General features: G+C 42.6%; 1 long non-coding RNA gene across 2 annotated transcripts; it reads left to right on the top strand.

Moving 5' to 3' along the window:
* Positions 1-27,703: 27,703 nt before the first annotated feature.
* On the top strand, positions 27,704-64,350 carry LOC144305058 (uncharacterized). Of its 2 annotated transcripts, none has more exons than XR_013372102.1 (4): positions 27,704-28,286; positions 56,522-56,639; positions 61,295-61,462; positions 64,084-64,350. It is a non-coding gene; the product is annotated as an uncharacterized LOC144305058 (long non-coding RNA). The 2 variants fall into 2 exon arrangements; XR_013372093.1 differs by lacking the exon at positions 27,704-28,286 and adding an exon at positions 42,894-42,979.
* The last annotated feature ends 7,739 nt before the right edge of the window (positions 64,351-72,089 follow it).

Raw genomic sequence — 72,089 nt, 5'->3', positions numbered from 1 at the left:
AAAGAATGAAGTCTTGCCCCCTGTCTGACCTTGGAGCAGGAAAACAGCTTTAAAACAGCCATCTTCTGTGACTGTAGAAGGTTGTTTTTATTGTTGTAAAGAAACATTCTACTTTGCTTAAAAGATTTGTTTATCCTCTAATCATGAAGGATGCTTCCAGCTGCTGTAACTCTTCATAACTTACACTTTACTTTTCATTGCCCATAACTGGGAGGTCACCCATTCAGGGAAGGGAGTGGGTCTTTATTTGGCATCAGAAAGAGATCTAGGCAAGAATGATACTGTCTCCAAAAGCAGCAGATAAGCAGATGATAATCTCACTGGTGACCAGCTAAGGTCAAAAAGAGTCATCCGGGCAGCCTGGGTGGCTCAGCGGTTTAGCGCCGCCTTCAGCCCAGGGCATGATCCTGGAGACCTGGGATCGAGTCCCACGTCAGGCTCTGCATGGAGCCTGCTTCTCCCTCTGCCTCTCTCTCTCTCTCTCTCTCTCTCTCTCTCTCTCTCTCTCTCTCTTTCTCTGTGTCTCTAATGAATGAATAAATCTAAAAACAAAAGTCATCCATTTAATAACTATCATTTTATGATAAATACTAATAGATAATCACTAATTATATAAGAATGTGTATTTCAAATGCAGATACTATGGTCCAGACAAGTTCAATAATTTGTCTAAGGCCATGCTTCTAGGAATAGAAACAGACCTTGAATCCAAATCTGACTCCTTGAACTTAGCCTTGTTATGTCCTTCAAAGCAATAAACATACCAAGGAGATTGTCTTGACTCAATAAGGAGCTATGTGCAGAGACTATAACTTGCCATGAGTCTTGGCTTTGGGTATAGAGACTTGGATTACCTTCTCTTAACTGTGATTTTTTTTTTTTTTTTTTGAGCAATTCACATGAGAATAGTTTCTGTCCTGTTTGCCTGATGATGTTGCTATGGTATTCAAGATCAGTTAAATAAAAATGATTTATAAACTTTAAAGCTTTATACACATATGCAGAGATATTAATCATGATTGTAATTCCTGCTTATGATCGTGATTATTGTAATAGCAAAGTCATTTCCTTTTCCTCTGGACCCCAATTACCACATCCATGAAATGTTTGAGTTTCACCAAATACTTTTTAGGTTCCTCCAAGGTCTATTAGCAAAGAATCATGAGAATTTTAAGTACAGAAAGCAAGGGACTAGGGTGTAAGGAACACTAGTGAGACCCTTTGGCTGAGACAATTGCAATGTAAACTGAAAACAAAGTGGTTGTCAAATTAAACGCTGTCAAAAGAACCTTGATTAATATTCCAGAAATAAAATCCTAAAAATTGTCCAGAAAACCAATTAGCAAGTGCTTTAGAGCCACTAAATAGGATCACATTTGTGCATAGTCAACCATGAGCACGAAGCAACAAATGCTGACTTGCATGAAGGTATTCCCATGGAAGACTTTATTGTCTGAAAATACCTCCCTACCACCTTCATCCACAAACACTTCTACTACATATATTCTGGAGTATGCTTTAAGGCATTTTTCTTTCACAAAAATCCTGTAGGACTTATTTTTCCTTCATGTTCCTCCATCAGTGGTCTTCCGTTATAATGACATTCTCATTTGAATGTATATAATCCTGTCAAGGGTCCTGGCTGAAGGGTATGGAAGGTGGGTTAGGGTCTAGACCCTGCCATCTACTTGGCATGTGGAACCTTGGAAAAGTCTAGGTTTACTCCAGGATTCCTCTCAGGAGAACTTCTCTAGGACTTACAGGACTCACTTGAACTTCAGAACTGTGTGCTGCTTCTGGAAGTTTCCTAGCCCTCGTTGAAGAGATGATAAATCCAAAACCATTTTAGTCCATACCAGATTATCTGTGGACAGAACAACTTGCAGACCATCTCCACAGGCTGGCACTTCCATCTCCATAAGCACCGTGCATTATATTAGGTGCTATGCAAGCTATAGACCAAATGTTTGTGCCCTGAAGTTCATATGTGAAATCCTAATCTCCAGTGTGATGGGATTTGGGAGATGCTTAGGTCCTAATAGTGGAGCCCTCACAAATGGGATTTATGTCCTTATAAAAGAAACACCGCAAAGTTCCTTTGTCCCTTTTGCCACATGAAGACACAGCAAAAAGACTGCCATCTCTGAACCATGAAGCAGGCTCTCACCAGGACACCAAATCTACTGGTGTCTTCATATTTGGCTTCTACATTATACCAAATCCCCCAAGGCTCAAAATCACTCCCCACTGAGAATACTGTATCACATAATGCCTACCAACAACTTGATGAAACCTGTAACTATTAGTGTGATTTTTGTTACTGTACTATCATTATTAATGTTGTCTTCTGAAGATAACATGGATTTCTAACCTGTGGTGTCATAGAGAGGAATTTAGCTTTCAAAGCTCAAAGAAATAATTCTAGTATCATAGAATTGGTGGCTCCAGTTTCCCCATGTGTCAAATGGTGGTACTGCTTAGGCTGGTGAAGATTTCATGAGCAAACACAGATCACACAGCCTGGGGCTGAGTAGATCATCAGTGACTGCCTTCTGAATATCCATTGTATGAAAAACGGTGCTCTAAGAACCCTGGTGTCAGAAGAGGTAAGTCACAACTTAATGCTTATCTCTGCAGAGCAAAGTCATGTTTGATGAGCACAGCTGGGGGCAGCTGTTCCCATGGTTTCCTAGGAGTGAAGCTTGCTCTGTGGATGAGCCTTTTGGGCACCAGAATGGACAGAGCTAAGCCAACCTGGGTGTTTGCCAGGCACAAAGCAGGCCTAGCCTTGCCTACCCATGTGCAACCCTCTTCTGCTGTAGTTTCATTAGAAAGGAAAGAAATTCATCTCCAACCCCTCTTGCAGAAAGAAAACTTTCTCTGATTTTCCAACAAATTTGCAGGGAAGCCCAAATAGGTATTTGTGTCACACTAGCATATAGTAAGTATTCAACTTGTATTTTTTAAAACCTGTGATGGTGCTAGTTTTATGTATACTGCTTTAATCTTTACAATAACCCTTGGATTTAATATTAGTGGATTTTGTTGATGGAGAAATGAAGGCTCACAAGTTAAGCAGATTTTCTAAGAAAGCATAGCAAGCAAGTGGTGGTCCTCGGGTTTAACCGATGACCAATCCTGTTCCCTTCTCTCTAATGTTACACCTATAAGGGTTGAGGAAGAAAAGTAAATTATTTCCTGAAAAATCTGGGCATCTGAGCCTTATGATAAACACACTTTCACTTAAGCAGATGAAGAGATTGCCCACTCAGGCAAGACCAAGTAACAGATAAGTTTCTCTGACTTCATTAAGAGCAATTTCATATCTAAGAATTCAATGTCTCACCTATTCATCCTTTGGCCAGGCAGGCTGAGTATTTGAAGCTGAGAATTCTGATCTGATAAGCCTAACTGGAAGACTTGAACGAACTTAAAATACCCACTGGGAAAAGGGAGATCCCTTTTGACATTTCCTTGCAGGATCCTCATTGTGACAATGATGTATTCCTAAGTGCTGTGGGAACATAGGGCAGCCGTGAGCCTCTTTCTGTGGGAGTCAGAGCTTCCCAGTGAAGAGACACTTGACTGAATCTGAAAGGATGAGTAGGAACATGTGTGAAATGACTTGTCCCTCAGTCTGGGCCTGTATGCGATTGATTGAATTTTAGGATCTGTCATTAGGATGCAGCCCTGGCTGATAGGGCATTCACTTGTGGGCAATTCATGCCCTTCTAAAGTTATCAGATCTAGATGTGAATGAGGAAACAGAAGTCCAGAGAAGGAATTAGGCTTGTTCAGGGCCACTGGAATGAAAATTCCTCTTGTAATTCCCAGAACACTCCTTACCACCCTCACTTGGAGCCGTGCCTATTTGTCTTCTGCCTGGCCCAGATTCCTGGGGTCTCAAACCACATGAGACCTAGGAGAAGGCATTAGTCATTTGTATTACTATCTGACCAACATAGTTTCCTGGTCATGAAGCCTCCTGGCTTTGGAGCTGTGTAACATGTGCTCATTTCCTTGCAGGGTTCAGCTTCATTTAAGCTCAAACAAATGAGAAATGCTCCAAAAAAGTGTACAGTCCTTGACCTTGGAGCTCTTCTACTTGGCTCATGGCCTTGGGTAAATTCTTCCCCTGTGAATCAAAGTCAGGAGCCAAGTTGCATTATTGTAAAGACTTCAAGCTCCATGCCTTTTCCCTGTCTGGAATACTGTTCCATCCCCCCAGAAGTCCTACCAAGTCTTTGAGGCTTAGGCCAAGTGCCATTGACTTTAGAAGCTACTTCCAATCCCCACCTCTCCACCGCATTCAGCCCATAGTTACTATTTCCTTCTCTGAACTCCTAACATACTATCTCTACTACCCACCCCACACCCAGCATATTTTAATCTGAATAGTAAAAGGAAAATTCATATTATGTCTTAACCAACCCAAGATTCTACACCCTGAAGTATTCCCCCCATGCCTTTTGGTATTATCTGTCCAGTGGCATACTGGCTTACTGCTCTTTGGGATGCCATGCCTACCTCCCCTTCCACTGTTCTCATATTGGTTTCCTTCTCTCTACCCCTCTAGCCACTTTTCTGACTCACTACTGGCTCTTAGTGGAAGCTGAATGCTCAGCCAAGTTACCATGCAACCCAAGCTGTTCATAATGAACTAGGTGTTGTCTGACCTTTATTATGACCAAGTGATAAAGTTAGGTATGCACAGCAGTACTCTGCCATAAAATAAAAGTGGTATTCGAGATTGAGCTCAAATAAGCCCTGGAGGCCTAAGTCAGCTACATGAAGTAGCCCAAATGCCAATGATTGCTTTCCCTAGCCTGTACCTATGCCTTGTGAGGAGTAGCCTGTCACCAGGGGACACCATCGTTTCCCTCCCAGGTAAATATAGAAGCCCCCAAACTTGTTCTCCTTCCTCTAGTCTCTTTTACCTTTAGAGCTCTCAGGGCACCTGATCAGAGCCCAAAGTAACCTCTGCAAGAGTCCTTTGAGGACTAATGACTTACCTAAGAATTATACCAACCTGACCTTCTAGTCCATAATTTTTCTGGGTGTTTTAATATTTTGTTACATTTCCCTGTTAAATTTGCTATTTCAGGCAAATGTACTCTTTTTATCCTATAGCTCTTTGTATATAGTACTGGCATGCCACCATCCCTCTCCCATGTCAATATTCCCAAATTTGGGCCCATGCTTCTTCTCACACTTCTTTCATACTTCTGCTATCTCTTTGGCTTGGTTCTGTGCCTGAGAAATTCAAAATCTAATGAAGGAAATTTCACACTATGCTATGATGATATTCATATCATCATAAATTATAAATAGTAACCAGTACTAGGCATTTGCTGGGTTAGTGTATCCTCAGTATCCGTTCCTTAGCCTGAAACCAAACATAAGTCATGACTGCACACAATAATACTATTAACACAACACCAGCAGCTACAACTTACGTAGTGCTTATTCTGATCAAATTTTTCTTTGACACTTCTCAACTCTTTAGTATTAGTAACTAATTGTAGCAGTTAAAGTAATATTAACACACATGCTGATGTAGTCCATTAGAAATAAAATGAGTTAAAGCATAAAAATCACTTTGAAATGCTCCTACCACAGACTAGTCCATTAAGAGACCATCCTGAATAACCCCTCCCTGAGCTCCGCCTCCCTTTCCTACCCACAGAAGTTCAGGCAGAGGTCTCCCAAGATCCCTGTGGTTAAAAGTTTCAGGGAGAGCGTGTTGAAATTGGATCTGTGACTAGAAGAGCCATAGGCAAGAAGGTGGAGTTTCAACTATGTGAGTTCTTCTGATTGACACTCAAGGACCCACTTTGGTCTGGCTCCTATTAACAATAGGCAGTCCTCAAACTTAGAAGCCTTCTCTTAGAATGGAATTTGTGTTTTAGTTCCAGGAAAAGGCTCTGCTATTGAAAGAATGTGAAGAAGCCCAGGTGTGGGGGCCCACTGTGTGCTGTCCTTGTGCTAGACTTTGGTATATAACTGACCCTGTATTTTCCTCATGATGTCCTGGGATGGGCACAAGACCATGGCTGTCTTACAGATGTCAACACTGGTGCTCATTTAGTCCCATACCCAAGGTAATACAGAAAGAAGCATGCAGCACCAGTATTAGAAGTCCTATACATCGAACCACAAAGCTTGATTTTAAAGAAGGTACATGGTATAAAGTTATATTTGTTACCAAGAATATAACATTAGTATAAAACTTTAAAAAGGAGATGTCCCAAGAAATACTAAGAACTTTACATTTGAAGTCTCTGGTCCTTAGTTATGCCTTATAGGAGCAATCTCCTACTTCCTTTAAAAAAAAAAAAAAAGATTTCATTTATTCATGAGAAACAGAGGCAGAGACATGGGAAGAGAGAGAAGCAAGCTCCATGTAAGGAAGCTCGATGTAGGACTCAACCCCAGGACTCGGGGTCATGCCCTGAGCTGAAGGCAGGCGCTCAACTGCTGTGCCACCCAGGTGTCCCAGGGCATAACTTCCTCATATCTATAGAACTCAGAATTCTCTTCATTATTTTGTGTCTTTAAGTGAGATGGCCACAGGCCTCAGTGGGTATGATGACAGTGGACAGATGTGTGCTTTCTAGGATCAGTTGTTTCCAGAGCCAAACAGAAAGGGCAGGTCGCAGAGGGTGGATGCAGGAAATGGCAATAGGAAGAAGTGCGGTAAGAGGGAAACACCTCTGAGGGTCTAGCAGTAGGAAAGGGAAGGGCACATAGACAGTTATCTAAGGTCTCCCTCAATTTGCTAGAGCGAGATCAGTTAAAGGGATGGGGGCAGAGAGTAGTTGAAGGCTACAATTTTAAGATTGAGGGAAGGAGCAAGCAAGAACTTCTGGGCTTGGATTTCATAGGATTCCCCAAAAAAAGTTACCAATGTATGGTATCCAAACAACACCTGAGTCTAATTATAGAAACAAGAGCAGAATGATCAATGCACGAATAGGATGAACAGAGCAGGTAACTTGACACAGAATTCTGTGAAATACCAAACAAGGACTCCCATGGTCCCATGTCTGGAAACTGTGTAAGATTTTGCCAAATGCTGACATCAGAAAGACGCTAAAGGCAGAGAGAAGAGCATGTGCCAAAACATAAATGCTGAATATACATGACATTTAAGAGCAATAGCAAATAGTTTTTTGGGCTTTGAATTAAGGGAAGTAACACTTAGAGAATGTTAGTGGGGAGGAGATTATAGAGGACCTTGAATGTCATTTAGAGTCTAGAGTTCATTGTGGGGAACCAACCAGTCTGGATGATTCTAGCTGATGGAAGATAGAGGAAAAGAGGACACAAAGCTCACAGTAGGTGTTTGGTAGGGGAGAAATGGATCATACATCGACTGCTGCTGTAGGATCACCCAGAGCAAAAGAATGAATGACAGTATTCAAGCTACAAGATATCTTGGAGACTATAATTTCCTTATTTTACAGCCTAGGGATACCAGCCTACAGAGTGGAAATTACAGTGATCTATGCAGAATGAGAAATCGTGCTTATTCCAGTCTATTGTACTTTGAGATTGCAAAGTTCATAGAAGAACAAGAGTTCTCCAAATTTTGATATTGTTGGTTATAAAAATAAGTGTGTGGGGGGGGAATCTCTGGGTGGCGCAGTGGTTTGGCACCTGCCTTTGGCCCAGGGCACGATCCTGGGGACCCGGGATCGAGTCCCACGTCGGGTTCCCGGTGCATGGAGCCTGCTTCTCCCTCTGCCTATGTCTCTGCCTCTCTCTCTCTCTCTCTCTGTGTGACTATCATAAATAAATTTAAAAAATAAAAATAAGTGGGGGAAAAATCATACTGCCCTGGGAGTAGGGCTGAATAATTAAATTCAAAGCCAAATTTCTAACCTAAATTTGCAGAGTCCAAGGATTTGTGGTCCCCCTTGGCTCTTCTTCCCAACTTCTGCAGGTTGGCTTCACATGGATTTGATCCTTTGGTTTGTAGGACTTTTAACCCATAACTTGCACAAAACACAGCAAAGTCGGGCAAATACTTGCAAGAAGACTTTCTGTTTTGCAGACTTAGCATGGAAATGCAATCTGATTCCAGGAAAGAGCTAGACACCAAATCCAAAGAAAGGCAAGATCAATATGAAAAGAAATCCAACCACATTACCAGTTATTGGCCAACATGTCCCCTTTCCCTTAACAGGGGCCTAAATGGAGAAGGGAAAAACAGTTTTCTAATACCTGATTCTCCCAATGTGACAAAGGCACATTGCTTATCTCTGTTTTTGTTACACACCAGTACCCTGGTGAGATCCGCTCAAAGGATACGTGGAATCCAGAGGAGGAAGCCGTTGCTCTTGGGGGAACCAAAGGGCTCACCAGGAGACAACATTTGAATTAGTTTTTGAAAGATAAGAAGGTATTTTTTCAGATGAAAGAAAGGTTTTTCAACAGAGGAAATCATGTATGCACAGACATAAGAGACTATTGGGTGGAAGCAAGTAGATCAGTGTGGCAAGAAAATGAAAAGCTGAAGGTATGGAGGAAGAAAAGCATTCCAGGCTTGTGCAAGGACATTCAGGTGTGGGAGACCCTGAGTGTGAGAAATGGTTCTGTGTGGGGTGACCCTAAGGCACAGAGAGGGAGCCACAGCTAGAAAGGGAGAGAAGGCTTAGGCCCAGGAGGGCTGTGACTATCCCTCTAAAGAGTCTGGCTTTTATTCAGCAGGGAGTAATGAGCCACTAACAGTGTCTGAGCAGGGGGTGACACCATTCATTAGAACTGTGCTTTTAGGAAAATGAATGGAAAATGAGAGACGGGAAATAGAATGCTTATGATATGTGCTCAGATAAGACACAAAAACTAAAAGGACACAAACGAGAGCCTTGTCTGTGCTGTAGACCCAGTTCTACCAAGGACTCTCCCCAAGCTTCCTGTCTACACCAATACCACCCTTGTCCACATACCTTACTGCTAACATGACTCCCAATCATTGGACCTCTAACAACACTACTAACTGTAGGTTTGTCTCCTTTGTGCTGTGAATGGCTTTAAGGCATGAATGTGATCTGAAAAACCTCTTATCTCCAGCATACAGCGAAGAGTCAGTCCCATGGGAGTATTTGTTGACTGAATGCAGGCTGAAATGGCTGAATAAATCAGTGAATGAATGGAAATAGGATGCAGCTGTGTGCCCCACCCACCTACTCTCCTTCCCTACCCCAACCCCTCCCAGTCCTAACACTGGCTGGGTAAGTAGGGCAAAGTTGTTTCTTTATTCATTCATCAGTAGGACAATATTAATCATTTTAAGTGCCACTTGGCTACCACTCAGACAACGTGAGAGCAAATGAAACCAGTTGGCCGGGTGGCTGTGGAATGTGCTACATCCTATGACTAGGATACCATGAATGCTTCCCACATCATCCATCTGTCCTTCCCATGTAGACCCATACACGCACATACTCTGGGAGGCAAGACCCACCTGATAATATTGGCTAACTAAAGGATGGGCACGGTTGGATCTTCAAGACCTGTGGGCACCTGGCTCAAGGACCTAGGCATGGGATCCTTCCAGATAAGGAACTGTGCCAGATGGTAATCACTGGTCTCTCACATCTAGTGTCTATCTTTATTAGATCATATGACACTGCAAAGTAGGTCTTACCCTCCTTGTGTAACAGACGAGGGACCCAGAGCTTAAAAAGGTTAAACCAGTGATTTTCCACCCTGGCCATAATGGACAGTCACCTGGAAAGTTATTAGTGATTCTGAGGACCAGGCCCTAGCCCAGGCTATTACTATCAGTTTCTGGAATGAGATTCGGACATCAGTGTACAAGGTGACATGACTGGTGATCAGAAACCTCTGGCCTGGAACTCAGGCTCCCCTAGCCTTAGGAGCTTTCCCAAACTCTACTGGCATTAAGTACCATTCTGGTCTAGAACTGTCCTGAGGAACTTTCAGTCCAGTGTAAACAGGAGCTAGGGGGTTGGGAGGATGCAGGGAAGGCAGCAGATAGGGAAACAGGCATCTCCTCAGTTTGTCAGTTCCTATGTTCTCTGCTTTTGATCACAAACCAAAGGATTTATTTGTGGCTTTGATGGTTAACTATTTAGGTTCTTCACACCCTTCTACTCAGAACACAGCCTCTTTCCTGCCAAGTGAGGCCTTCCTGGCACAGAGGCCTGGCCTCTGCTGCTTCTTTGATTAGGGCAAAGCAAAGGGCCGCTTTGGCAGCTTTATGGGCTGCCTCTCAGGCTGCTGACACAACTGCCTGACAGATGACCTGCCACACCGTGCTGCTGGGGCTATGTCCCCAAGTTCACCAAAGGAGCCCACTCGGGGCATGTGTTTAGGCTGCTTTTTATGAGAAGATTTGCATTAGCTCATGAATCAGAGTAGCCATGCTAGAAAAAACCTTATAGGTAATCTAGTTGACTACCTTTACCATCACCACTCCCTGGACACTTTTCTGATGAGAAAATGAAGGCTTATTTGATAATTAAGTATTAGCAATAACCATGAATCCAACATAGTAAAACACTTCAATACCAAGAAATTATAATAAAAATAGATGTTTATTTTGCGTCGACTATACGCCAGAGATGTTACATACATTACATTGGTTAGTTCTAAGGTCCACTGCACCGCCCACATCCAGGGGTCAACCATAGTCTCAGGGTACACGTGACATTGCAAGGATGTTCATGGATCTACTAGAAGAGTGCTGTTCATAACTTGTGTGGCTATTCCTTGTGGCCCTCTCAAGACTGATGACCATGTTATGAGGAAGCTGTCATTTCTGTAGTAGTTTAGGGTATGACCCACATAGCCTGCTTTCTGGAGCACAAGTGACTCATCATACAAAGATTCCTAGCCATGTGGGAAACAAGTTATCACTTAAATTTGTGTGATCACCATGTGTATCCAATAGCTCTTGACGGATATTGAGCTGCTCCAAAACTTAAAGGGTTTAAAACAAGGACCATTTGTTATTACTCACAAATCTACAGATCAGTTCTGATCTGGGCTTGGTTGACCTTGGTTGAACTCACTGATACACGTGCATCCATGAGTGCATCTATTGAGGATGGCTGGTCTATGACGACCTTCACTAGGCTGGCTTGGATACCTGGGATATCTCTCCTCTGTCTGTCTCTCTCTCCCCCCTCTCTTTTCATTCAGAAAGTTAGCCTAGGATATGCATGGAGGACACAGAGTTTCAAGAAAGTGAAGGGGAGCAGATAAGACTCCTTGAGACCAGGACCCAATCACTTCTCCCTCTGTACTCTGAGGCTTGTCCAATTACAGGGGTAGAGAAATTAACTCCACCTCTCAAAGGGAGAAGATACAAAAACTTGTGGCCAATTTTTGTTGTCTCCCACACCCTTTAACTCAGTCATGGGTTACCTCTGTTAGAGAGCATGCCTTAAATCTCCACCTGAAAGCAGTTGACCCACACTCACTGTGATAAGCCCGCTTACAGGTGGAGTATTGGGAACACAGAACAGAAGATGGAGATTTTTGTCCAAGGTAGTGACCCCGCCTACTAGCTGGGGGTTAGAGTTTGATCTCCATCAGTACTGAGTTTGCTCATTAGGCACTCCTTTTCAGAGAGCAGTGTATATGAGAGTAGAAGAGTCTATAGGGTTTCCACTGAGTAGGGAATAAAATGCACGTTCTCTCCTCTGTGGGTCAAGGTGGGAATGTAGGTACAGAAGGTCCTTTATTGATCAACAGTCCGCAGATCCAGACAAGGAAATGGAGGCTCAGAGAAATTGTTATATGCCCAAGAGCACACAGTAAAAAAGATAAGGCATACTGTTCAAACTTTAATACTGAGGCACTAAGATCAGACTTGCTCAGGTTCCCATCCTCTATCTCTTCTAGCCCTTTGCTGAGTGAGTCAAACAAGGTCCTCAAACATACTGGGAAGCTGATTTGGTCCAAGCACTGTACTCAGCACCTTCATAAAAATCAGTGCAAAAATCATCCCCACTCCAAATGACTATTACTATCCTAATAACTAATGAGGAACAGTAGACTCAAAAATGATGTGTTCAAGGGCTGCCTGGCTCAATTGGTTAAGTTGCCAACCCTTGATATTGGCTCAGGTCATGATCTCAGGGTCATGAGTTTAGGCCCCATGTCAGGCTCTGTGCTTAATGGAGAGTCTGCTTCAAGATTCACGCTCTCCCTCTGCCCTTCCTCCCACTCAAGCATGCTTGCACGGGGGTGCTCTTTCTCTAAAATCTCTATTAAAAAAGTAATGAGATGTATTTAAGACTATGCTAGTAAATGAAACAACCTGGACTTAAATTTGAATTAAGGCTCTCTCAAGTCCAAATGCTCTCTTGGGTATGGGTAAACTACTGGATTCCCTTGTCATGCATTGTATGCAGTGGACAAACTGGGTTATTTTTTCTCCCCAGAGGATTTTTCTTTATTTTGTTATTGCTTTCCCTCTACAAGGAATGTACCAGGAACCACTTTTTTGGTGATGTAACATTTTCCCTTTTCCCCCACATCTGTTACCCTTCTTGTAAGACCCCTACCATCTTTGGGGCACCTGGGTGGCTCGGTCAGTTAAGGGTGACTTCAACTACTGTTATGACCTCAGGGTCCTGGGATCAAGCCCTGTGTTGGGCTCCCCACTGAGCAGGGGAATCTCCTTGTCTCTCTCCGGCTCCCTTTACCCCTCCCCCCTCCTTGTGCATTCAGTCTCTCTCTCTCAAATAAAATATTTAAAAACAAAAAACAAAACAAAAAATCCCACAACCCTCCTATCCTTAAAGGACCAGCTGAAATACCATTCCCTCCAAGATCCAAAGTTAAGGTCTGTTGTTGTCCTAACAGGAAGTGCTCCATCCCTATTTTCTCTGTGATCCTACCTTTCATTGTGCACTTTTTAATCTTTGGTTTTGTTTTGTTTTGCTATATGCTAGTATTGCTTGGTTCCCAGCTCTAATCTCCTATGACTTGAAAGCTTGTTGGGCCACTGGGCTCATCACTATAACACCATTGTCTTATTGAGGAGACAAAGCAAAAAAGAAGAGTATGATTCCCATGTGCAGGTGGCAGGAATTGAGTAGATCCTCCTTTGCTGCTGGCAAACCTGGAAGACTGCCTGGAGGGAGCTATGGGTCTGGGCTTAGGAGCAACTTCTGAGTTTCCCCATTGCTTTCGGTCTTTCTCATCCTTTTTGGTCTCTGATGTCTAAAAGGTGTTGAAAGCGCTTTGGTAGAAATCAGTAGTGTGTCAAGCTTGGTTATGGCTGTTCTTGGAAAAGAGCAGGGGGAAAAAAGTGTGCACAGCCTGGTGTGGTAATAATTTAAGTTTCAGCCAAATGAGATGGGGAGGCCTGCTTGAAGTGACACATTTCTGGCAGCTGATTGTCCCTGGAAAAGATAAAAGGGGGAATGAGAAGACAGCGTTTTGTGGGAGTGCTCACCATTTCCAAACTAAACTGCTTTGTTTCTCATTCTCACAGAAAAGAAGGGATGGGAGTAGCTACTTTCTAAAGGTAAAAGAGACTAAGTCTGCACTCCGTGTGTGTCAGGCATCTGATAATTCCTAGCATGTGTCCAGTGCTTTCTGCTCCATAGCATTTCCCAGCTGTTCTCACTCTCAAACTAGCCCATGGAGGAGAGAAACCCAGAGAAGAGTGAGAAGTGCAGGAAGCTTAAACTCCTGGCATAATGTAAATTTTTCATTGTCTCTTTTAAAGAACCTTTTAGTATGGTACATGTTTTCTTTTTGATGACCTTTGATTTTTTTTCTTCAAGACATGAAGGCTGATTCTTTGAAGACTATCCTCCCCCACAGGAAGTGATCCAAGACCAAAGAACAAAAGGAGCGAGTGAGAGAGAAGCTTTAAGTAAAAGAGACATTTCTGGCTCCAGATTCTAGTCAGGGTTTGCCTGTGACCCACCTCATGACCTGGGGCAAGACACTTCAACTGTCTTACATTTCCCCGGCCAGAGAGTTCATCATTCCCTCCCCTCTGCTCCCAACATGTTTTCAACACCATATTATCATTTAAGTTTTATAACATATGTATTGTTGGCCTGCAAGTCACCTCTTCCAGGATTTTCCCCACAATCCTCCCATGTAGAGTGGCTTCTTCCACCAAATTCTCTGTCTTGGCCCCATATTGGTTATTTCATAACCCCGATCATAGTTGATCATATGGTCCTTGTATCTCTGCTTCCTTGGTAAAGGTCCTGGCACTCTCCCCAACTTCATGAAGCTGAAGCCAGGGCCAGGTCTTTTTTTGTTCACCAGTGTTTACCTCAGTGAAGTCAGGCCTCAAATACTGATGGGGAGTAGATGCCTCCTGTAGGAGATGGTGGGGGAGGAGACTCCTCTTTTAGTCTAGGATCTAGTATAGAGCTAGTGCTCTGTTAAGATCACGTTGAGAACAGAGGCCTGTCTCCACCCCTCACCTTATACTCTAACCTTAGCCCATGAGAGAGGGAGCATCTACTTCTATCCTTGTACTCAGGGTTTCCATCTCTTAACAGGCTCTCCTGAGAGGAAACAGGATTGTCCACATGGTTGGATACACCTTGACAGTTCTGACCCTGAGTTGTGAGTGGGCAGGGCCACTCTGTAGAAAGCCACCATGCAGCTGTGAATGTACCCTGTTTGACTTCCTGAAGCATGAGGAACAGGATTCTGTTCCCCCTGTCTCTGAGCTCATGCACATAGGCTGTATTACCTGTTTTCTGTCTGCATTAAGTGGCTGCTGGGTAGGCATCTACCACCTATTCTGCTGTGTGACTTGTGATGGGACGAGATGGTCAGGCAAGCATTCCTCCTCCATATGGTTGTTCAGGTAGGTGAACTTGAGGTTGGCTTCACCAACTCAGATGTCTCACTTTGCAGATAGGAGACTGTAAAACCAAATCAGGTCCAGGGTGTAAGTAGAACATATGCTTAGGTCTAGGCTGCCTTCTCCAAGACAGCTTCACCAGCGTTTTGCAGTGTGGTGGTATGTGCTTGCCCAGACATCAATACAAGTAGTATCTAACTTTCTGTTTCCTTCTGGATTTGTGTGCTGGGTACTTCAGGAGACAGAAGGATAAGTGGGTATTCAAGTTCCAAACTCTACCCAAACACCAAAGAGTATTTCACTTCTCAACATGTAGTTCTAGACCACCTGGATCCTAAAAATGCAGAATCTGAGTGTAAAATGTCTACATCAAGGAACACCCCAGGTGATTCCTGCATACTCAAAACTTGAAAACCATGTCCTTACCACTCTGCTGAATAAATGAATGAGAATGAGTTCCTGTGAATTTGACAGATGGTCCCTGTAGATCAATGAAGCTGGCTCTGACATCCTAGGTTTACTCCTACACGATTGAGAATATGATTCTGTATGAAGACGTCGCTAGTAAAGGCTTATGGGCCTTGGCATTAGACCCATCTGAGCTAGGGTCACAACTCAACCATTCCCCAGTTGTGCAGTCTTAAACTGGGTACTTAACCTCTCTGAACACCAGTTTCTTCAATATATAAAATTGGAAGAATGTTATCCATTTCTTAAGGTAGTTGTGAGGATTACTAATCTACTAGGCAGGTTTTGATGCATAGAAGCAGTTAGTGAATGTGCTGCAAAAGAAAATAAATGAAAAAATAAAACTTTCAACCCTGAAAGGCATAAAGTACAGTGATGGAATATGCCTGGGGTTAAGAGTCTGTTGAAGTCTTGAACTTGCCCCAGGATTCTCGCATGTGCATAGACACATTTGTGCCTGACTAGTCTCACTGCTGCAGAATAGAACACAGACTATTCTAGCCTGTGGGTGTACCTGAACCAAGTCAGTTTGTCTGCAGCTGGCCTCTGCCAAGTCCTTACAGTGGGCACACTTTGCTTCCATAACCTTGAGGATAACAAGTGCCCTGTCTTCTCTGAAAAGATGGAAACATGCAAGGCCACACTGTTTTGTCTTAGAACATTCATTTGACAGAAACCAGTAAAACTAATTGAAGCTCATTAGTTAGGCAAATCATTCTGATTGGAAAATCATTCCTAAAACAAAAATCAGAAGACCCGCCCTGCAAACTTACTAGGAAATGATTTTCTAGTTCAATGCCCTCTTCTTACAGATAGAAAAAGCCCAGAAAGAGGAGGTGACAAGCGCCGGGTCAGCTATTATAGCCAGTTTCTGGTGAGAACACAGCTGACCATAGCAAGCCAGGAGGCAAGGCCTGGGATGGGCCTAGGAACCTGTGCAGAGTGCTTCAAAGAAAACGTGTTTCCTTGGTCTGTATGGCTCCTTTGCTGGGAGAAAAGACTCTGCTCTTTTGCCATCTAAGACCTCAGTGCTTGTCCCTTCCCCCTTAGGATGCCACAGAAGTCCCTTTTATCATTAGGGGGCAGCAGTCCTCAACAACTTTTGTCCAGAAGATTAATTCCTAGGAAGCCATGTACCAGGCCTATTTAGTCCTCTCAACTATCCCTGGAGCTGGATGTCCTCCTCTCCCTGGCAGAGAGGGAAACAGAAAAGTGCCAAATGGAGCTATGGGACTTGGAGCCATAGGGCCAAGCTACCCTGCCCTGGTGGGAGGCCTGCTATCTAGTTTCTAAACACCCTTTCTTCCCACCACACCCTGCTGCACCTGTTTCTTGTTTAGCTGTCATTTGTAAGATAAAAGTCCTATCTATTGGCTATATCAGTTTCTTTAATGGAAAATATGCTTCTTGGGGGGGCAGGGGATCTCGTCCATCTTATTCTTTAGTATTTCTGTAGGCCTTGGGCAATGATAAACAAGAAGGAAGGAAGGGGAGAAGGCAGGGAGGGAATGAAGAAAGGTTTCTGCTTCTGCCCCTAAGCCTCTTTTTTCTGTTCTAGAATAAGATCAAAATAATGACATCCTCAAAGGTACATAGACTTCATCTTTATAAATGTGTTTTACAGGCCTGCTGGGGGGAATCAAGAGAATGCAAAGTGGAAAGAAAAGGCATCTTTATACATATACTCATATACATATACTCATAATGTAATCCTCTTCTGAGAACTACTGAGTCCTAAGAGTCGGGAAGGCCATGGGCTACAGCAGTGACCATACCTGCTCCTTCTTTTCCCCCTGTCCCCTTCAATGGAGTATTGCAGCCATAATGGGTGGTAGTGGGACTGTGCACAAAAGGAAGGGATCTGTTCCGGGAGGCCTTCTGGAACTCAGTACCCCAGACACAACAGATACTTGAGTTTGGGAAGAACATGTGCAGAAGGAACAGCACATGCAAGGTCCACACGTCTGAGAAAGTGTGGTGCCTCCTGGGAATGATGTGGCTGGAACCCAAAGTGCATGGAAAAGAGCAGACACAGGTGCTGAAACTGGAACTGTGCACCAGACCTCAGGGAGGCCTTGAATGCTTGGACATCAGCCTGGAGACGGAGCCATTGCTGATGGACATGGGCCAGCGTGTGGCCCCCTCTGAACTTCCTGTTAGCACTGCATCTTTAGAGTCCTCTCCTAAAGGTGGAATGGAGCTGGGCAAGCCTATGGGTGGCCAGAACAGTTAGGAGGCTGGAAGGAGCATTCTGGAGAGAGGGGACAGCCGCCAACAGGTGAATGGCATCCCTGGTTCCAGATGAGGCAGCAGAGTGGGTTCCCTGGCACCGCGGCCACACGAGCCAGTACAGGGACGCATGTGGGGTTTGTTCTTGCCTCATTCTGTGGTTGATGTGCTCGTCGATGAGCTGCGGAGCACATCCAGAATGTTTTTGGAGCTGTTAGCTATTATGTCCTAAAAAATAATAAATCGCTCGTTGTGGCTCTGTTTCTTTCCCTCTTCCTTTCAAAGCAACTGGAGAGCTAAAAATACTGAGCTGTTTCCAGGGCCCTTATCATATCAGAGTCCCCACCAACAGGAAGAGAGGGTCCCAGAGGCCCTGGAGCCCTTATTGACTTTGCAAAGCTCACTGGGCACCCACGGAGAGCCCTCTTGGCCCCCGGGCCTTGGGAGGATGCCTTCCCGGGCTCCTCTGTGCAGACGCAGACAGCAGGCTGCCCGGTGTTGGCAGAGCGGAGCCGCACCCCTGCCCGCTCCTCGGGCCACCGGGCGGGCGTTTATTATTCCAGATGATAAAGCATACTGTCCTGAGGAGTTCAAAGCCCCAAATAACGCGGCTGCCTCATGGGCAGGAAGATTGTGGTTGTCGATTTCCTAGAGCAGCGGCCAGCCTCTTGCTGTCCCCTTCCCCCTGCCCTCCCTCTCCCCCCTCCCCTTTGCTCTCCTCTTCTTTCCTTCACAGGCCCTATTCTCCAGTCTCTCTTCTTCCCTTCTTTGCTTTCTTTTTTTCTTCCTTCTCCCAAGAGCCCCTGAGGCAGCTCAGTAGAAAGCCGTTGGAAACACTGGGGTCACTTGCTAAGGGCCTCCCTGGCACCAATAACATATAAAAGCCATTCTTCTCCATTTTTGTCTTAGGTCACACATTTTGAGTGGGAGTTTATAAGACAGGCTGATAAATGCCCAGCTTTCAAGCCAGGGAATGGAAATCCCTAGCCCAGCCTGCCTGGAATATTAGTAGATTAAAAAGCTGGTCAGAAATAGGAATATCTACATGCAGCAGAACAGACCAGAAAATTAGACAACTCTGCAACATTCCTAGATTTTTCATATTGGGGAAAATGATTTTTCTGTTGGTCCTCAGTTTCTAATAAGTCTAAAGGGGTTAAGAATCCTTGGCTCGCTCCCTTCTAGGAAGGATTGAAGCTTACATAGGATCACAGATAGTATAGGAAAATCCTTTGCGGATGTGATGCTGTAGTAACATTAGGGGCTCCCTATGAGCCATGGTTATTGTAAGAATGAACCAGGACTATGTATATAAACTCCTTCACATGCTGTCAGGCACAAATAAACATTAGCTACAATCGTCACTTGTCACTGGCTAGGTCCCCCAAGTGGCAGGCTGAGCTGGAGATGTGCATGCAGAGATTTTATCAGGGAATGTTCTCAGGACTCCCCACGTCCTGAAACAGAAGGGATGGTGGAAGGGCCAGGCAGAGGAAGATGTGGGTTATGGTGCAACCTCAACAGAGGTCTCAGCCAACATTACAGAAAGTTCTAAAGTGGGAAGGGCCTCTCTGTTATCCCTAATTAGGGGAAGGGAGCCAGGCATTTATATTCACCCCCAGAATTCAGTCGTTGGATGTAAGCTGCCCTACGAAGACCGTGTGATCTCAGGAAAGACAGCTCTTTTCAGCTGATGCAATCCTCAAAGGGGACTAAGAATGGAGGGCTGTCTGCTGGCAGCCCTCCCAGCAGCTGGAGGAATAATTCCTTAAGTGCAGAGGCAAGGTCTGGGTCATGCATCCCAGCATCTCCTACATCATAATTATTATTACATAAATACAGGGATTTATTTTGTTTCTTCATGTGGCTGAAAAAATTCTGATATTGGCTAAAGAGTCTATAATTAGAAATGGGGGGAAAATATCTACCTAACCAGCCAGTAAGTAACCACGATCAGCAGCTGCTCAAAGGAACACGTCAGACTGACCCATCCGATGGGCCCACAAGGAAGAAGTGTGATTTACAAGACCACTTAGTGACCTATTGATCTTCCAGCCTTGCACATTCTCTCACCCCCTACTGGCCAATTCTGTGTACTGTCTCGATAGTTCTTTCTTACTGCCCTCTGATAGTAGTAGCACCCTATTGCTTAAACAAAACCAAGGGCTTCCATCCCCTATGGAAATAGTCAGGACTCCTCTTCACAACTACTCTGTCCTTCCCTCCACCTCGTGACCCCAGGAGCATCCTACATTCCAGGTGCAGCACTATGTCCACACCTGGAATTCTCTCTCCATGTCTTCCTCATGGTAGATTCCTACGTATTCTTTGAAGCCTGGCCCAAATGCCCCCCACTGTGTGTGTTGCACGCACCTCTAGGGTAACACAGCCAGTCAGCCCCGGTGTGAATCTAGTCTACCCTTTCCAGATTTGAAGCTGTTCTGCAAAGTCTCCGAAAGACTCTGAGGCTGTTTCCTTATCTGTAGGATCAGAATAATTATAAGGGATTATCCCTCACTTCAAAGGATTGTTGTGAAGATGAAATCAGGTGAGAGGTGTAAAACTCCATGGCCGAGCGCCGGAGTCTCAGTTTGGGGGTTCATGGAGAGCAGTGTCTATTTCTGTGTTCTCTGGGCACAGATCTGGCATAGCAGAGGTGTCTCCCATACTGGGCTCTTAAGTTCCCTGAGGGGCAGGTCTGAATCTCCTTGTTCAAGATTGCATTCCTAATGCACAGCTCCATGCCTCAGTAATTTCTAAATAAATTAAAAATAAATATTCTGAAGATGTTGAAATCAATAGACTTGAACAGGATTCCTTAAGGTTTTCTAATGCAGACGGCATCCATGTCCTTTTTAGAGAAAAGCAAAATGAAATAACATGATGACCAGCCCTGGAGCATCAGCAGATGGGAGGAGGAAGGACTGGCCTGCCATGATGAACACCCCATCTTTCTTCTCCTTTCAAGGCAGCTGTACTCCACAGTGATGCAGCCATGCCAGACAAGCTCAGACTAAACACATATATATCACTGTCTCCATGTGTTCCAATGTGTCCACGTCAAACTTGGGAGAAGGTTCCTGAGGACAGTAAATGGGACTGAGACCACCTCGAAGTAATTTTGAACCTGTGGACCTGTCATCCTCCTGCCACTCTTTCTGGAGCAGCCTTGGGACAAGTCCACAGGGCAACGATGCTATGTTTCCATCGGACCACTCCACTCACCCTTCATGAGCTAGACACAGGCCAGCTCACTAGATCCTCCTCCTATGAAAAGAGCAAATTATATGGCTGACAGGAATTCCACTGAGAAGAGTTGGTCCGCTCTTGGCTTCTTTAGTTCTTCATAAGGAACATTTATGATATAATGACAGGTGTTTGGAGGAACTCACATTCAGTAATCTGGTGGGGGGCGGGTACAAAACCCTCATAAACAACTAAAAAGACCAAGGATATCAAAGATGGTATTCTTCTCTTTCACGCGATATTGAGCAAATATTTATTAAATGTCCACTATGTGCCAGACATTATTACTCTGTGCACTGGAGGTCCAAGGAAATGAGACACCAACTGCGCCCACATGATGCTCACAGCTAACCAGGTGGCAGTGTGATAAGCACTGTGGTCAGCCATGTACACTTGTGGATCAGAGCCGTGCTACAGACTTGGAAAGCTCCCAAGAGCATTAATTAAGCTGAGTCCTAAGGGATCATCTCAGAGTTATGGGAAAACAGGCAGAAGGTAGAGCAGGAAAGAGTGTTTCTATCAGAGGAGATGGTGTGTGAGAAAGCACAGAGGTAAGCAGAGCATTGCTCATTAGAAAGGACACATCCAGTCACTGTGGGTGGAGCACTGCATCTGCAGATGGAGGCAGAAAGCTTAAGATGGAGGGACGTAGAAGCCCTGTTAGGACATCCAGATCTTAGGAGCACAAAAGAGCCCATAAAGCTCTTGAAGCAAGACCCTAAAATTTAAACCAAAAGTCTACTGTGAAGGACATACCTGCCACCTTCATTTGATGGGAGTCTCCTCATTTCCATGTCCTGTGCTGGCCCTGCACACACCCTAAATTATCAACCAAACATAAGAAAACTTAAAGCTTGCTTTCAGAACTTGCCCAAGCCTGAGGAAGTAGGAGAGATAAATATAGCAATGGACTAGTGTGGTTAATTTTATGTGGCAGTGGGCTGGGCTAGGATGCACAATTGTTTGGTCAGATACTAATGTAGATGTTGCAACGAAGGTCTTCTGTGGATATGATTAACAATTATAGCCACTTGATTTTGAGTAAAGCAGATTAGCCTCCATAATGTGAGTGGGCCTCATCCAATCAGTTAAGGCCTTCACTGCAAAAATTGAATTTCCCTGAGAAGAGGGAATTCTGCATCAAGACTATAATACGGAAACCCTGCCTGAGTTTCCAATCCGTTGCCCTGTGCTAAGGGTTTGAGACTCAAGACTGCATTATCAGCGCTTACCTGTATCTCCTGCCTGCCAGCCTGCCCTGCAGACTTCTGACTTGCCAGCTTCCATAATTGCATGAGCCAATTCCTTAAAAGTAATCCCCCAGGTAGAGATGGATGACAGAGATGATAGAGAAGAATGCATGTGAACATGCCTGCACACTTGTACTATTGGTTCTCTGTCTCGGAGAGAAACCTGACTGATAGAGCCAGGATTCAGAAAACACTCCAAATGGCGCTTCTCCTTGAACTTCTCTGAGTCCCTTGTGTCCTCAGCACAATGGGTACTAACCACCCCTTCCCAGGATGACTTTGAGGATTAACTGGATATGTAAAGCCACTCTGCATGGTGGCTAGCTCATAGTAGGTGCTTCAGATTGCTTCCTTTTCCCTTTCCTTGATTGATAGGACCAATCCATGCCCAACGAAAGGGCATTCTTTCTGCTGACACAGGCTGCCCTGGATGAAACCTGATCTAGAATGGGAAGTGCTAAACAAATAGAAAAGAATTTACTCTCAGTAGTATTGCCACTGTGATGGATGGCTGCTCCAAAGGCTATTTCTCAAGAGTCCACAGTAGAGAAAAATGTTCCGGCTTGATTTTCTATGTGTGTGGAAAATAAATTGTATGACAAGGGTGGCGACATTTGGACGGGGAGAGGGCTTAGCCGAGGAATTAAACATGTCAGGAGGCTCAGAATGAAAACAACACAGAAATGGAAGGTGAAAGGGGCATATTTGGAGAGCTTGACAAGTGGCACAATGAGAGGAAAGGTGGCATCTGGAATGGGATGTCGGCCATTCCCTGCCACTACAGCCACAGTAAGCCCTCAATAACTCAGCAAGGTGAAAAGGAAAAAAATATGAGCTCAGGTTCTAATACTCTGTTATCACAACTGGCTTAAATTATATTTCCTTGCTTAATTGACCACATAGCAAACAGAGCAAAAGCAGGCAGGCTGCTGCTTTTTTTTTTTTTTTTTTTTTTTTTTTATGAAATCTTTACCTACTTAATCTCTCAAGCTCCTGTCAGCAAAACTTCCAATGTTAGATCTATCCGAGACCCAGAGAGAGGAAGTGTCTGGAATAATGTCACCCAGAACAGAAGTGGAAAACCCAAGTCTTAACCCCAGGTCTATCTGAGCTCCCAACCCCAGGGCTTCCATCTAGGCAGGGATGGTAAAGGGGTTGCCCTCAGTGCATGGGCTCTGATTGATTGACAGCACTTGGCTGAGGGGCATGAGAGCAAATGCAGGTTTGACATGAAAGAGGGTCATAATTGATTAGTGACATCTGTCATGGGAGACAAACGTTCTGCAGAGAAGCCAAATATTTGTCATTCCTTACCTGTCCAACTTTTCCCCCTTTTGCCCTGCATTATATAGGTCAGCAAAATATAGCCAAATGAGGCCCACAGCCTATATTTATAAAGTTTTATTGGAACACAGCTCTACTCACTCATTCACATATTACCTATGTCTACTCTTGCTGTACAACCACGGGAAGGAGATTTCGTGACAGAAACCAAGTGGTTCCCAAAGCCTAAGATATATATAAACTGTCCACTTACAGAAAAAGTTTGCCAACCTTTGCTCTAGGGTACACTGGGAACTGGGCTGACCTGATTCCAGAATTCCAGTCAGATAATGAGGTCATTCATTCATGATTCATCACATATTTACTGGATGTCTAATGTGTTCCAGATACTCTCTATGTATACTAGTAGTATATACAGCATAGTAATATGTATTAGGAAGGGAAACAGCCTGATGACATGGAGATATGCATCTGGATGTACATGTCATCCTCAGGCTATTTCCCTTCTTAGGCACAGAATGGCTGCCAGGGACAACCTGGTCTGTATGCTTCATCGCTCACATTCAGCAGAGAAGGCGAAGAATCTACCCCAATAATCCAGGGATGTGCCATGTCCAGACTAGCTCTATTAGGATCAATCTCTAAAACGGAGACAGTAGCCACTTTCCCTGAGCCATGTGGGGGAGAGAGAAATACGTGCGTAAAATCAAGCTTCAGATAAGGAGGAAAGCAACACAGATGGTTGGACAACCATCAGGGTCCCCTACAGTGGCACTTGTTCAGGAGAAGGGTGACAGTGACTTCTTAGGGGAGACCAGGACAGAAGACACTGGACAGATTGGAGCAAATATAGAAGTAGAAGAACGTGGTACATGGAGTGTGACAATGGAGGGCAGAGAGAAGGCTCACTCCCTCAAGTTCCTGGCATGTGCAATGAATCAATGATTTTTACCAATAAGGTGCAAGCATGGAAGAGTCAGGGAACTCTGTTCTCAATCCTGCCTGCTTCTTAGAATCACTGGAAAGCTTTTTAGAATATAATTATGTGTGGGTTCTTTTCCAGACCAATTAAATCAAAAGCTCTAGAAAGAAGCCTGGACAATGGTGTTTTTGAAAAGTGTCCCAGCGGATTTGAATGTATAGCCTGTTGAGAACCAGGGTTCTAAACCATTTCAAGTAGGAGTAAAGCCAAGAGATTATTTAACCAAACTCCTTATTTTATGAGTAACAAAACCCTGAGTTTTGTCCAGTGTCACAAGCTTTACCCCATTTCCTTTCATTTAAGTGAGCTATGTTTGGGTGCCCATAGTGTGTTGAGAACTGGGCTATGTAATGAGAAACCAAGGTTAGTGGAGGGCCTCACCATGGTGTAGTAGGAAGAGTGTAGATTCTGGAATCACACCAACTGGGGCTCAGTTCCTGGCTCTGCCACCATGAGGTCTTGGATCAATCATTTGAACAATGAGTGTCTTTCTAAATTCTGAGGAGTGAGAGTATCTTGTGGAGGGGTGGAAGAGGTTAGCTGAGAGAATGTACACACTGCCCACAGAACCCGAGAGTCAGTTGGAGATTATTAGCACCTTTCCAAACAGGTTGGGGATGATTTCAAGCAAGTTGGGGACTGGCTGGGCAATAATTCTGTAACTGAACTGGATATCCCTGCTATACATGATCACTGTTGGCCAGGATCACATGAATGCACAGGCTGATGGGCCATTAGGATTTCAGTTCAGGTTTTTGTAAGAAAATGACATCCCTTGCCGAGATGACTGATCCCAGAAGAGAGCCCAATCTAAATTTAGAGGGTTTCATAGTTCTCTCAAAAGTCCAGAAATGTGATTTGTCTTCATGCTCAGAGCTTCCAAGATCATATGTAGTAGCCAAGCTGACCATGGTTTCCCCACTTGCTCCATTTTGAACAGTGAATCACTGTATCTATATTGTCAGTTTGGGAACTGAAAGATTGATTCACCAGAGCCATCCAGCTTTCCATGGTAATCAGCTGTCATTAAGAGAGAACATGAGTCATTAGGAATTTGCACATGTGCCTCTGTGTGTGTGTGTGTGTGTGTGTGTGTGTGTGTGTACGCGCATGCGCGCCAGGGATTCACTCGTTCCTTCTACATGAATCACCAAAGGCACAAAATCATGACCAGCCTGGAGTGATGGTGCCAAATGAGCATGACCCTGGGGACCCCAGGCCGGACTCAAGACCATCAACAATCTGCAAATAAGTGCACATCTCGCTTGCCTCATGACTTTCCCCATGGGATACCTTGCCTGAAGTTTCCAGGTCAGGAAAAATAATCTCCATCCACAGGGAGAAGATTCAAGGTCCAGAAAAAAAAAAAAAGGTCAGACTAAAAACATGAAAACAGAAATGCTTTTCAAAAATAATACCTGGATTGAAGGTGACACTTGTCTGGAAGGGGGATAGGACAAATAGATATGGAGTGCTTCCCATGTGTCAGGCACTGAGATTGTAAACATAAAACATCAGAGTAAATTAATTCTGCATGCTTATTTCTTCATCTCAATACTGTTTTGAATATGTGTGTCCTAAGTTTTGAGTTATAAAAATATTTAATAATAACAGGAAACACTTATAAATCATTGATCTAGACACAAAATTAAATCCGTGATATATACACTACCCTGCTGAAGAGAACAATGCCCATTTAAAGGAGATAGAGCCTAGAGCCATGGCACAAACCAGGAAACCAAGGCCTCCAACTGAGGCTCATCTGCAAGATTTCACACAGAAAGAGCAATCAGTACCATAAACCCTGGCTGCTTAATGCCAAATCTCCCTGCCCCCACCTTCCCCAAATAAATGGGGACACTAGTATGGTATGGCACTTTAATTTTTCTAAATCATAAAGGGGCAATGCACAGTCTTGAACCTGGTGTTTCCTGGCTCCTGGTCCACTACTATTTTAAACTTCTGCCTTAATATGTCCCATAAAGTCTAAAGCAGGTCAGACACCCTGAGGCTTCAGGGTGTTTGCACATCTTCTTTGGTGAGGAGCAACCCATAGAATGGTGAAGGCCAGTAGTCCAGACCAGAGGTCCTGGAGTAATAAGAGATACTCAATATCTGGTAGCCATGTCCCGGATACTCTAGCACATATCATTAGTCATTAACACAAGTCTATGAATTAAGTAGAATTATCTCTGCTTTATAGGAAGCAGAAACCTACAAAATGAAATTACTTGTCTGAAGTTGCTTGGCTGGCATATGAAAGAGTTTATATTAGGATAATAATTTTCTTTCCTGCTATCCTGAAATTCCTTGAGGTCAAAAGCACGTGTTGATAGTTTTGGTAACTTATCACAGTGCCTGGAACAGAGCAGAGCCTCAATAATTGAAAATGTATGTTCTTCTTTGACACTAATATTTAAGAATGTGCCTGGCATTGTGCTAAATGCTTTATAACATATTTTTTTCGGTGTTCAACATGAGCCTCTGAGATAGATTTTGGATATCCCTTTAGGCTGGGGAAATATTCTAAGTGAGGCTAAGGCTAATGATGAGCACACAGCAGATACAGAATTTAAATTGAGGTTTGTGCAAGCCCCGTGTCCTCCAAATTTATGCTTCTCTGCTTTTTTGGAAGAAGAATGTTACAACCAATAGTCTGATGCTGGAACTGCCTCGCCTCCACGTCTTTCATGCCCTCAACAATTGGCTTCCGACAGCACTGCTGTGCCTTGCAAAGAAAGAACCTGTAGACTCACGGGCAGAAAATGGATTTGCCAACATTTTCCAGGCCGTTTTGGAGTTTCTAGAGTCTGAAGTCAGAATTATTGGAGCTTGGTGTTCCTTACACACTATTTTTATACCTGGAATGTGTTGGGAGCCAGCTGGCTGCTGCCACAGCTCAGATATCACCTGGTGCTTTTTTCTGAACAGGGTGAATAAATCCCACGAACAGCTAAGCCAGACTGTGTCTGTCTGGGTCTGTATCTGATAAGAAGCTCTCAACAACAAGTGAGCTGTATTCCACTTTCTGGGGAGCTGGCTATGTAAAAGGCAGTGGACAAGTGGATAAGAATCACTGGATTTCAAAACGGGAAGGCCCATCCAACCCCATTGCTTTAAGGTAGAAAAATGGAGACCCAGAGCCTTAGGCTGGTATATGGGGTTGCAAAACATGGAAATCAACTCAATGGAGAGTGGCATATCATAATTACGGAGGGCTATTTCATTGAACCCACTTGTAAGACAGACAAACCAGATCGCAAGAATTGGAAAGTCCTCCCTCTTGTGGCAGAGAGATACAGGACACAGATCTCTCCCACCTCCTTCTTTAAAAAAAAAAAAAAAAAAAAAAAAGCCCCAAGGCTGAGGAGAATGTTGCCAGCAGGCAGCTTCCAACTTTCCATTCCTCAGGAGTCTGCCTTAGCTATAGAGGCCAGCCTCCAGCAATGCCCTTACTGGAGTGGCCCACATCCTGTGACTAAGCTGGCCAGTGTCAAAGCCCAGCCATTCAGACTAACAAGAGACATCCTGACAGGCAAAATTTATTCCAAAATACCCACTGTGTTGGCTAATGCTTTGTTGGACCTCTATCACAGGTCAACTTCTTCCTCTTCCTCACATAGCTTCCTCTCACTTCCTTTCACAGATGTTCACTCCTAAATACCTTGTACCCCAAATTCTAAGGATCTCTCTTGGAGAACCCAACCTGCAATACTCTGACTCTCTCTGGTCAAATGATATTTTCTTCCTGCAGTCCCTGGTTTATCTGCTCTATTTGACAGCTCTTTTCCCTATAAACCATCTTTGACTTTTCTTCTTGCATATAACCCATCGTGGCTGCACCCCAAATGATTTGTCTCAGCACCAGTGGTACACCATATTTTCCAAACTAACTGCCACAATAGTTTCAGTCCTACATGTCCTTCCAGAAACTGCCACTCCCCATCAAGAGGCAGAGTCTGTTTCTCCTTCTGATGAAGCTGGGCAGGACTTTGTGACCACGTTGGTAAGTAGAATGCATGTCATGAATAACATCATGTGACCTCTAAGATTAAATCATAAAAGACAATATGGCTTCCACCAGGCTTTCTCTTGGGAGACACTTTTTTTTTTTTTTTTTTTTTTAAAGATTTTATTTATTAATGAGAGATCCACAGAGAGGGAGAGAGGCACAGGCATAGGGAGAAGCAGGCTCCATTCAGGGAGCCTGACGTGGGACTTGATCCCGGGTCTCCAGGATCTGGCCCTAGGCTGAAGGCAGTGCTAAACTGCTGAGCCACCAGGCTGCCCTCTCTTGGGGGACACTTAATATTGGAACCTAGTCACCATGCTCTGAAGGGAGCCCCAACTAGCCCATGTGGTGGGAAAACGTGAAAAGAAACCAAGGCCTCCAGCTGACATCTAGGATCAATAGCCAGACATGTGAACGAATGAAACTTGAGATGATTCCAGCCCCCTACCTTTGAATCTTCTAAGACCCCATACATGGTGGCACAGTTCTTCCCACTGTGCCCTGTGTGAATTCCAGATCATCAGAATCTATGAGTATCATAAATGGTTGTGGTATACCACTGAAGTGATTTGTTTCACAGCCTGGTAATTGAAACAGTCCCAAAGTTCACAGGTGTCTTTGACTCCTTTTCCATAGCCAACTGACTCCATCTCAAAGCCCCAATTCCAAATTCCTTGGAAGAGACAAATCAATTGGACCAGGGTGGACACATGACTCAGACCAATCAGCTGTGGTCGTGTGACCAAAAAGCAAGTCTTCACATTTAAAATCCTTTATTAATAATCACATGTCTGTGTGTGTTATATGTTGGATGAGCTATACTGTGTTCACAGTGGGGAGAAAGACATGGCCCAGCTAGCATGAAGTGTATTTGTAGAGAAATCAGATAACAAACAAGGAAAATAAATCACTTTTTTCTAAGGCAGCTTAGAATCTCAGATCTCCGATCTCAGTTATGGAGACTAAGGGAACTAATTTTTTGGAGAGTCAAGAGTGTGGTCAAGAGTACTATTTTTGCTTTATCCAGATTCAGCAAGCATTTGAGTGTCTACTCTGAGTCTCAGGCTATGCTAGAGGATATTTATGTACAGATGATCCTATATGATGAATATTTGAATCTTCCACTAGGCCTTGAGCATCTTAGGTCCAAAGACATGACAAAATTGTTTGAGCCTGAGCTCAGACCTGGACCACTGTCCACCCTTCTGATGGTCTCCCCCCTGACACCAGGCTGCCTTAACCCGCATCTGTCAACATAGCTCAAGGTAAAAAAGAGTCCTGCCAGAGACCGAGTGATATAAAGTGCATGGGCTCTAGAGACAACCTGCCTAAGTTCTAACCTTAGCTCTACCATCACAGCTAGTAAGGAGACAATACAGGGCATGGTTAGCCTTTCTGAGCTTCAATCTCCTGGTCTGTAAAATTGGATATTAATAGTGCTGACCCTGTGGAGAGGAAGAGCTAAACCACGCAATGAGCTTAGAGTACTCTGACACATGTAAGTGCTCAATATATGTTAGCTCTTCCGATCCAGTTCGAGAGGCTGGAGGAAGCTTCCCAGAGAAGGGCCCTTCGAGTGTGTGGATTTTGAACACCTAAAGTTAGGAAAAGAGATTTCCTGATGGAATTAGCAGTGGGAGCAAAACTAGGGAAATTATGGGACACTTAAGCAATCCTATTTCATGGAGCTTGAAGGAAATTTGTCGACTTGTTTATCTTCTGCCTCTCCCATTAGTACATTAGCCTCCCATGAGATAAAGGGCTTCGTCCCACCTAAAGTGTAGTGCCCAGTACACAGCAGGTGTGCAATAAAATTTTACTGACAAGATTAACGAGGTATGCACTGTGTGGTTTTGGGCAAGCTGGCTCTCCTCTCTGAGACTTAGCTCCCTGCCTTCCCAGAAAGGGATAGGACACAATTTTCATGGGCTGTTGAGAGACTTAAATGGATAATCATGCAAATCCTGGCCTCTAGTAGATATTCAACACAGCTAATTCCCTTTCCTTGGAGTCAGGTATCCAGCACAATGTGAAGTGGAGTAGGATCAACAATAAGAAATGTAAAGAGGGAAGTGAAGAGAGGAATTGGGGCATGCTAGGAAAAATAGGGATGTCTTCCTAGAGGAAGCAGAACTAAAACTGAGCCTTGGAGGAGGGAAGCTGAGCTGTGTTTGCACCATAACTTCCAAGACGGACTCCAAGTTCATAGGGAGCTAGGGACAATGGGCATCTACACATGTGCTGCACTGGGCTCCACAGGAAACAGAACCTTCAGGGCAAAGACTCTGCCAGTGAGATGTGCTCTTCCCTCAAAGCTTTTCAAGTTGTTAGCTCTTGGCACCAGAAAATGACACACCTCTTAGTTATAAGACACCAGCTTGTTATGTGATCTGAGCAAGTCACTAAACAAGCTGGATTTAGGTTACATCTGTAAGATAGGATCAATGAGCACCATGGACCCCCCAGCTCTGACACTCTCAAGTCCCTAGACAGACATCAGGCAGCCATCTCATAAACACATCAACAAATGCAGTTATGCAATCGTTTGCACGTAGTGTTCTTTTGTATTAAAATTTCAAAACAATTCCCAATGAAAGACCTAAAGTAGTTTGATGGGAGACCTGTTTTGAGGGTCAAGTAATACAGAACTAATACAGCAGCAGTGGGAGTCAACTGGCCCTTAGCTATACAAATTCTCTCCTCTTCTCTGGGCCTTGAGCTTTCCTTCTATATAAAGAGGGAGCTGGGTGAAAGGTTGGAAGGCATCTCTGGGCCTTTCAGATCACCAAATTTTTATGATTCTCCTGGGATGAGATCCTTCAGAAATAGTTGCCAGGAATGCTGATGGGTCCCTGAAAGCCTGTTCATTTGGACAACCTGCAGAACTGTGGAATCTGAGTCTGTTTGTGGTCACATCAGGATGGCCTCACCACTGATCTCATTCTCTGGCACATCTTCTGTTATGACAAAGGCCTTGGTGCATCCAAAAGACCTGCCCTGGGTCTAGGGTGTAGCTGTAGCGCATCTCAGCTAACAGAATTGCCTAAACCCCAGGAATTATTTCGCTACGAGGACAGCCTGTGCCAGGAATAAGGGTGGATGGATAATAATAACTCATAAAATCTGCCAAGGGCAGCAAGAGGGTTGCAAAGATTCCTAATTCTAGAGTCAGGAAACCTGGGGTCACACCCAAAGCTCTGTCCCAGCCAGCTATTTGTCCTTGGTTAGGTGCTTACCCTTTCTGAGTACCCCTTTCCACATTTCAGAGTGGGGATGGTATCTTACACACCTCACAGTAAGCTTGTGATGATCCGGTGAGATTACAGATGCATATCCTTGGAATATTATCGGCCCACAAAGTTGAGACAACGCTGTCTCTGATAGTTGCATACACAGAGTGCTTGACAATTTATGGAGCACGTTATTCTTAATGCACGTTCACACCAATTATCTCACATGCTCCTCAACTGCCCTATAAGGAGATTGAGCAAGCCTTATCCCTTCACTGCTTATCAGCTCTGCTCTTGGGGCACTTAGAACATTAAACCTTCAACTTCGTATTTTACTTATTTATGCACATATCTAATCTCCCTATCTTAAACAGAAGCCAGAGCAGGCACGGGGTCTCATGGACCTTGCTCCACCCAACCCCCATCCATACACTACTGTCCTATACACGTTCCATCCTTAGGAATGGAAGTAAGGAAAAGGATGGGAGAGAACAAAGAGATGTGGGGAAGTATGTTATTGGTCCTTGTCTTAATTGGAATGGTATAAGGTAAACTGTCTACTGTAGTAGCTACTAGCCACATCAGATTATTTAAATTTAATTAAAATTATATAAAACTTAAAACTCAATTTCTGTGTTGTACTGGCCTCATTTCAAGTGCTTGATAGCCATAGGTGACTACTGCATTGCTCAACATTTCCATCATCATAGAATACTCTATTGGACAATGCTTATATAGAGGAGGGAGCATGAACTCTGGTGTCAGACAGAACCGATTCCAATCCCTCTTCTGGTTCATGCAAACCAGCTCATCACTCTAAGCCTCAGTACCCATATCTGTAAAATCAGGATTAATAATTATATCAATATCCCTTTCACAGGATTGTTGAAAAGTAAGAAAATTAGTTAAGATTTTGTGAGAGTGTGTGGACAAGCAAGAGGTAGGGACAGAGAGAGAAGCAGACATCCTCCCCCTGACCACCACTGCTAAGCAGGGAGCCATAATGTGGGCTTAATCCCAGGACCCCAAGATCATGACCTGAGCCGAAGACAGACACATAAGCAACTGAACCACTCAGGTGCCCCCAAACGAATTCTGTTTTAAACCTAAATGTGAGCAGTCCCTTTGCTCCGATGCCTCCACATGATGGTTAAGATAATGGGTAGATCCAGAAACTAGTATTTACACCATGGGAAGTATCAGGGCTGAGTGGAAGGAACACAGGCAGAGGGGCAGACAGACTGAAGTCTGAATCTTAGTTCTACTTGCCAGCTATGTGATTTGAAGATGATCATTCAACCTCTCCAGGTCTCATTGTCTTTTCAGGTGGAAAAAAATCATTATCTTCAGTTACTTCAACATCTCTACAAGTTAAATACATAAATACATCAGTTCTGGGCAATAGTACATGTTCAATGATGGGAAAATTACATTATATCACCAAAAAAAGCACATAGCTGAAATTATTAGTATCTAATTGCTTTAAGTATGGTCACTGTCTTTATCATTATTTTACCTACTACTAACTAGTTAGCTAAAGGTGTATACCTTAAGCATAGTAGGGGGTCAAGAGGTGCTGAGAAATTGAAATAAAGTTCTCTCCACAAAGCAGCCAGAAAAGTACCAGAAAGTAATTTTTTGTTATGAAAGGCTGATCATGTCTTTGTCCTAATCAAAAATATCAACATCTTTCCCCCACACATAGAATACATTAAAATCCCCACCTTTGATGGTCCCTAGCATCTGTTGCTGACATACCCTTCTTAGTACCCATGCCCTGGCCACACCAAAGGTCCTGCTCTTGCTAAGGCATGGCGAGCTTATTCCTGCTCAAGATCTTTGTATTTGCCTTTTTCTCTGCCTGAGCTTCACTCCCCACATCCTTACAGAACATCCGGTTCTGGCTCCATAAGCCTTTACTCAAATGTCGTCTGGAGGGCTACCCCTCCTCCATGATTTGCTCCCTGTCCTGCTGCTTGATTGCTTTATAGAGCCCTTACAAATATCCTCTCAACTGAAGATATGCCTTCCTCCCTCACTGCATTCTAGCATTCACTTTATTAATGCAGTGATGAGTAACTCAAATGTAATCTCTGTGAGGGAGAGATCTCTATCTTACTCATTACTTTTACCCTGGATTCAAAACAATGCCTAGAACTTGCTAGGTTCTCAATATATTTCAGTGAATGTTAACATTCAAACAAAATCTGAGGGCTTTGGAACTCCCCTTTCCATTTCTGGTACAAAGATATCAGCTTGAGCTCAATGGCCATATTTTCAAATATATTCATACACCCATTTGTTCCCCAAATATTAAACATGTACAGCATGCTTGGTACCTAATCCAGTGCCTGCCTCTGACAAGAAGCATATGACCCTTCCTTAAGGAGTCTTCTCTCCATTCCTGGATCTCCATGAGGAAGCTCAGAAACCATCTGCTGTCTACAGGCTTGAGTTGAAGAAACACATAGAAACCCAGGTGAAGGAATGATTTCTTCCACTGGAAGACATCAAGAGAAATGCCTCAGTGGAGGTGAACTCTGAGCTGGGATCTAAAAGAATAGTTGGGAGTTTGAACTCCCATTGAATACAATATGACCTCTGAGCTGAGATGCCTGGATTTTTTATTTATTTATTATTTCTTTGTTTATTAATAAATTCATTTTTTATTGGTGTTCAATTTGCCAACATATAGAATAACACCCAGTGCTCATCCCGTCAAGTGCCCACCTCAGTGCATGTCACCCAGTCACCCCCACCCCCCGCCCACCTCCCCTTCCACCACCCCTAGTTCGTTTCCCAGAGTTAGTTCTGTCTCCCTTTCTGATATTTCTCACTCATTTTTTCTCCTTTCCCCTTTATTCCCTTTCACTATTTTTTATATTCCCCAAATGAATGAGACCATATAATGTTTGTCCTTCTCCAACTGACTTATTTCACTCAGCATAATACCCTCTAGGTTCATCCACGTTGAAGCAAATGGTGGGTATTTGTCGTTTCTAATGGCTGAGTAGTATTCCATTGTATACATAGACCACATCTTCTTTACCCATTCATCTTTCCATGGATACCGAGGCTCCTTCCACAGTTTGAGATGCCTGGATTTGAAACCTGTTTCTGCTGCTTCCCTCCACAGAACTGTCCCCAGATGTCCCATCTGTAAAATGAGGACTGTAAATTAGATACCAAGTAGGATTGATATGAGAATTAAATTGGATTATCCATTAAAATTCTTAAGTTGGTGGTTGGTGTCTAGTAAATGCTCAATAGATATCAATTGGGCGGCCATTTTCTTGGGAGAACATCCGAATGCTGCATGACCATAGAAGAAAGTTAGTGCTTTCTCATAACTGCAGCATGGAGCACCTGGGTGGAGCAATCATGGAAGGAGAGATTGGTTGAGGTGATGCCATGGAGGGCTTTGTAAGCAGAATTTGGCTTTGATCTGAAAAGAAGTGAAAAGCTCTGGAAGGAGCATAAGTTGGAACATAGCATTCTTACATGTGCAAACTGTCTAACTGCTGCACAAGGATGTGAGGAGCTGGCCAGAGTGGAGGCAGAAGGAAGTAGGCTGTCACACAAGTCCAACCTAGAAATGAAGAGCATCATTAGTGGGAGAAAGAAGAGAGACCCTGAAGAAATGAAGAGTCTTGGTCACGTTGTCACTGTGGGTCCAGCAGGCCATAGGCACACTCAGAAGGATTGTATTTAATAAAAAGCCACCTTGAGTGGTATAAGCAAGATTAAGGGAACAAGTTACAACTAAGAGAATGAAGGCATCACCACCCCCAGATCTGCGGAGACAAGGGAAGGGAATAATATTTACAAGAACCCAGAGAACTCAGCAGCCAAGGAAGATGGCTGATCCAATATGAGCTATACCCAGAGTCAGGAGCACAGCTGCTACAGACCATGGCCAAGCAGAGGGAGGAAGGGTAAGGAATAACATACCCAGCTCCTATCCCCTTCCACTCTTTGGTCTCATGCCAGTGCCTCTCTCTAGCCAAACCCAGCTGGAAGCTAGAGATCAGAAGAGCCTAGGTCATGTCATCTGTAGATATTAGCTGCCTTGGGTCAACAGAAGATGAGAGAAGGGTGAAGGTCTTGGGGAGGGGTCCATTGATGAATAGTAAGCTTCACAGTTACCAATTAGATGAGGGTGGATACTAATTGGCTGTGGGGAGGGTGAGGAATTTGTCCTAACTCCTGAGGTTTCTTGCTAAAGAGACTTATCCAATAACACATCTGTGAAATGGGCATTGAGATGCCTCTCCAAGCAAATCCCATTTGAGTTTTCACATACCCCTCAGTGTTTGCCCCAAGTGTCTTGATCTTCTTCCTCTTTCCTTTCTACCCAACAAATGTTACCTATTGCTGAATGCTTGGAGAAGTTTACCAGAAAAGGATTTGCACTAGATTGATATAATTTCATTAGAACTACAGCTAAAAAACTGGTTTATTGCATATTTTCAAAGTCATAAACAGATAAATACAAGAATGACCTCTGGAGGCAAAAAAAAAAAAAAAGTGATTGTAGCAAAAAGTACCTCACTCCTTAGCAAAACATATTATTTTTCCATAAACACCATGGGAAGCCAAAAAGCTACATGGAAACAGTCCCAGCTACATAGCCCTGCCCCTCTTCTTCTGACACATCTAATTCCCTGTGTCTCTGACGGGTTCCAGGCCTGGATGGATCTGTGCATGCTGGAGCACCAGGCCACAGTGACGTGATGCTCTGAGTGACGCTGAGGCAGGCACACCCAAGAGAAGAGAAAACTGCCTGGGGACCAGGATACCATTATTACAGGAGTCACAGGAACTGTTGACAGCAACAGCCAGGACTTCTTTCTACAAAGTACTCCCAGGAAGCCTTCACAGGCCTGGAGAGCAGAATGGTTTTCATCATTAATTAACACACTTTTCACAATGGGGCCAGAAGTAGTTAGACTAGCTAACAGATACTAGGATTCATGGAGGAGACAGACTGGCAGCTATGGGCAAGCCTCAGCTTCAAACTCTGCTCTGTGGGTCACAAGGAGAAGTCTGAACTCCTTGGGAGGTCTTTCAAGACCTTCCAAGATCTGATGCTTGTTTGTCCTAACCTTTCACACAACCAAGTTACTAGCATTCTGTCCAAATATGCCCTATAGGCACTTTGGGCATCTGGGCTGCTTCATGTCCCAATCTCTCTGCCTGGAATGCCCTTCTCTTCTTTACCTAGAACTCTCCTACTTTTTTCATAAGACCTTTCTCTATTGACATCCTTATTTCTCAAGAAAGGCTCTGCAGAGAAGGTAATGTCAGGCACTCCCCTATGTCTCCATAGCTCCTTGGGCTGCACTTACAAGCAGTAAACAAGTAGAGTATTTGTGCCACTTCCACATCAAGCCTATGAGCCCCTAAGAGGCAGGGTTTGCATCATGGTGCTCCTCTGGGACACACCCACTACTCACACAGGAACTCACAGCACTAAAGCTTACCATTCTCCCTTTGGACAATTCTTCTCACCGGAAACTTCTTCCTATTTTTTTTCTGAAGTCTGGAGTTTCTGACCAGTACTAGTTTGGCTTTTATATGTAATAACAGTCCCTGCTGGTGCCACATCACAGCCATTCAGATCTTCTAAAGCAATGACAATGCCCTACTGGCCCTTCTCTCTACAATATTCTTTATTTTTGCCTGTTTGGTTTTTGTGGGGCTTTTTTCCCCAAAAACATCACTTTGGGATTCAAATAGATTTGATTTGGATATGAGTTCTGCTACAACCCAGTCCCAGTTTACTCCTCTATCAAATGGGGATAATAATGTCTATGTTGGGGGAATGTTGAGTGAATTAAATGACATATTTGATGGAGATCCTGGCAGATAGCATGTCCTCAAATACTGCTGAATGAGTGAACTGGGGCTCTGTGTCACATAAAGGGAGTAACATTCTCTACATCTAAATCTTGTATATTAGTTAAAAGTCAACAAATAGTATATCTATGCCAGATACTTGCTAGAATCTTAGGATAGAGCAGTGAACAATAAGGCATGTATGATCCATGGTTCCTAGGAATGTCATTGGACAAATAATGTCAAAACACACATGTAGTAAATAGTATGAGGGTGAACTTGCAGATCACTCAGCTGAGTTCACCTAAGCAGGTCATTGAAGGACTCCTTGTGGAAGAGGCTCTACATTAGCAAATAGAATACTTAGACAACTTATAATTAAAATTCTTTGCTTCCCATCCTGTTATTATTTGTATAGTTCTCTTGGGAACATTATGGAGAAAATGAGATAGATTGGCCAGACAAGAATATTAAACCCTAGAATCCCTGGGTGGCTCAGTGGTTTAGCACCTGCCTTCATCCCAGGGCCTGATCCTGGAGTCCCAGGATCGAGTCCGGTGTCGGGCTCCCTGCATGGAGCCTGCTTCTCCCTCTGCCTGTGTCTCTGCCTTTCTCTCTCTCTCTCTCTCTCTCTCTCTCATGAATAAATAAAATTTTTTAAAAAAATTCTTTCTTAAAAAAATATTAAACCCTGAATGTACTATTATCAAAACTGGACAACTTTTAGTTCTAAGTACTGTACTGACTGGTAAATATGATGGTAAACACACTAACCAGTGAATACATGAAGTCAGTGGTTCTCAAATGACAATAGAAATATTGCATATGTTGCATACTTTTCACAGGTTTGATGCCAATTTTTTCAGTGCATAAAATTTGTGTATAACTGAAATTATATATTATGTCTGCAATATTTCTCATCTGAAAGATTAAGTTGAGGATACCATGTGTCCTTGGTGTTCGGTAGAGTGAAATTTGTTTGCACTATCACTATTTCTATTCAGTATTATACTAGAGGTGTTAGCCAGTGTAATAAGTTGAGAGGGAAAAGAGCACAGGAATGGGAAAGGAATAAATAAGACTGATATTGTGCACAGATGATATTAATGGTATATGTAGAAAATCTAAAACAATCTTGGACAAATTGTTAGAATTAAGATGTGAATTGAGTAAGACCACTAAATTCACATGGTCAATATATAATTTAAAAATGAACTTTAAAAACATAATTGCTCTAAGAAATGTCAGACATTCTAACAAAAATTGTATTTTTCTATATACAAGTTTTTCAAATCATTACTGAGAGAAATCAGAGGACACTTGCTGAAATTAAAGGATATACCATGTTCATGGATTAGAGGACTCAATATTGTAATTTTGTCAGTTCTATCAAAACTGATCTATACATTCAGCATAATCCTGATTAAAATCCCAGCAATTTTTTTTTCCAAAATGTCTTCGTTTGGATCACTTTAAAGTAAATCCTGAGATGAGGATTCACATGCAAGTGATTTATTAGAGAAATGTTCTCAGAAGGAACTGATTGGGAAGTAGAGAAGTAGAACATGGAAAGGGAAGAAAGTGAGCAAATATCTGGCCTCTGCATGATCCCACAGGGAAATTAAGGAATGTAACTGACACCTGAAATCTTTCCCACTTCAATGCACATAAGTTGGGCTTTCATATTCCTGCAACAGTTAGTCATTGCTAAGATCTATGGAGTACCTAAACTCCCTGGCATTTAAAGCTCTCTATACATTTGGGCAAAGTGGTTCCTGTAGCTTTCAGGGCATCCTTCAAAGAGAATTACAGGTACAGGCTGCAGGAAATAAAACCTACAGGAGCTAGGAGAGAAGGGCAGATATGAAGAGCAAAGGATTCCTGAGGGGCTTGGGGTTGAAAGTGGAAGATTCTTACTGTATGGACATCAACAAGCTGATTGTAAAATTTATATGGAAAGGTAAAGAGCCAAGCCAAACAAAGATAATCTGAAAAAAGAAGAGTAAAGTTGAAGTACTTAAACTACCAGATTTCAAGACTTGCTATAAATCTACATTAAGTCAAGTGTGGTATTGATCCAGGTATAGACAACCAGTGGAACAAATACCAGAAACAGATGCATACATACACAGTCAATTCATATCACTGCAGTACAGTGAAAAAAGAGTGATGTTTTTAATAATTGGTGGAGTTAATTGGATATTAATATGGAATTAAACTTTGAACTCTAATATACATAAAATTTGGTTCTAGATGGATTATAGCCCTACTGTGATGGGTCAAGAAAATAAAACCTCTAGAAGATAACAGAAAACATATCTTCATAACCTTGGGGTAGGCAAGTATTTCTTAAGTAGAATACAAAATACAGTAACCATCAAGGAAAAGAGTCATGAATTTGACTTTATTAATATTAAAAACTACAGCTTATCCTGAGGAAAGACAACAGAGTAGGAAAAGGTATTTATATTGCACATAGCCAACAGAAAATTCATAATAAAAAAATATAAAGAACTATAAATTATTAATAAGAGAAATTTTTTTGTAAATAGACAAAAGACTCGCAGAAGCATTTCACAAGAGGTTATCCAAATGACCAGTAAGCACATGATCAAATCAGAGAAATGTAAATTAAACCACAGTTAGATGCCACTATGTATCCACAGGGATTTCTAAATGGAACAAGAAAAAGAACTCTGACAAAACCCTAACATTTCTAATAGTGTTCAGCACCTGGAACTTTTATGCCCTATTGGTAGTAGTATAAACTGCCTCAACTTTGAAAATTGGGAGAATCTACTAAGACTGAAAAAAAAAAAAAAAAACACACGGTCCATGACCAAGTAATTCAATACCTAAGACACATACCTAACAAAAGTTTTATTAATTTGCCCAACAAAAGGCATGCCTAAGGAATGTTATAACAACTTCACTCATAGTAGCCAGAAACTGAAATTTATTTATATGCCGAAATGCCAATATATACAAAATGTAGACAATAAAGCAATGAGAAATATCAAACTGATACACATGATATGCATCAATCTCATGGCATAATAAGTGAAGAAAAATCAAACACAAGTGAATAAAAACTGTATTTCATTTTTTATGAATTATGAAATGCAAAATGAATCGATGATAATAGAAATTATAATAGCTGTCACATGTATAGACTGTATTGACTGGGAGGTGATATAAGGGAACCCCATGAGGTGCTGGGAGGAATTTTATCTAAGTAGTAAAAATTCACTAAAACATATGTTTAATACCATGCTGTCTATTGCATGTGAAGTCGTATTTCATTAAAAAACAAAAACCAGAGCTCTAAAAAATAAATAAATAAAGAAAGAAAGAAAGAAAGAAAGAAAATTTAAAAAAAAAAAAAAGTGCCACAAGTTTATTGTGGACATTTAAGAAAGTATGGAAACACACAATGAGATATCCCAGTGTTAATATTTTTTTAATTACAAAAATTACATAGATTGTAAATGCTGTTTTGTAGTTAATAAACAAGGTTCCTGTACCTGTAAACAAAATGTCATGATAATTTTTCTTCAATAGATTTTTTTACTGCAACATAAAAAATATTTTCTTACGTAAACAGTAAGAATATAACATGACTCTAAGCTAGAGAACTTTGCCTCATGCCCAAACACATAAGAATTAATAGTAGGACAGAGGAAAAGACATTTCTGAAGGGGTGGATGGTCTGGCATAACCACATAAATATGCAACAACTGTTCACACAATTTATGAGAGCTTCTCAACCTGTTTGTCATACTCTTTCAAATACTGAATTGTTTTGCAGGCAATATTAAAGAAGTATTAACAGCAAATTCATTCTGCCTTACATTTTTTCCTAATTAACACCAATAAAATGTGGAATTATTTTTTAAAACTTGACAACTCTGAAGGGAAAAAGAAAAACTAGGATAAGACTTTGGTGAGGAAAAAGTTTAGGGAATCCTTGAACTAAATTATCACCAGGAATGCATCTCCCCATTGGTGCCGCTACATATACTCCAATGTTTGTGACCAGCTATGAAGCATGGTATACATTAATTGTTATAAGCATTAATGAAAAATAGGGATTGTAGCTGGTTTATGCATTTTTGTAAATTAAAGCAGATTCAAATTTCTATAATTTCACTCATTTATATACTAAGATGCTAACTTGTGTGGGAACAACAGAAAGTTTCATGAAGTTTACAGGGAATTGAACACCATTCTGGATGTGCCTGTAGTGTATATTTATATTAGAATCACCCGTTGCAGATGTCTTATTTCAAAGCCTTTTTCTTTTTTTACAGCTTTATTCTGAATCATTTCAAGCCTCATTTTTGTTATCCATTAGAAAGGTATAATAAGTCTCACCTTGAGGTGCCTGGCTGGCTCAGTCACTGGAGCATGTGACTCTTGATCTTGGGGTTGTGAGTTTGAACCCCAGGTTGGGGGTACAGCTTACTTAAAAATAAAATCTTAAAAAAATACTAATTCTCACCTAACTTGTATGTTGCTGTGAAGATAAAAAATAAAACCTGTTCGGTATGTATTATGTGCTAAATGCTATATCAGGAACTTCCCATGCATCAGGTATTTTCTGGAACCAACTTTTTAAACATTGTATTTATTTTAGAGAGAAAGCAAGCAAGTTGGGGGTGAGGGGTAGAGGGAAGAGACAGAGGAAGAGAGAGAATCCCAAACAGGCTCCATGCCCAGTGTAGAGCTGGACGTGGGGCTCCATCTCACAACCTTGAGATCATGACATGAGCCAAAATCAAGAGTCAAATGCTCAACTGACTGAACCACCCAGGTGCTCCATGGATCTGACATTCTGAACATAAAATGCGAGTCCATTTCTTCAGCTGAGCAATAGCCCATGTCAAATTCAGTCCATGATTGTATGAAAACTTGATTTTTATTCATGGAAAGAAGCATACATCATTAGGCTTTGACCCAAATTCAATTTGTTGGGATGAATATTGACAGACTAATAAACCAACATGCTTTCGAGTAGCAAGAAAGGGAAACACAGTACTTCATTCTCAGAAGAGTTGAGATTTAGTGACCCAAATACTAGTAAGAAATAATTGTTCTGGGGTTAATTTTTTAAGCAAACATAGAGCCTTACAGCCCTACTCTCTATCCTTCTCTACTTCCTCACCTGAGGGGGGGGCGGGGGGGAAACAAGAGAGAAAGAAAATATGTCCTCTTTAACCAGAATGAAAACTCCAATCACCCAGCTGTTTTGTCAGTTTTATTTGTGATCTAATTTTAAAACTTAGAAGTCTGCCTGAGACACAGTGGCCACACCCTAAAAATTCATTGACTAATTGCACGAATGAATGAATGAATGAATGAATGATGGGGGAAGGGTTTAGAGCTATCATGCCTATATAGAGTTGTAGAGACCATTAGCCTCTGTTCATCTACTTCCTATCACTTAAGCAGATGTGTCCCTGGCTTCAGGGGAGAGTTTCTGCTTGACCAGCCCATGTTAACACATAATCGACAATTATTACAGCCCAACAGCCCCTGTACCAATCAGTGTCCTGGTAAGAAACAGAACACTCAACATGTTTAACTGAAGAAAACTTAAAGAAGAGATTATTTACAGAGGTGAGGACAGCATTAAGGGACATATGCAGTGGGGCACCTGGGTGGCTCAGTGATTGAGCGTCTGTCTTTGGCTCAGGTCATGATCCTGGGGTCCTGGGATCAAGTCCCACATCAGGCTTCCTGCTTCTCCCTCTGCCTATGTCTCTGCCTCTGTGTGTGTGTGTGTGTGTGTGTGTGTGTGTCTCATAAATAAATAAATAAAATATTTTTAAAAAGGGGGGGGGGGAACATACCCAGAGTCTAGGGATTGCAAAAAGCTACTGCTACTCCAGTAGCTGAAAGGGAAAGAAAAGGGACCAACTGGATCAGAGCCCAGTGAGACTGGGAGATGAAGGAGAGGGGCTGCCCAACAGGAGCTACCCTAACCATGGCAAAGCAGGGAGGGAGTAGACAAACTAAGTACCCACCCTCTCTTTTCTTCATTCTACTATCCTGTCAGCACTTAGCGGCCAAACTCAACTGAAAAACAGGAAAGAACCAGAGTGATACATTCTATAGAGGTCAGACTCTGGGCATTAGAGTCAGTCAGAGAGGAGTAGAGAATAGATCTAGAGGACAAATAGGGAATAACCAGTACAGTCGTCTTCATACATGTTCCACCACAATGAGGAAAGCTCTGAGGCCTTGACAATGAGCCCAAATATTCACTGGTCCCTTGGTTCTCTCTTCCATCATGAACTGTTTGCTCCCAGTTTTAATCTTCTCTCTCCAACTACATTCAGTGGTCTGGGGTCTTCTTCATCATGGATGATTATACATGAAAAGCACCAGTTAAATATTGGCTAAAGAGTAATCACATAGTAGGGAGCACTCAGTATGGGGGCATTTGCATGATGCCATGCATTGGACTCAACTCTGGATAGAAATTGCAAATGCAGCAGAGATTATCTCTTTCCTCAAAGCACATACAGTCATGGAGTGGGAGTATACAGAAAGTAAAAATTAAATTAAAAAAGAAAGCTAGTGATAATGCAACAATGAAGAGGACAGTTTATTGAGAAGGAATAAATGAAAGCATGAAATGCCTTCCCGTTGGAAAAGGAAACTTACATTATTATATTTTTTTCCCAGAGTTTAATCACCTTTTGATTTTTATATTCCACAAAAAAAAAGAAAAAATATTGGTGTTGATTTTGGGTGACCAAAACAATAGTAAGTAGAAGGAATTTCTGGGCACAAGAAAGAGAAGTTTTGGAATTAGATAGACTAGGAACCAAATCTTAGGCCTACCACTTTGAAGTCTGAAACTACTGCAATCTCATTTCTAATTGGTGATAGTGATACTTCGGTTGCAGGGTGGCTGAGAAGATGAAATCATTTGACTTTCTGACAAAGCCTGGGCACTGGGCTAAGAATTTGGGATGTTGTGGTTTCTAGTCAAAATATTCAACCTGTGTATATATTAAGGATGAAGGGAAGGAAGGAGGTCTCTAATATAGGTAAAATCTCTATTTCCCTATGATTATAATTAAGGCCACCTTAGGAATAAAATACTATGGTAACACTGTCTATATGATTCCAAATTGTGCTCTTAATTTTCTACTCCAAAGGAAAAAGCATATGATTGCACATCAAAAAATGTCTGCTCAGTGGTTGAAGTTTAGATTGGAGTTAATTTCAAGGTTGATTGGAATGTCAGAGTTAATGATTTTGTCTGCGAAAACTTGGAATTCGTGATTATCCTTAAAGACTGTAAACAGTGTTGAAAAGAGGCTATTTGTCCTCAACTTGTTTTTTCTCAGAATTGTCTCCCCCACCATGATCTTTCTGCAATAACCTCAACTGTCTGCAATAGTAGTTAAAATTATGGTGCCTGACCCTCTCTTGAATTTATAAACCAGTCAGTCTGTTATTAGTGTTGTTATTAAGTCTCAAAGATTGTTTAATCAAAAAGTGACCTGATTCTCTTCCCATAGTATCTGGAGAGATACAGAGCTAAGACTAAATAAGAGGCAGAAAAAAAATGCACATAAGTTAAATAATTTGGGTTGGAAACTAGATAATAAAATGCATGCATCAAAAAGAAAAGTGAAAGAAGCAAAGTTCTTTAAAGAATGAGAGAGTAGTTGTCAGTAGCAAACCAGGACAGGGAGAGAAGGGAGGCGAAGGAGCCTAGAGAGAAAGAGAACAGGGAGGAAGAAGAGGAAGGAGAAAAAGACAAGAAAAGGAAAAGAAAGCAAGCCTCAATCCAATCTTGCAAAAGTTCACAATAACACTAGAGTTCGTGAGAAGAATGGGCTTTCTCCCCTACTGTGGCATCCAGTGTCATCAGATATTTAAAAGACTCCACCATCCAGGGATTATTTATGGACTCCAAGACTGTAAATCTTTTCTGTATGACCTTGGAGCATGGCTTGCGTCCTTTGGGACATGTTATATGATACCTCTAAGCCTCCATTCCAGCCCATTCCCCATCCTTGATGCCTTTCTCTCCACAGTCTTTCAGTCTTCTCACATTAACATGGAATTCCACTCTGGCAGAGCTAGAGGGCTCTTGGAGGTCATTTAGTTCAGCTCCCCCATTCTAAAGAGAAACGAGTCCAGAGAAGAAGAAGAGCTATGTGTTCAAAAAACCAAGACTGGAAAAAAAAATCCAACACTTCTTCTAGTCCAGGGTACCTTCAAAGGATGAATTCTTAAATGGGGTTGCAATTGGGATAAGGGAATCAGGAAATACCTACATACCTCTCCCCCCAATTTCTTAACTACTGTTTCCTATACTCAGGGATTCCTTTGATAGGAAACAAAGCTCTTCACTCTTCAGGAAGAAGGAAGAATGCTGTGACTGACATTTATTGAGCACCTTCTATGTGCCAGGCACCATGCCAGATGCCTCCCATCCACGGTCCCATTTAATCTTCACAATAATCCCATAACCGAGGTTCTATTAGTCCCACTTTCCTTCTCTGAGTTCAATTACCTCAGCTGTAAGATGACCTTCCTGAGGTCACAGAGGTTAAGTTCCAAAAACAGGGTCCAACTGTAGGTTTGTCTTTCAAATAACAATGGTGCTTCATTGGGGTGGGGGTGGATTTTGGAATCAAACTGTATTGGGTAACAAGGCACATGAGGAGAGAGGGTAGAGTGCTGTGCAAGGGAGACGCACCACCTCTCCACCTTCCACTGGCAAGGGGGCCAAGATGAGATTCAGCTATGTATTCAGGATGAAGAAAGGAGACTGAATCATTGGTGAGCACCGGTGTTCTCTGCCATGGTACGCTGCCTTAAAAAGGCAAACAACTCTCTCATTATCGTCTGATGAGATTACCCACAATAACCATATGAGTTCAGCGCTCTCAGGATGAGGCTCCAAAAGGAGGATGGTATTCAGTCAAGATCACAAAGGCATAAGCTGCAGAGGCAGAAAATCTCAGGTCAGGCTCCAGCTGTAAACCCAAATGTCTTCCCTCTACACTGCCTGTAGATCTCAGCTGATCCTCAGGCTGACAAAGACCCAGATCACATTGGCCCCTCCTTACCCAGCAGAGCATCTGCAAGGAGTTTCTGAACCGTGAACTGTGATTATAATTGCACTGAATGAGACACTCCACTCCTCCATTTGCTTCTATCAGAATCACCACGTAAATGTAGCCAAAGAAGGAAGAGCTTGGGCTTCTCTGTCTGAATTCTCCGAATCAGTGAGTCAAATTGCCTGGCCTGGGAAGTCTCAAGGAAAGTATGTTGGCACAGCCTCCGTGAGGGAAATTGGGTATTCTGACTTTCACTCAGAACTCTCCAAGCATGCAAGAGCACTGAGGCCCTCTGGTTTCTGCCTGTGAGATAATTGGATATTTCTCCCCCACCATCTCCCCATACAGGATAATAGTTTACAGATTGGGAAATTAAACAGAATCTTCAAATGCAGAGGGTGGGTTTGTTTCAGTATATGGTAGAAATAATAGAATCAAGAGAATTTTTAAAAAGAAAACACAGATCAATAGAACACTGATAGAAACCAAACCAGGGTCAAAACACGTGGGGTTTGGGGCCTTCCTTTGATGTTATTGGTCTGGGGAGAGGATAGTCCCATCCTCTCTCTGAATCTTGACCTCCTCTTCCTTGAAACCAAATGGGTTACTTGAGTGATTCTGGGTCAGGGTAGCTCTACCCCTAAAGGGCATTTGTGAAAGTATAGAGACATTTTGTGATTGTCACAGCAATTGATCAATTGAGGACACAATTGATCTTTAGCAGGAAGAGGCCTGCAAGATGTGGGATAGTCTCACCAATAAAGGACTGTCGCTCCCATAACACCAGTAGTGTCGTTGAAAATTTTTTGATAATCTCTTGCAGCTAGAATCAAAGATTTTTAATGAAAAATTGGCCTAATTTTCTGCTTTGGTAGCTAGGAAACTCCAAGCAAACTGGAGAAGCCTCAGTCATAGTTCTCTGTAGCCTAAGTCCTTGGTATTATTATGATACTTTCTATTTATTCTTCCCTTGTCCTCCCTACATACACATAAACACACACCAATGTTGTACTTCTTGAACTTTCGCCATTACCTTAGTGATCAAATTTTAAATGAATCTTCTTTTCTATTGTTCTTTCCTTTTTTAATGGATTTGCATTTTATTATCACATAGTTTCATTGTGAGCTATTCGTATACGCTTCCCCTACTAGACTAAACTCCTCAATGGCAGGGAAGTGTCTTGCTCATATTCGATCATTCATTTGATAATTCAAATGATACTTATAATAGCTAATATACATTGAGCACTTACTATGTACCAGCAACAGTACCATGAGCTTTTACATGTCTTGAGTCAGTTAACCCTTAAGTACTTGTATTATCCCCATTTTATGGATGAGAAGATTGAGGCTAAAGGAGGCTAAATGACTGGCATGCAGTCACACAAGCAGGTATCATATTAGGGATTGCAAATCTGAGACAGAAAACAGTTCCTGCATTCAAGGAGCTTGCATTCTGACAGGCAAATGAACCAATACGGACAGCACAGCACAACATGGTCTCTGAGTGTGATTGTAGAGATTGCCAAGTGAGCCCCAAGGAGAGGCACAGAGCCCAGTGTCTGGAGAGGAGACCCAGAAAAGATGATGCCTAAGCTCAAGTTAGAGACCCAGTGAGAATGATCAGAGAGGCCAAAGAGCAAGGACACTCCACTGGGAAACCCAAAAATAAGAGAGTATACATCTCAGGGACTGCAAATGCCCAGCATTTTAAGCCATTGCTTGAAATGTGACTTGCCTATAGGGACTGAAATCCAGTATAATTTACCCATAGGGAGACTGAAAAGGTATGTTGTTGAAGTCCCAGAATTTGGTTTTGATGGGAACCAAGCTGTAAATGATTGGGGCATAGCCTACAGCCTTGGTGTCAGTCCTCCTCAACATCAGAGGCAAAGAACAATAGGGAGAAGAAATGTGTGGGAAATATCAGAAAGGGAGACAGAACATAAAGACTCCTAACTCTGGGAAACGAACTAGGGGTGGTGGAAGAGGGAGGAGGGCGGGGGTGGGGGTGAATGGGTAACGGGCACTAAGTGGAGCATTTGACGGGATGAGCACTGGGTGTTATTCTGTATGTTGGTAAATTGAACACCAATAAAAAATAAATTTATTTAAAAAAATCAAAGATAAAAAAAATAGGGAATCAAGCTCTTCCTAAAAGCTATACTTGATGCAAAGCATCTTCCCTGCTATTTCATTGAATCCTTGCTTCTGCCCAATAGGATAGTATTTTTACCCCCATTTCACAATTGAGACTACTGAGGCTCAGTGAGGAGCAAGCCAGGAATTAAACTCAGAGCTGACTGTGAATTCCAAATTCCTAAAAGGCTACCATGCTGTTCCCTGGTCTCACTCTGTGTGCGTGTGTGTGGGGGGAGTATTTTTGTGGGGGGGGGGGGGGTGCACACGAGCGCACTCAGCCCAGGCATGCTCACCAACTCTGCTGTCCCTGGGTCTCTGAGAGGCTGCTGAGGTCTCCCTGTTAGGTCTGACACTGCACGTGAGTGTTTACTTGAAAGGACTTTCTCCCCTCTTTTGTGTGGTCTGAAGCAGCAAATCCAAAGTCAATTTTGTTCATGCTCAATCTCAGTTTAGATAAACCAGTTAGCAGGGTATATATGATAAAATTCTCTGCCAAGTTATAAACTAAGTAGTCAAACAAACACAAAATCAAATGAAGATCTAATTAGCTTGGTTCAATCACTCTGTTCCCTTCCAGCTAGTTCAGGATAATCTATAACAAACACCAAAGAAGGAAAACAAGCTACCTGCATTCATGTCTTCTTTTCCTTTTTTTTTTTTTTTTTTGTTTTTTTTTGGATTTATTTTTTTTTTACTTTTTTATTTTTTTTATTTTTTTTTCTTTTCTTTTTTTTCTTTTTTTTTTTAATTTATTTTTTATTAGTGTTCAATTTACTAACATACAGAATAACCCCCAGTGCCCATCACCCATTCACTCCCACCCCCCGCCCTCCTCCCCTTCTACCACCCCTAGTTCGTTTCCCAGAGTTAGAAGTCTTTACGTTCTGTCTCCCTTTCTGATATTTCCCACACATTTCTTCCCCCTTCCCTTATATTCCCTTTCACTATTATTTATATTCCCCAAATGAATGAGAACATATAATGTTTGTCCTTCTCCGACTGACTTACTTCACTCAGCATAATACCCTCCAGTTCCATCCACGTTGAAGCAAATGGTGGGTATTTGTCATTTCTAATAGCTGAGTAATATTCCATTGTATACATAAACCACATCTTCTTTATCCATTCATCTTTCGTTGGACACCGAGGCTCCTTCCACAGTTTGGCTATCATGGCCATTGCTTCTTTTCCTTGCTCCTTAGTGTTTTGCAGGTTTCCTTCTGTCTCTCTCTAGGTTTTCCCCTCTTTTCTGCATTTCTTTTTTTCTTTCTTTTCTCCTTCTTTCATTACTTTCTTTTTCTCTTCCATCCTTCCCTATCTTGCTTCCTTCCTGCTGTTTGTCTTTAGGGCTCAAGTGGAAACTCTAGCCTGGGAGACATGTGAGGCTCCCATAAAAGCCAGTTCTGAAAGGAGGCCATCAGTTTTTCCCTGCTGACACAGACAGCCTGGAGCTGAAAACCGTCTCAACACTTTTCAGCCATGAAACTGGATATGTGCACTCCTGGGATGCAGGAACCACAGTGTGTCTCTGGTCATCTCCAATTGTCCCTGATCCAGGCTGAGGTTAGGGACCACCTGCTTGTGAAACGCCAATAGAAGTGCACCAAGGGGCGAGGAGTTGCCTGGTAGCACGGTGGGCATCAGACATAAATCCTTCTTTCATTTTTCAGTCCTAGCCCCAGTTACACACACACACACACACACACACACACACACACACACAAACACAAAAATTCATTCCAACCAGAGAGAAGAAAGTGACAAGTGAGCCAGGCTTTAGCTTTTTAATAATGTGAAAATTGAAGCAATTGAGGAACAGTTATTAATAAGCACAGTTCATGCTATGAAAGCATGGAAATTTTTTTTTCTGTAACATAGCATAACCATGCGGGTGGAAATGTTGATTCATTTAAAATAAACCTCTGGGTAACTTTCAGCAAGTGAAGGAAACTGCACAAGGGAAAGGAGCGTGAGCTTGGAGTCAGACTCTATCCATCACACATGAGTTATGTGACCCTGGGCAGGTCATTTGCCCTATTAGACCTACCCTACCATCTGTCTCTTCACTGGTAAAATGGGGCCAATAAATAAGCAAACCAATAAGTAGAGCTCCTCTCAAACAGTTTTCTTGGAGTACATGAAATGAACAGTGTTAAATCTCAGCTTAATGAAAGTGTGCAGAAAACTAACAATTCTTAGAATTCTTATCCACATTTCCTCATTTGCTTTGTGATCAGAAGTGAATCGCTTCACTTCTCCAGACCTCTATTTCTTCTCTTCAAAACCAAATCACATTCCTGGGGATGCAACATGGTACAGTGACTCTGGTTTTAATCAAGTTAATCATGCACTTAAACTGTTACTTGCCAATCCCACTACTGGGTATTTTCTCTAGAAAAATTAAAACTTAGGTTCATGCAAATAGTCATATACAAATGTGTTTAGTTGGTCTCTTCATAATCACCAAAAAGTGGAAACAACTTAAATGTGCTTCAGTGGGTGCATGGATAGACAAACCATGGCTTATCCATACCATACAACACTGCTCAGCAATAAAAGGAATGATTTTGTGATACGTGCAACAACTGGGATGAGTTTTTTTTTAATTTTATTTTATTTTATTTATTCCTGAGAGACACAGAGAGAGAGAGGCAGAGACACAGACAGAGGGAGAAGCCGGCTCCCTGCGAGGAGCCTGATGCAGGACTTGATCCCAGGACCCTGGGACCACGACCTGAGCCAAAGGCCACCCAGGTGTCTCTGGGATGAATTTCAAAGGTATTATGCTAAGTGAAAGAAATCCATCTCCAAGGCTGTGTACTGTATGAGTCCATCTATCTGCTATTCTCCATTTAGAGAGACACAGAACTATATATAGTCTAAGAGAATGCATCAGAGGCGGCTCAGGGTGAAGGGTGCAGGAAACATGTTATTGTAAATAGGTGGCAGGAGGGAGTTTGGGGGTAACAAGAACTATTCTGTATTCTGATTTTGGTGGCAGTTACATAAATCTCTGTGTGTGTTGAAATTCCTAGAACTGTATGCCCAAAAAAGAGTGCATTTTACTCTGTCATTTAGAAAATAAATAATAAATTGAGTGGGAAGAATAAAAATAAATTACTCTTATTTATCCATAACTTTTTGGTTCACAAAGTACTTTCATTTGATTCTCACAGCTCAGAAATCATAACTGACAGACACAAAATGACTTGCCTGGCAAATACTGATGTAATGCTTGAATCCCATCCTTCCAATTTCAAATTCTAGGTCCTTTTCAGCACACCTCACTAGGTGATACTTGAAGTCCTTTCATTTTCTGAGAGGCTGTGTGTTTGCCGGAGGAAGCTGTTATATACTGTCTATTGTTTGCCTTGTTTTGTTTTGTTTTTTCCAAGTTCCTATGTCAACCTGCTCATGCTCCTGGGAATGTTTATATTTTTGTAGGGAAAAAATGAAACGGGCCAGTGCATAATTCAGACAAATGACACATGAGGGGAAGGCACTTTTTTGACTGTCTTTTTGAATGAATGATTAGAAAAATAAGTTGTGGTAATCTTTAACAACTTCATGCATGTATTCATTCATTCAACACATCTTTACTCAGCCACTTCAATGGGTGTGCTGTGACTTGGCACCAGCCATTTCTTTTGCTGTAGAAACTCTCCCTACATCCCTTTCTGGCTAACTCTCATGCATCCTTTGGATGTTGGCTGGAACTTCACTTTCCTGGTGGTTTCCCTGACCTTTACCAACAAGCTTGCTTTGGTGTTTTCCTGGGACTGGAGCATCCTGCACATTGCTCTACATCAGCACTAAGGATTTCAGTACAACATGGTGGCCGTCTCTCTGCCTAGACTGTGAGCGTTAAAAAGGGAGGGACCAGATAAGAATCACTTAGCACAGGGCTCTGCACAAGTAAGAGGCCCTCATTCATCTGTTGGCCAGTTTTTTACATGGCCCTGCTTTGTGTCAAGCAGCATTCTCTTGTGGGGAGATTGCCCATGTCTACATGGATCTTACCATCAAAAGAGACCACAAAGAAACAAATTATATGCACCACCACTCTTATATATCGCTGAAGAAAATAAAAGTGGGCAAAAGGACACAGTATAATGGGGTCCTGAGGAAGAAACATTCAAGCACAGATGGGAATGAAGCACAATTCCTCATTCAGTGTTTACTCAACAGAAATTTCCTGAGAAGATAATACTTCACTAATTTTTCACCATCTTTTAGACCCTGGGTCCTTTCTTGACCCCCATGGCTCAGTAGGCATGGGCCCATCTGCTAATATTGGCACTTTGGGCCCTGTTCCCTCTGGTGACTGGAGCCATTGGGATTCCATCGGCCTGGTGTGGGAATATATCTCCCACTTCACTGCCTCTGACAACCTGAGCAAACTTCTCCTGGGCAGGGGTGCTGAGAGTAATTTTGTTTTGGAATCTGGGTTGGTGTTTAGATTTTAAACTAGTAACCTGCCAGTCTCCGGCCATTTAAGAACTTGGCTTCCTTTGACTCATAAAGTGTCCTTTATGCCTCAGAGGTGACATAAAATATCATTCCATCTTTGCCCTGAAATACTCCCGACTGGTGCATGAAATGGGCCTTTATGGTACATCAAAGGCCCATAACCATATCCTTTCCTGGACCTTTGATATTTTAACATTTGGCCAATGAAAGTATTATCTCTTCAATCCACAGAACACTTATTTATTTTGTTGGTTATATCTTTGTTGTTACTTCAATGATGAGAGTGCTAGGCAAGGAGAAGGAGCCCAGCCTCTTGGCAGCTCCAGAGTTGGACTTTTTCTAACTTTTATCTCCAAAAGCGTAAGAACTCAGTATTTGAACTTTTTTGGTCTAGGCCTCCTACGGGAAATGTCAGACAGCATCCCCTTTAACCAGTGCCTCTAATTTATGCTTCTCATAAGCCCACCAAGTTCCTTTGGTAGCCTTCCATGGGCTATCTGGATCTTGAGGAATTGGTGTTTAGTTTAAAACGGAAGCCAAAGCTTCATTATTATTGGAAATGTGCTGCTCACATTCAGTGAAGAAAATTTGGAAATCTAATATACGTCTCCTTTTAAGTTAGAAACCCAAGAACCATCTGAAATCCCTTACCCACTTTTTTATATACTGAAGAAGCACTTATTGAGGTTCTATGCCCCATCAGACACTGGGCAGGACCTCAATGATATCCAGCATAAGACAGTCTGCCCTAAAATCCTTCAGTTAAGTTCCTTTCTCTCTTAAACTCCCCTTAATTTTTTACCAAGTCCTGCAGATTCTGTCTTCCCAAATAATTCTCACATTCACCTCCCTCTCATTGCCCTCTCTACCTCTGCCTTAGATCAGGATCTAATCATTTTCCAACTGAATTATGGCCACCTCTTATGGCTATCTGTTAACTGGACTCCTGACCACGAGCATTACCCCTGTGGCCCACCCGGGATCCAGCCACTGGCATGAATCTAAAACTCAAATCCAATTTTATCAGTGCTCTGCTCCAAACCTCTCAAGCTCAAATGCCTTCAAGGTCCAGGCAGGAAATAAAAATAAGTAAAGTAGCAGAGTAAGGTCAGGGCCAGGAAGAAAGTAAAAAGTAGAATTGGAGAGTGCATGCCCCACCTAAATTAAGGCCCTATGTGAATCAAGTGAACATGTCTTTGGGCTGAACCCCAGGCCCACCAGCCTGAGAGCTCTGGCTCGCACTGAATTCCTACTCCTCTCTTCAGCGTCTCTCACTGGTGCCGCCTTATGAATTGGCCCAACCAAACTTTCTAGTCTTGTTTCTCACTCTGACCATCCCCCACTCACTTCCCCTTCTAATCTGTGCTTTAGCTGTATTAAATGTCTTGCTTTAGCTTTCCAAAAACCATCACACCTTTGCATCTGCTCATGCTGTTAAATTTCCTGAAAATTACCCCAATTTCTCATGTAGGGAGTTCTGTTTCATCATTCAAAATTTACTCTCCAGTATCCCCTCCCCTGACTCTAGAAAGGATTGATCCTTCCTTCCCTGTCTGTCTTCTTTGCCTTGTCAATCGGTGGGTGGAGAAGACCAGCATGCTAGCAGGGAGCTGTGGTTAGTGCTTGCTGGCTGACACTGGGCAATATTTGTGGTCCTGGGATCTTGCACTGAGCAAATACTTCAGTAGAAGTGAGACAAACTGAATGATCAGTTTCAGTGCTAAGTAATTACACTTATTTCTTATTTAATTTTTATAAGAGGCAGCCTGAGAGGCATGTGTTACTACACCCATTCTGTAAATGAGGAAACCAAGACTAAGCAGAGCCTAATGTTACATAGTAAGTGAGCAGTAGAAGCTGGCTCTGGCCCTAGGTCTTTTAATTCAGAGGCTGGCCTACTTCCAACAATGCGGTCCACTTAGTTCTCAAACTGAATGCAAATATACCAATGGAAAGTCCTAGAAGTATCTGTTGTGTCTGAGAAAAGGTCAAATTTTGGTAAGACCATTGATGGGAGAAGATGAAATAGATGAAGAAGAAAATGTACATAAAGAGCTAGAGAAACTGGACTTATTGCTCTTCTTCAGCACTATGTCCCAGACTGTCACAGTACAAAGAGGCTTCACTATTATGTAGGCATCCTGGCTTCTGGGCCTAGTCCTGCTGCTCACTTACTAGGCAACCTTGAGCAAGTCACTGTCCTTCTCTGACACTGCAGTTCTTCACCACGAAGTGTGGGGGCTGGACTCCCTAGTAACTGAGGTCTCTTCTTGCTGTGTCTAATGTCATGTCACCAAAACCTGGAGAAGTAGCAGGAGTGAAATTCTTACCAGGTCTACCATTTCTGACTGAGGCTCCACCCACTGCCTCACCACCCAGTCTTTCCTTCTCTACCTTTCCCTCTGGAGAATCTAGAAACTGGGAAGCCAGGCACAGGTATAGCAGCAGTGAACAAAGATGGCTCAAGTTTTTTGCATCCACGTCCAGCTTTCTAGAATGAATGGTACAGTCCAATGTGTTGCCTCCCACAATGGGAGGCTTTTTTTTTGTTTTGTTTTAAGGACTTGCATTTCCCATCATCTTTCTTTATATTTTAGAATGCTGGACTAAAGAATTCATTAATATTCAATGAAGGATAACATTTTTTTTTTAGGATCATGTTAATTGTTTAATGTATTTGACTTCTGTCCCTTCCTCCTTGGAAAAAAAAAAAGAGAGAGGAAGAAATACTTTGAAAGAAAAATTTACTGACCATTTATTCAGGAATAATCTACTGGTCTTGTGATGATTTCTGGATTTTATTATGTCCTCTCTCCTCAAACCCATACCCCACATTGGGGGCCACAGGCTAGAGGTGGGGAGATTCATGAGGGACTTGATGCAGTCAGTCAGGCCTTCATCAGCCTTGGCCTGGACTACAACAGTTCGTAAGAAATCTAGAGAAGGCGATAAAAGTGAAAGATAATTCAGAAGCAGAATCTATAGGACTCAGCTAATGATTGGATATAGAAGTGAGACCAAGGAAAAACAGTCTAGGATAACTCTCTATTCTGGTTTGGGTGATGGGGTAGACAGATGGTGGCACCATTTCTGTGGAAAAGAGAGAAAGAAGGGTACACTTGGGGAGCAGAGGTGGTTGAGTTCAGTTTTGGACATGCTGAATTTGAGGTAAAGCATCCAAATGTAGCCGTTGGAAATATGAAGGAAAAACAGTTGGATATACTAAGTTTAACCCAATTTTGATAGACTGTATTACTGCCAGAATCTGCTGTTCCTTCCTGTAAGGCCCTACTTTATTGGACCTGTCCTTGAGGAGAACCATAATTCCCATCCCATTGACATTGGACGTGTCCATATGACTTGCTTTGGCTCACAAAATGTGAAAGAAATGGTATGTGTTCTTTCCAAGCAAAAATTCTAATGAGCAAACAACAGTTCTGCTTTGTTTCTTTCCTCTCAGCCATGACACTGACATGTCCCAGGGAGGGGTTGCTCCTTCCACTTTGATCTGGGGAAAAGGAAGACCTGGAGCAGAGCCACCACCAATCCAAGAGAGCAAGAAGTAAATCTTTGTTGTTGTGAGTGATTAACATCTGAGGATTTGTTGTGATAGTAGCCAGGCTTAGCCTACATTGAGTCACCCATCCACCCTCTCATTTATGGGAGACACTGAGACCCAGGCAGGGATATAAATTGGAAAAAGGAGAGGAAAAAAGTAATCTCCAGGTTTTCAAATCATAATAAGGTTTTTCTCCTCTCCATGCAGAAGTTCTCATGTCAATGGTATTTGTGTTCCTTGAATTTAATATGTTAGAATTGAATACCTTGGTAGCAGGGCCCAGTTTCCTTTTTCTTTCCCTTTTTTTTATAAGTAAAACATTATTTTCTTTTCCTCTGCAGAGATTTCATCTACATCCTGTTTTTTTCTCTCAGTTTAAAGTTCCTGTCTAGCATCAAGCCCATTAACATGAGATTTCTTTCCCACCACTCTCCCTCTCGGCTCCATAATACTGACTTTATGCACAAAAATTTTATTTGGGGTTAAAGCCAGGTGTGGGAAATTTTAAGACAAAAAGCCATTTAAAAATCTGTGTAGAGTGGAGGAAAGAGCATGTGACCAGGAGCTAAAAGATGGGAGTTTTATTCCCACCTGAGCTGCAAAATGTCTGTGTGACCTTGAATAGGTCACTTCACCTCTCTGGCCTTCCATTCCCTTATCTGTCATAGATGAATAATACATGCCTATTTCTAAGGTTTATCTGAAGATAAACTAAGCACCTATTTATAGATGTCTTTGAAAGACTGAATGTTGAAAGAGTAAATGTGTGGAGGTAGGGGACTTGGAGGATCAAGTATTGCCAAGCGACCTTGGACAAGCAGTCTCTTGGCACAGATTAAAATCCCAGTTGCCTGTGAAAGCATTTGTACCATGCCAGGCCAGTAGGCAGAAGCTTGGATGGAGGAAAAAGATTTTGGAAAGTGTTTCCAGTGTTTGAATTTCCCCAAGAGTAGGATTTCTGGCCCAAGTTTCAAGAGAGGGGAGCAGGGTTTTGGGGTCTGATCCACTGTGATGCTGGTCTGGTGGTGGTGGTCTACTGCGTTTAGAACAATACATTACACATCTCATCAGACCTTCACAATAATGCCATCACAGCCCCCTATTGTTAACCCTCTTTCTATGAGAAACTGGATCTCAGAGAGGTTAAAATGTATAAAGTAAAATCCCATGATAATTTTTGAGGAGAGGAGTAGCTTCACCAAAGGCTGGAGGGTGGGTAGAGAAGGCCAAGTGAGGGCAGAGAGGCCAGGAGGAGAGAAGCCATTGAACGTGTCCAGAGGAAAACAATTAGAAGCTAGACCACACAGACAACCTGGGGATGGACTTGAAATACTGTCAAGACAGGACATTCACCCAAGGTCATGTGGCAAATTAGTGAAAAAACAGATCTGGATCTCAGGTCTTGGGCTCCTAGCCAGAGCCCTTTCTCTTCTTTCATCTTCTTGTCTAATACAAAGTGTTCTTCATGAGGTTGATGGAAATGTACATGGAACAAAACTTTGAATCATGAAGAAAAAAATTTAAAAGAAGCACATTGTTAAAGGGACCCAGAAAATAACCATGCCCAATGGCTCCACACCATCAAGCAACTCTATTAGGGCAGGGCTTGCACCCTGCCTTTCCCACCCACCTTGTCCTGGCCAAAAGAAACACTGAGGATGGACTCAAAGAGTTAGAGCAATTTAGTGGGAAAGGAATATGTGTACATGTACACATGCCTATACATAGTTTTAATAATCTTTGCAAAAAAAAAAACACAAAAGCTTTTTACACACTTAAGATTCATTGAGAACAGGAACTGGCAAATGTTTTCTGAAAAAGGCTAAACAGTAAAAGCACCAGGCTCTGCTGAAACTATTCAGCTCTGCCACGGTAAGGCAAGAGTTGCCCCAGGCAATATTTCAATGGAGTGTCTGTGTTTCAGCAAAACTGTATTTAGAAAACCAAGAGGTGGGCTGGTGTTGGCCCTAGGAGCATAGTGAGCAGGCTCCTGCTTTAGAATAAAGTTGTCCACCGATGCACTATCTGAATGGGTGGGACATTGGTGCCAATGCTAGGGAAATGATCAGCATTCAATAACCACGCTGACAAAGTGGTTCAACATTTTAACAGCTCTAATATGGCCATCCTATGGAGTGTGGTAGAGCCATTTAAACAAAGCACTGCTTACAGAGCCTGCAGTGCTATATTGAGCATGTATTACCTGCCAGGCACTGTTCTAAGCAATTTACATGAAATAACTCCATTAATTCTCCCTACTGTGCCTATGAGGTGGGTGCTGTTACATATCCTCATCTTTCAAAATGCTTTTACTGTGCTTGCGTACTTCCTGTAATATACACGTGGGTAGAGGGGAAAGGAGAGCCTTGCAGGTCTCAGGGCGCTCACAGTAAAGGTATCTAACTCCAGACCTTTGCCACTTGGGTGGCTGATTCCTGGACTCCTGTCCTCTTAGGGAAGATGCCTTAGGGAGAATGTGGTTATCAAATTCCAGCAATTTCCAAAAGTTAAAGGATTCAATGGTTTCCAAAGCTGCATTTAATTTTTACTTAGTTTCTATCCTAATAGGAACACTGTGAAGCCTGACTGGTTCCCTAAGGGCACAGGCTTCCTGAGAAAGACAGTGTGGCACATGAGTGTTTATTCTTAACCCAGCTCTACTTTTCATCATAAATAGCCTCTCTGCATGGCCCAGAGGGAGTGTAGTCAGGAAGACTGTGTTCTATTAGGCCCTGGCACTATCTTGTTGGATGACTATGAGCCTCTCACTCAACCTGTCTGGGTGTTGGTTTCCTTGTATATTAAATGGGAGCATAAAGAAAACTGATATTCAAGCTATTTCTCAGCTCTAAAATTTTGTCTGTGTTCAAAAACTGGGGAGGAGCAGAACTGAAATTTGAGAAAATGGGATTTCAGTCTAAGCTCTGCTACTACTTCTATAACCCTAAATAAGTCCTAGGCCTCACTTTTCCCAAAGAAAAAAGGGTAATTATTCCTAACTGTTAAATAAACCTACTGCATATGAGGCACTTATAAAACCCGTTTATATGAGTTTATGATTCAAGTCCCTATGGCCCCTAGAAGGTAGTCCTCTTATTATCAAGCCTATTTACAAGTACAGAGAGGCCTCAGAAATAGAAACTCAACTCTATGGTCAAATAATCTTCAACAAAGCAAGAAAGAATATCCAATGGGAAAAAAAAGTCTCTTCAACAAATGGTATTAAAAAAAATTGGACAGCCACATGTAGAAGAATGGAACTGGGCCACTTTCTTACACCATATACAAAGATAAAATGGATGAAAACCTAAATGTGAGACAGGAATCCATCAAAATCCTAGAGAACACAGGTAACAATCTCTTCCACCTCAGCCGCAACCACTCCTTGCTAGAAATGTCTCCAAAGGCAAGAGAAATGAAGACAAAATTTAGCTATTGGGTTTTAGTAAGATAAAAATCTTCTGCACAGCAAAGGAAACATTCAGCAAAACCAAGGACAACTGCAGAATGGGAGAAGATATTTGCAAATGTCTTATCAGATAAAGGGCTAGTAACCAAGACCTATAAAGAACTTATCAAACTCAACACCCCAAAAACAAATAATCCAGTCAAGAAATGGGCAGAAGATATAAACAGACATTCCTCCAAAGAAGACCTACAAATGACCAACAGACACATGAAAAAAAGCTCACCATCACTGAGCATCAGAGAAATACAAATCAAAACCACAATGAGATACCACCTCACACTGGCCAAAACGGCTAAAGTTAATAAGACCGGAAACAACAAATATTGGTACAGATGCAGAGAAAGGGGAACCCTCATACATTGTTGGTGGGAATGCACGCTGGTACAGCTGCTCTGGAAAGTAGTGTGGAGGTTCCTAAAGAAGTTAAAAATTGACCTACCCTAGGACCTAGCAGTTGCACTACTACGTATTTAGTCCAAAGATATAAATGTGATCCAAAGGGACAGCTGCATCCCAATGCTTATAGCAGGAATGTCCCCAATAGCCAAACTATGAAAAGAGCCTAAATGACAGATGAATGGATAAAGAAGATGGTGTGTGTGTTTGTATAATGGACTATACCTCATGGCCTGTGCTCTGCAGATGCCTCAGCCCAGCCCTCAGCCCCAGCTGATGTAAAATAGTGTACCAATTGTTTCTCTATGAAATGCTGTCCTTCCTATTAATGCTGCCTTCACCAAGAACTAGAAAGCTCTTCCTACCCCTGCCAGGGTTTGGAATCCTATAATTTCCTAAGGGCAAGTCCTGATTTTATTACTGCTGCTGCTGCTGCTGCTACTACTACTACTGTCATTTTAAATATGGAGGAATTGAGGCTCCATGATGCAGAGCATCCTGCTCAGGATGTAGGACTCTAAAGTCCAGGTTCCCTTCTACTTGCTCCATTATGGATCCCTGCCCTGAATCACCTCTCCTTACCCTATTAAATGTCATGTCTGTAACAATCCTAGCATCCTGGCTGTGAGTTCATTTTTCACTCTGAAATTCCCAGAGCAGGTAATTTTATTTCCATTTTACCCTGAGGGAAAGACTTTGTGGAGCATGTGGCATGCACTTCAAAGAGAGTGGCAGGATAAAAATACACTGACGCACCTGCCTCTCTCCCTCCATTGCCCTGCCCAACCATTTCTCATCTTATCTTACAGCTCAAACCAAATAGGTGTCTATATGAGAGAAGGAACCCTTGCTGGTGGTTTTGAGTTAAGTTCAGCCAAGAGTGACAGTTGCCCCAGACTCTAAGGCCATCATCTGGGAGCTCTCAGAGTGCCCACAAGTGAAGTTTGATTTGCAAGACTGCTATGTAAAACTAGCAGGTGGGTTGAATTTTGTCCCTGCCCCAATGACTTCCAAGAGCTATCCTCCTCCATTTCCACCCCCCCAAAAAAAAGGCAGAGACAAAATACCTGACTCAGCCTTATACAAAGGATTTTCTCTTCAAACAAGTATTTCAGGGTTTCCTTTGCCAAATCTGGGTCTCCAAGTTCCTTCTGTATCATCCCTGCCAACAATTTTGCACCTGAATTTTCTGATGCCCCCTCCTGAAGTGGCTCACTGCAGTGTCTCATGGATAACCACTCATTAGGGCAGAAGCCTTGATGCCTTGCCAGTAGAAAGTGCCAGAAGCACCCAGATTTTCCAAACACCTGGCCAAATTCAACAATCATTTTATTTGCTAATTTTAAAATTGATTTTACACATACATACACACACACACACACACACACACACACACACACTCTTATATGTTTCAAAGCCCTCCTCTTTAAAAGAAGGGCATAGCACCATTTGCTTCAACGTGGATGGAACTGGAGGGTATTATGCTGAGTGAAATAAGTCAATCGCAGAAGGACAAACATTATATGGTCTCATTCATTTGGGGAATATATATAATAGTGAAAGGGAATAGAAGGGAAGAGAGAAGAAATGGGTAGGAAATATCAGAAAGGGAGACAGAATATGAGAGACTCCTAACTCTGAGAAACGAACTAGGGGTGGTGGAAGGGGAGGTGGGCGGGGGTTGGGGGTGACTGGGTGACGGGCACTGAGGGGGGCACTTGACGGGATGAGCACTGGGTGTTATTCTATATGTTGGCAAATTGAACACCAATAAAAAATAAATTTATAAAAAAATAAATAATGCAGAGCATTTTCTCATATGCATGTTGGCCATGTCTATGAAAGGAGGGCATAGAAGTACAAGCAGAAAATCCTATCTCAGGAGTAGGGGTTAAAAGTATGGAACAGCCGACTTGGGAACCAATCCCATTTCTGTCACTTAGTAGCTATGTGACCCTGGCCAACTAACTAAACTGCTCTGGGACTCAGATTTTGATTATAACAGTACCAACCTCATGACCTGCTCTGAAGAGGAACTAAAATCACCCCTGCAAAACACAGCACAGACTTAACATATCTTAACATTTATCACATGCTTATTATAACTATTAATATGATAATTAATGATACAATATGGCATATGATATGTAACATGGGATATATGATATCCCTATGATCATCATTTTAAGCCCAGAGCATTTTAAACTCTTGAGGGTAAGAACCTCAAATGTCTTTTTGCTTCCTATCTCCATTGCCTGGAACAATGTCTGGCTCAATACTCAACAAATATTTGTTAATGAGAAAACAATAAATGTTGGAAAGAATCTTGAAAGATGATCTTCTCTGAATCAGGTTCTTAGAGCTCTACCAAAATATTAGCCATTTTAGTTCATTTTTATAGGTTTAACAGTTTTTTGACTTACAAGTTTTCCAAGTGAAATGCATTCATTTCTTTCTATTTTTATTTATATTCCCTGTATTTACAAATTGCTCCTAATTTCATCACCTATAGACTTCTAATATTTCCTATGCTCCTTCTTTCTAATCAGAGACATTTTTTTTATTGGAGTTCAATTTGCCAACATATAGAATAACACCCAGTGCTCATCCCATCAAGTGCCCCCCTCAGTGCCCATCACCCAGTCACTGCCACCCCCCACCCACCTCCCTTTCCACCACCCCTTGTTCGTTTCCCAGAGTTAGGAGTCTCTCATGTTCTGTAATCAGAGACATTTTTGATGCATAATACAAATATACTCATTTCCCAAAGGTTAAGCCACAAAGATAAGCCTTTTCTTCAATTTTGGTTGGAAGGTAATCAGCTTGGTGGGGTCATATTGCTGGACATGAGATCATCTGTTCTGTGTAGCTTTCCATTACTTTTCAACCTATAAATAGTGTGTTGAGTTTCCTCCCTATTTTTAATGTATCAGCCTGAGAAGCAAAAATCTTTCAAAACATAATATCCATTCTGAGATTATAATAGATGAGGTCTTTATTGATGAAAAGTTGAGGAACCCCTAGGACACCTGGGTGGCTAAGCATCCAACTCTTGACCTTAGTTCAGGTCATAATCTTGGGGTCCTGGGATCGAGCCCCACATCAGGCTCTGCACTCAGCAAGAACTCTGAGGATTTCTGTCTCTCCCTCTGCCTGTTTACAGACATATATGCTCTCTCTCTCTATCTCTCTCTCTCTCTCAAATCTTTAAAAAATTGGGGAACCTCTAAATAGGTCTAGTGCCCTTATCTAACCAGCTGGTTGGAGCAGGTAATTAATGTTCAAAAATACTTATTTACCTTAATTTAGTTAATCTTCAAGTGTCTATAGAGCTAGTTAGGTACATCAAGTGGATACCGTGAAATGATAAAATATATATAATTGGTCTTTACCCCCAGTTCCTGGCACAGACCTTAGAAATTCCTTAGAACTTCCTGTGTAATAGGAGTGTTTTCTGATATTGAGAATGATCCCCTTTACACCATGTCTGAGCTTGTGCAGACAAGGGGATTCAAATTGGATTGTCATGTTTCAAAGGAGAGGCTGGCTGCACACCTGTTAGAGGATTAAAGCTTTAGCCTTACTCCCTACCCTCTAGAGAGAAGAATGGGGCTAGAGATTGAGTGATCAATGATTGGAACAACCATGCCTACATAATGAAGCCTTGATGGAAACTCTAGACCGATGGAAGTCTGGGGAGCTTCTGGATTGATGAATACTTCAATGTGCTGGGAGGGTGGTACAGACAGAAAAGGCACAGAAACCCTACACCATGCCCACCCCTGACCTTGCTCTCTGTATCCCTTCCATTTGACTGTTTCTCAGTTGTATCCTTTATATTAAAATTGCGATATTAAGTATAGTACTTTTCTGAGTTCTGTGAGTTTTTTCTAGTGAATTATTGGACCTTATGGGGGAGGGGAGTGGTGGGGAACACCCCGAATTTGTAGCCAAGTTGGACAGAAGCGTAGGTAGCCTGGGGACCTGGGACTTGCTACTTCAGACGAAGGGAGGGCAGTCTTATGCAGCTGAGCTCTTAAGCCTGTGGAGTCTGACACTAACTCTGGGTGGTTAGTGTGAGAATAGGGTTGAGTATAGGACACTCAGTTGGTGTTGGAAAGATCCAGGTATCTCATCTATTAAATGGGAAAAGTGAGACTCAAAGGAAAAACAAAATACCCATGGTCATATATCTTTTCTTCTTTCCATGTATTTCCTAAGGAGACTGCCTGCCTTAGAGTCAACGGGTAGCCCATGTTCCCCATACCATACTCAATTCTTCCTGATGGAATGATTCATCTAGTAGCTGAGTAGTTAGTCTGACACTCACCAGTGTGTTTCTAGACTAGGTAGGGTTAAGAGCTTTGATTTATAGTCTTTGCTATTGGAACTGCATGGTCAAGGGGCAGTGATTCTTCTTGCACTAAGCTATGTAAATGTTTGCCCATTCTGTAGATTCACACTCTCTCAAATGTGTCATTCAAAGTCCTGTTCATGGAAAAAAATAATGAAAGTCTGTTTGGCCTCAGGTCCAAGCCTTGCCATCCAAGGCAACACTACCAACAATGAAGCCTGGAAGTTTTACCTTCATCTTGCTGTCCTTTGTGTTTGTTTCTCAATTGGTTCAGAACTTATAGGGAGAGGAGGAATTATTCCTTATTACTTTTAAACCCCTGTCCATGAGGCATTGCTTTCAACTATGATTCCAAAGCCTCTTTCTTTCTTTTATTTCAAAGTCTCATAACACTGAGGCAAAAGACTTGAGGAAACAAGAATGAATATATAAATAAACATTTTTTTTATATTTACAGAGCAGGACATTAATAGTATTGTGTAAGAGAAAGAAGATGGTCTCCATATCCTATCCAAACTACCTCACATGGCTTGAAAATTTTGTAATACTCCCTGGAAACACTTTTTGTCAAGAAAGAACTCACCATGGGTAGTGCCAGCACATGTTTCCATTTGTTGTTTTATATATTTTATATTTGCTTCAATTATGGAGCCAGCCCTTTTAAAGACAGGAAGTATGCATAAAAATGTGTGTTGAACAATAATTGTTCTTAAGGTTTATTTCACTTAAAAATAAAATAAAACCCACCATGGTTCAAATGAAATGACCCAGTTAAAGACAACGCGTCTCCTCCTGTGGGTCTTTTCATAACTGTAGGACTAAAATTTCCAAGGTATCCTTTTGACTGTTTTCCTAAATTGTTACCATATTGAAAACAGCTGTTTTCAACAGTTAGGTGCAAAGAGCTAGGGGGAAATGCTAGGGGTATCCTTTTCTCACCCACATGAGTCCACCCATTGACCAGTTGGTCATCCCTGTTCCCCTACGGTTTGGGAAAGATGACCATTAGCTGAAATCCATTGTTTTGCATAAAGCTATTATTCCTGCCTCATTAGAGTTCTGAAATTTGTCTTTTCTGTCCAACTGTGTTTAATCAGATCACCAAGTCACTCTCATCAAGGTCACCAGTAAAATCAGAAGCATTCATTTACTACCTGTATGGCCTAGGCTGCCTCTGCCTAAGCCTCAGGTCAACGACACAAGATGGGTATTTTTATCCATACTTACAAAGGAGGAACTAAAATTTGGAGATGCGAAAGACCCAGGACCTTTCCGAGGTCACAGAACCTTGTGGGTGGCAGAGAAAAGTCTGGAATCTAGATGTGGCTGGCTCCAGAGCCAGCGCTGTGCACTGAAACAGCAAGCATGCTTGGAGAGCTCTTCCTCCAGACCAGAAACCCCGGGGGAGCATGCACACCCCTGGGATCCCCAGAACCAGGGAGCCCGCGGCTATCAGCTATCGATTTAGAAAATGTATAGCAAATGCACAAGGCACAGAATCCCGTGTTTTGGTTTAAAGTGAAACCATCTGAAGCAACCCATATCCTCCTTTAAAGCAAGTTTTAGAGAGGAAAGAAAGATGAGAGAGGCTGCAAGGCATTGATATAGTTGGTGGTTTCCATGTTATCAGCTACTGATTAAGAAAAAAGGAGACGTACTCCCTTTGACTTGGGGCCCTGCCTCCAGAAAGCATCTCATTGCTCCTAAGATGATGAGGTCAGAAATCCTATCTGCCTCTCCTTCTGTGGCACAGTGGAGTTGCCTTGGAAAAGCACCAGAAAGTTCTAGAAGACTGGTGGGGGGAAGATTGTGCCCCCCACCTTCAGCTTCTCCTCAGACATGTTCCAGCAGTGGAATAATTAGACCAAGGAGAATATGCCTCAGGAAGCTCTGTCCCCGGAGGCCCGTCCAGACTTGTTTAAAGACAGCTGCTCTGATCGTTAAAATGAAATAGGACATGTAACCAGATTATGGGGAAATTATTGCTATTAACAGCAATAATTACCCTCTGTTCAAGTAGCTTCCTGAAATAAAAAACATCAAAGCAGAAGTTTTCAATTACTTTACTTAGTACCCCACATGAACTCTTTGGGTATGTGTGTGTTTGTGATACATCAGAGAGAGAGAGTTGGGGTTGGGGAGTGGGGAGAAGGGTGCAAGTGTGTATGTGTGCGTGTGTGCACGCGCACTGTATACACACTGAATTGTATGAATACCTATTTTCATTGAAACCAATGAATCTAGTGAGTACCTATAGTGTCAGGCTCTGTCGGGGATACTGTGGATGTGAACCCAGAGAAGACTGAGTCCCACCCCACCAGAAGTGGAAGTGTGGAGTGAGAGGCAGACCTGTAAAGAGACCGGTGTCATAGGCATGGTAAATCCTAAAGGAAGCACCAATGGCTATAGCAGCACAGGGAACAAGCCTCATTCTATCTAGCTTGGGAGAAGGGAAGGTAGGCTTCCTGGAGGAAGGGGTGGCTACTCCACACATCCTGAAGGACACACGGGCTGAGATGGAAAAGGGAGGAGTCTGGGTCAGGCTTCTGAGCAGAGGGTCCAGTCTGACAAAAGGTCAGGTGGTTTGAAACAACTGTAATGATCTCAGTCCCTGGAGATGAGGCTGCAGATGCACAGGTAATAGATGAAGTACAGAAATCCAGGGAAAATCTGAAGTAGAGGAGGTATGAGAGAGACAACTCTGGTCATAGTGTAAGACCAGTAGAGACCAGACCGAGGAGAGGGAGAGATGTCAGAAGGTTGTAGGAAACCATGCTATAAAAGAAAGGAAGGAAGAAAGAAAAGAAAGAAAGACCTCCCTGAACCTATGGACTGAAGAATTAAAAAGTCCTAAGATTTGGTTAGTGGATGGATATGGGCAAGGGTGATATTTGAAAGGTCCAACAACCAGAACAGCACAGGCACTGAGCAATCAGAGTGGACAGCAGCCAGACTCTGCTGGCAGAGCCAAACTAGGCATCTAGCTGTAAGTAGCCCTGGCCAGTGGTCTGCTCTTTTCTGTCCAGGTCACCCTGATGGTGAGAGTGTCACGGGAGGCATGTCCTTTACCATGATTTCTTCTCTCCCCTGTTGTGCTAAACAGTTGGAATTAATGCTCCACCTTTTCTTGCTCCTCCCTACCATTTTGGACTTAGGAGTTTCACTCATTAGGGCAGAAGACTTTCCGCACCCCATGTGACTCACTGTGGCTAATATGATCGGCTTGAAGGGACGGTGTGCCAGTTCTGAGCCCAGACCACAGAGGCCCTACATGTTTTTTCTTACTCACTGCACTTCTCCCATGGTCCTCAGGCCACGTACACACTAGTCTGCTGAAGAATAAGGGGCATACAGAGCAAGGCAGAGTCACCGCAGTTCACCCCCATTGAGGCCATGCTGGGCCAGCCAACAGCCAGTCAATGCCCAGACATGCAAACAAACCCAGGCAAGGTGAGCAGAGCGGCCTAGCTGATCCCCCGCTAGCTCCTGATTGATAAATGCTTGTGGCTGTTTGTTACAGACCATTATTATGGGGCAATGGATAATAGGGATACCTTCCCTCCCCAGTCCTTCTCACAGCACATGTACATGTGTCTGTTTTACAGGATGCTCAGTGTGTCATCTATTCTATCATCAGCATTCTCAATACAAAGGTATCAAAAATATTTCACAGAGAAAATAACTGAAAATAAATCTGCAAGTGACTCACAGGACAAATGCCTTTTAAGATCCCCACTCTCATTGGGTGGTGAGGAAAACTCTGGAAAATGTAAGGAGGGAGCAAGAAATGCACAGGTGGGGGATTAACTAGAGCATCTCTGCCCTTCATTGCTTGAGTACCCTCCATCCATATTAAACACATCCTTATTTTTTTAAAGATTTTATTTATTTATTCATGAGAGAGAGAGAGAGAGAGAGAGAGAGAGAGGGGCAGAGGGAGAAGCAGGCTCCATGCAGGGAGCCTGATGTGGGATCACAACCTGAGACAAAGGCAGACACTCCACCACTGAGCCACTCAGGCGTCCCAAGCACATCCTTATTTTTAATCCAGTTCACCAGAGCTTAAAGGGATTGGCAAAATGTGTCTTTCTTCCCATACTTCAGAGCCAGCTGACATAAACACCACAGCCAGGCAGATATAGAGAAAAACATCCACTTCTGTGCTGATAAAAGCTACATCAGAGAATACGGCTTGAGGTATGGTCAGTAGGTAAGAAGTCAATGGTACTTCAGCCTGAAATTTAGTCCATCCTCCTGGCACAGAAGGTGCTGGAAACTGGAGCAAGACAGACTGCCTAGGCATGGCTACTGTCAGACAGACTGCCACACCCCTCATCTGAGGGAGATCCTCCCTTGCATGAAGGGAAGGGAGGAGTGAGGAGAGTGGCCAGGGGAGTCTTGCTGGTGGAGACCCTCCACATGGAGAAGGGCAGAGGTAAGGAAACACATTCCTGCTGACATTTAAGCAATCTTGACCCAGATTACAATGGACTTTCCAGCCATTGTGCAGTTTGCCTGGGGCATGGCATCTTCTCCCTGACAGAACCTAGGGACCCCAGTGTGAAGATTCATGTCCAGCCCTGCTGTCCGCAGAAGATTCTTCTCGCGCAAAACAGCTACAAGTCTGCATGCACCTGCATGCACACACACGTACACACCCCATGAAGCACATAGAACATGCCTTCCTTCACTCTTGACAACCTCCTACCCCAAACTCTGAGGACCAAGGCCTCTTAGTGTCCCAGTGAAAGGTGCCCTAGCCAGAGCTGGGTACATCCTAAAGAGGTTTAACAGTTACACTGGCACACCCATACTCTAAGTGAGTCTGAATCCTGCTCTGTTACCTGCAAGCCATTTGTTCTCAGGGAAATTATTCAATCTGGGTGAATCTCTGCTTCCCCACCTGTAAAATGAAGATCACAATAGAACCCATGGGTTCATGTGTCCAGCTCATGGTAGTTAGAACAATAGTCCTCAGTGAATTTTATGTTACGTAACATACAACATACCCATAAGATGTGTGATTTCATCTTACCAGGGGGAGGGGCAGTAAGGGCCCTTGGACGTATTTGAGTCACCCCATGGCCTGGCTTCTATGGCCCAGCTTGATCCTGTCCCTAATGTCCCCACACCTCCTCCCCTGCCAACCCACTGTGACCTCTATGCTATAGCTGTGCTGAACACAGTTTGTTCTCACAAGCCTCCATGCCTTCCAGTTACCACTGTCTTTGCCTGGAATATTCTGGCCATCCCCTTCCTCTTCTCATACACATCCTTACTCTGCCTAGGCTGCTACCCATGGACCAGATCTCAGCTAAATATCATTTTCACTTACTTGTTCATTCACTCCAAAAATATTTGTCTACTTTGGTGCCTACATTGCTAAGTTTGCCATAACAAAGTATCACTAACTAGGGGGCTTAAACTGTAGCGATTAATCTTCTCACTGTTCTGGAGGCTAAGATCTTTTAGCCCGAGATCGAGGAATCCATAGGGCTGTTTTTCCATAGCCTTCTCAACCTGGCTCACAGGTGGGCATCTTCACCCTCTGATTTCTCATGGTCTTTCCTTTGTGCTTGTGCATGTCTGTCCTAATCTTTGTTTGAAGATACCGGTCATATTGGATTAAGACATGCCCATGTGACTTAATTGTAACTTAATTACTGTTAAAATACATTCACATTCTGAGATACTAGGGGTTAGTACTTCAATATATGAGTTTGCAGAAGATATGTCCAGAACAGCCCATGACAGCACCATAATACAAAGCATGTCCTACTCCCCAAATCTGAATAGGAAGACATTTCTGCATCCTCCTATATATTTCCAATGATTCAGGATTTTCTTTACTATACACTTCTACAGCAAAATGAATTGCATCTCCAGCCAGATTCCAGCCCCATAAGGAAAGGCTCAGCATTGCTCTTAGTCATTGTGTTAGGCTCTTCCGATATGGTGATGAGCAATATATAGTAGATGACAATGGATATTTGAGTGAATGAATGTCCTTGGCTTCCATCTCTGTGTGCCAAAACCACATCCTTAATAGAAAACATAGCTTAGAAAAATGTGTAATAATAATCCCCTACATTTAAAGGGCCCTTCACAATTTAAAGAGCCTTTATATTCCTCATCTTTTATGCCCCTCCTAAGTGGCCCAGTGGCATGGGTACCACTGTCTCCTTTTAGCAGAAGGAGCCATTGAGGCCCAGCAAAAATAAGGATCTTGACCAAGTTCCCTGTGCAAGCAAGTAGTTCCGGTGGACCCAGCCCACCTCGATGAACAACCATGGATTTTAAAATTACAGTGAAATAAATTAAATTTGTAGTAAAATTTCCTGCTTCCCTTGAGAAACTTGAAGACCCTGGCAGCTGGGGAAACTAAAGCATCAGTGTAACCAGCAAAATGGAGCTGGACTTCCCCCTTACTTTGCACTTTCTGGCATTCCATCCTCCCAGGGTGACACGGACACTATGCATCCTACATGTTTAAATGCTAGTCTCACGCTTTAAAGTTTGAAAGGCTGAAGAGGAGTCTGAACTTCAAACAGCAATATAAGAGCCTTGCCCTTTCAAGCTTAACATTTCTTCAAGAACAAAAAATAGTCCAAATTGTTGCTTTTGGAGTCCAGTTATTATTACTCATGTTTTTTTTTTCCTCCAAAAGAAAGTCATTTCACATTTTGGTAATGCCTCTTGGCAGCACTGGTTGGGAGCAGTCAACAGGCACCTCCAGGATCGAGCATGACCTGGCTGCAGACAGAGGAGCAGGGCATGGGAAAATATGTGTCTTTTTAAAGCGGTCATTTGGAAGTTAGAGTGTTATCAGAGAGGCTCAAAACAAAGTATGCTGTGACCCCGTGGGAAGGAGGCAGAAAGCAACGCTAAAATGCACAGGCCTTGGCACCTGTAGACCTTCTTTCAGATCCTGGCTCCAGCATTCTTATTGTGTGATTTGGGACAGGTAGCTTATCCTTCCTAAATTTCTGATTCATCATCTGTAAAATGGACATTCTAGTAAGGCAAACTTCAAAATATCATGAGAATGAACAGATTAATGCATCTAAAACTCTTATCCCAGTGACTGGCACACTAAGGACCAGTGTTTATTGAGAGCTTCCCGGGCCATGCTAGCCTGGGGGAGAGTCGAGAAAAGGGGTCTTAGAAATGATTCCATGTCTGTGTGGTGGTCCCATTCCAGTCCTTTCTCTCTAAACAGGATCCTCCTGGGGGTGGCCCCTCCTGCTCCC

Source organism: Canis aureus, chromosome 3 (genome assembly GCF_053574225.1).
Source record: "Canis aureus isolate CA01 chromosome 3, VMU_Caureus_v.1.0, whole genome shotgun sequence".
Lineage (NCBI taxonomy): Eukaryota > Metazoa > Chordata > Mammalia > Carnivora > Canidae > Canis > Canis aureus.
The sequence above is the reverse complement of the archived record's forward strand: the minus strand, read 5'-3'. Positions and strand labels throughout refer to the sequence as shown.